Source organism: Pleuronectes platessa, chromosome 18 (genome assembly GCF_947347685.1).
Source record: "Pleuronectes platessa chromosome 18, fPlePla1.1, whole genome shotgun sequence".
In the NCBI taxonomy this organism is placed as follows: domain Eukaryota; kingdom Metazoa; phylum Chordata; class Actinopteri; order Pleuronectiformes; family Pleuronectidae; genus Pleuronectes; species Pleuronectes platessa.
In genome coordinates, this window is record NC_070643.1 from 372,739 (window position 1) to 444,827 (window position 72,089).

The following is a 72,089-nucleotide window of genomic DNA, read 5'->3' on the forward strand; positions in this document are numbered from 1 at the left end:
AATAATATTAAAACATTTTTACAAAAAAAATATTTAAATCAAATTAATAAAAAAACTGTCCTTGCACATCCTGTGGGGCGCAAATTCTGTGGGGCGCACATCCTGCGGCGCACATCCTGCTGCGCACATAAATAAAAATAAAATAAAACATTTTTACAAAAAAAATATTTAAATCAAATTAATAAAAAAACTGTGCTTGCACATCCTGTGGGGCGCAAATTCTGTGGGGCGCACATCCTGCGGTGCACATCCTGCTGCGCACATAAATAAAAATAATATTAAAAACAAATTACAATTTTTTTTTTTAAATCAAATTAATAAAAAAACTGTCAATGCACATCCTGTGGGGCGCAAATTCTGTGGGGCGCACATCCTGCTGCGCAAATAAATAAAAATAATATTAAAACATTTTTACAAAAAAAATATTTAAATCAAATTAATAAAAAAACTGTGCTTGCACATCCTGTGGGGCGCAAATTATGTGGGGCGCAAATTCTGTGGGGCGCACATCCTGCGGCGCACATCCTGCTGCGCACATAAATAAAAATAAAATAAAACATTTTTACAAAAAAAATATTTAAATCAAATTAATAAAAAAACTGTGCTTGCACATCCTGTGGGGCGCAAATTCTGTGGGGCGCACATCCTGCGGTGCACATCCTGCTGCGCACATAAATAAAAATAATATTAAAAACAAATTACAATTTTTTTTTTTAAATCAAATTAATAAAAAAACTGTGCTTGCACATCCTGTGGGGCGCAAATTCTGTGGGGCGCACATCCTGCGGCACAAATCCTGCTGCGCACATGAATAAAAATAATATTAAAACATTTTTACAAAAAAAAATATTTAAATCAAATTAATAAAAAAACTGTGCTTGCACATCCTGCGGCGCACATCCTGCTGCGCACATGAATAAAAATAATATTAAAACATTTTTACAAAAAAAAATATTTAAATCAAATTAATAAAAAAACTGTGCTTGCAAATCCTGTGGGGCGCAAATTATGTGGGGCGCACATCCTGCGGCGCATATCCTGCTCTGCACATAAATAAAAATAATATTAAAACATTTTTACAAAAAAATATATTAAAATCAAATTAATAAAAAAACTGTGCTTGCACATTCTGTGGGGCGCAAATTCTGTGGGGCGCAAATCCTGCGGCGCACATCCTGCTGCGCATATAAATAAAAATAATGTTAAAACATTTTTACAAAAACAAATATTTAAATCAAATTAATAAAAAAACTGTCCTTGCACATCCTGTGGGGCGCAAATTCTGTGGGGCGCACATCCTGCTGCGCACATAAATAAAAATAATATTAAAAACAAATTACAATTTTTTTTTTAAATCAAATTAATAAAAAAACTGTCCTTGCACATCCTGTGGGGCGCAAATTATGTGGGGCGCACATCCTGCGGCGCACATCCTGCTAAGCACATAAATAAAAATAATATTAAAAACAATTTACAATTTTTTTTTTAAATCAAATTAATAAAAAAACTGTGCTTGCACATCCTGTGGCGCGCAAATTCTGTGGGGCGCACATCCTGCGGCGCACATCCTGCTGCGCACATAAATAAAAATAATATTAAAACATTTTTACAAAAAAAAATATTTAAATCAAATTAATAAAAAAACTGTGCTTGCACATCCTGTGGGGCGCAAATTCCGTGGGGCGCACATCCTGCGGCGCACATCCTGCTGCGCATATAAATAAAAATTATATTAAAACATTTTTACAAAAAAAAATATTTAAACATAACTAATAAAAAAACTGTGCTTGCACATCCTGTGGGGCGCAAATTATGTGGGGCGCACATCCTGCGGCGCACATCCTGCTGCGCACATAAATAAAAATAATATTAAAAACAAATTACAATTTTTTTTTTTAAATCAAATTAATAAAAAAACTGTCCTTGCACATCCTGTGGGGCGCAAATTCTGTGGGGCGCACATGAATAAAAATAATATTAAAACATTTTTACAAAAAAAAATATTTAAATCAAATTAATAAAAAAACTGTGCTTGCACATCCTGTGGGGCGCAAATTCTGTGGGGCGCACATCCTGCGGCGCACATCCTGCTATGCACATAAATAAAAATAATATTAAAACATTTTTACAAAAAAATATATTAAAATCAAATTAATAAAAAAACTGTGCTTGCACATTCTGTGGGGCGCAAATTCTGTGGGGCGCAAATCCTGCGGCGCACATCCTGCTGCGCATATAAATAAAAATAATGTTAAACATTTTTACAAAAAAAAATATTTAAATCAAATTAATAAAAAACCTGTCCTTGCACATCCTGTGGGGCGCAAATTCTGTGGGGCGCACATCCTGCTGCGCACATAAATAAAAATAATATTAAAAACAAATTACAATTTTTTTTTTAAATCAAATTAATAAAAAAACTGTCCTTGCACATCCTGTGGGGCGCAAATTATGTGGGGCGCACATCCTGCGGCGCACATCCTGCTAAGCACATAAATAAAAATAATATTAAAAACAATTTACAATTTTTTTTTTTTAAATCAAATTAATAAAAAAACTGTGCTTGCACATCCTGTGGCGCGCAAATTCTGTGGGGCGCACATCCTGCGGCGCACATCCTGCTGCGCACATAAATAAAAATAATATTAAAACATTTTTACAAAAAAAAATATTTAAATATAACTAATAAAAAACCTTGCTTGCACATACCTGTGGGGCGCAAATTATTTGGGGCGCACATCCTGCGGCGCACATCCTGCTGCGCACATAAATAAAAATAATATTAAAACATTTTTACAAAAAAAATATTTAAATCAAATTAATAAAAAAACTGTCCTTGCACATCCTGTGGGGCGCAAATTCTGTGGGGCGCACATCCTGCGGCGCACATCCTGCTGCGCACATAAATAAAAATAATATTAAAAACAAATTACAATTTTTTTTTTAAATAAAATTAATAAAAAAACTGTCCTTGCACATCCTGTGGGGCGCAAATTCTGTGGGGCGCACATCCTGCGGCGCACATCCTGCTGCGCACATAAATAAAAATAAAATAAAACATTTTTACAAAAAAAAATATTTAAATCAAATTAATAAAAAAACTGTGCTTGCACATCCTGTGGGGCGCAAATTCTGTGGGGCGCACATCCTGCGGCGCACATCCTGCTGCGCACATAAATAAAAATAATATTAAAAACAAATTACAATTTTTTTTTTAAAACAAATTAATAAAAAAACTGTCCTTGCACATCCTGTGGGGCGCAAATTATGTGGGGCGCACATCCTGCTGCGCACATAAATAAAAATAATATTAAAACATTTTTACAAAAAAAATATTTAAATCAAATTAATAAAAAAACTGTGCTTGCACATCCTGTGGGGCGCAAATTCTGTGGGGCACACATCCTTAGGCGCACATCCAGGTGTGCACATTAAAAAAGATAATATTAAAAAAAAATTAGAATTTTTTTTTTAAATCAAATTAATAAAAAAACTGTGCTTGCAAATCCTGTGGGGCGCAAATTATGTGGGGCGCACATCCTGCGGCGCACATCCTGCTGTGCACATAAATAAAAATAATATTAAAACATTTTTACAAAAAAAAATATTTAAATATAACTAATAAAAAAACTGTGCTTGCACATCCTGTGGGGCGCAAATTCTGTGGGGCGCACATCCTGCGGCGCACATCCTGCTGCGCACATAAATAAAAATAATATTAAAAACAAATTACAATTTTTTTTTTTAAATCAAATTAATAAAAAAACTGTCAATGCACATCCTGTGGGGCGCAAATTCTGTGGGGCGCACATCCTGCGGCGCACATCCTGCTGCGCACATAAATAAAAATAATATTAAAACATTTTTACAAAAAAAAATATTTAAATCAAATTAATAAAAAAACTGTGCTTGCACATCCTGTGGGGCGCAAATTATGTGGGGCGCAAATTCTGTGGGGCGCACATCCTGCGGCGCACATCCTGCTGCGCACATAAATAAAAATAATATTAAAACATTTTTACAAAAAAAAATATTTAAATCAAATTAATAAAAAAACTGTGCTTGCACATCCTGTGGGGCGCAAATTATGTGGGGCGCAAATTCTGTGGGGCGCACATCCTGCGGCGCACATCCTGCTGCGCACATAAATAAAAATAAAATAAAACATTTTTACAAAAAAAATATTTAAATCAAATTAATAAAAAAACTGTGCTTGCACATCCTGTGGGGCGCAAATTCTGTGGGGCGCACATCCTGCGGTGCACATCCTGCTGCGCACATAAATAAAAATAATATTAAAAACAAATTACAATTTTTTTTTTTAAATCAAATTAATAAAAAAACTGTCAATGCACATCCTGTGGGGCGCAAATTCTGTGGGGCGCACATCCTGCTGCGCAAATAAATAAAAATAATATTAAAACATTTTTACAAAAAAAATATTTAAATCAAATTAATAAAAAAACTGTGCTTGCACATCCTGTGGGGCGCAAATTATGTGGGGCGCAAATTCTGTGGGGCGCACATCCTGCGGCGCACATCCTGCTGCGCACATAAATAAAAATAAAATAAAACATTTTTACAAAAAAAATATTTAAATCAAATTAATAAAAAAACTGTGCTTGCACATCCTGTGGGGCGCAAATTCTGTGGGGCGCACATCCTGCGGTGCACATCCTGCTGCGCACATAAATAAAAATAATATTAAAAACAAATTACAATTTTTTTTTTAAATCAAATTAATAAAAAAACTGTCCTTGCACATCCTGTGGGGCGCAAATTATGTGGGGCGCACATCCTGCGGCGCACATCCTGCTAAGCACATAAATAAAAATAATATTAAAAACAATTTACAATTTTTTTTTTTAAATCAAATTAATAAAAAAACTGTGCTTGCACATCCTGTGGCGCGCAAATTCTGTGGGGCGCACATCCTGCGGCGCACATCCTGCTGCGCACATAAATAAAAATAATATTAAAACATTTTTACAAAAAAAAATATTTAAATCAAATTAATAAAAAAACTGTGCTTGCACATCCTGTGGGGCGCAAATTCCGTGGGGCGCACATCCTGCGGCGCACATCCTGCTGCGCATATAAATAAAAATTATATTAAAACATTTTTACAAAAAAAAATATTTAAACATAACTAATAAAAAAACTGTGCTTGCACATCCTGTGGGGCGCAAATTATGTGGGGCGCACATCCTGCGGCGCACATCCTGCTGCGCACATAAATAAAAATAATATTAAAACATTTTTACAAAAAAATATTTAAATCAAATTAATAAAAAAACTGTCCTTGCACATCCTGTGGGAAGCAAATTCTGTGGGGCGCACATCCTGCGGCACACATCCTGCTGCGCACATAAATAAAAATAATATTAAAGCATTTTTACAAAAAAAAATATTTAAATCAAATTAATAAAAAAACTGTGCTTGCACATCCTGTGGGGCGCAAATTCTGTGGGGCGCACATAAATAAAAATAATATTAAAACATTTTGACAAAAAAAAATATTTAAATCAAATTAATAAAAAAACTGTGCTTGCACATCCTGCTGCGCACATAAATAAAAATAATATTAAAACATTTTTGCAAAAAAAATATTTAAATCAAATTAATAAAAAAACTGTGCTTGCACATCCTGCTGCGCACATAAATAAAAATAATATTAAAACATTTTTACAAAAAAAATATTTAAATCAAATTAATAAAAAAACTGTGCTTGCACATCCTGTGGGGCGCAAATTCTGTGGGGCGCACATCCTGCGGCACAAATCCTGCTGCGCACATGAATAAAAATAATATTAAAACATTTTTACAAAAAAAAATATTTAAATCAAATTAATAAAAAAACTGTGCTTGCACATCCTGCGGCGCACATCCTGCTGCGCACATGAATAAAAATAATATTAAAACATTTTTACAAAAAAAAATATTTAAATCAAATTAATAAAAAAACTGTGCTTGCAAATCCTGTGGGGCGCAAATTATGTGGGGCGCACATCCTGCGGCGCATATCCTGCTCTGCACATAAATAAAAATAATATTAAAACATTTTTACAAAAAAATATATTAAAATCAAATTAATAAAAAAACTGTGCTTGCACATTCTGTGGGGCGCAAATTCTGTGGGGCGCAAATCCTGCGGCGCACATCCTGCTGCGCATATAAATAAAAATAATGTTAAAACATTTTTACAAAAAAAAATATTTAAATCAAATTAATAAAAAAACTGTCCTTGCACATCCTGTGGGGCGCAAATTCTGTGGGGCGCACATCCTGCTGCGCACATAAATAAAAATAATATTAAAAACAAATTACAATTTTTTTTTTAAATCAAATTAATAAAAAAACTGTCCTTGCACATCCTGTGGGGCGCAAATTATGTGGGGCGCACATCCTGCGGCGCACATCCTGCTAAGCACATAAATAAAAATAATATTAAAAACAATTTACAATTTTTTTTTTTAAATCAAATTAATAAAAAAACTGTGCTTGCACATCCTGTGGCGCGCAAATTCTGTGGGGCGCACATCCTGCGGCGCACATCCTGCTGCGCACATAAATAAAAATAATATTAAAACATTTTTACAAAAAAATATATTTAAATCAAATTAATAAAAAAACTGTGCTTGCACATCCTGCTGCGCACATAAATAAAAATAATATTAAAACATTTTTACAAAAAAAATATTTAAATCAAATTAATAAAAAAACTGTGCTTGCACATCCTGCTGCGCACATAAATAAAAATAATATTAAAACATTTTTACAAAAAAAATATTTAAATCAAATTAATAAAAAAACTGTGCTTGCACATCCTGTGGGGCGCAAATTCTGTGGGGCGCACATCCTGCTGCGCACATAAATAAAAATAATATTAAAACATTTTTACAAAAAAAAATATTTAAATCAAATTAATAAAAAAACTGTGCTTGCACATCCTGTGGGGCGCAAATTATGTGGGGCGCACATCCTGCGGCGCACATCCTGCTAAGCACATAAATAAAAATAATATTAAAAACAAATTACAATTTCTTTTTTAAATCAAATTAATAAAAAAACTGTCCTTGCACATCCTGTGGGGCGCAAATTATGTGGGGCGCACATCCTGCGGCGCACATCCTGCTAAGCACATAAATAAAAATAATATTAAAAACAATTTACAATTTTTTTTTTTAAATCAAATTAATAAAAAAACTGTGCTTGCACATCCTGCTGCGCACATAAATAAAAATAATATTAAAACATTTTTACAAAAAAAATATTTAAATCAAATTAATAAAAAAACTGTGCTTGCACATCCTGTGGGGCGCAAATTCTGTGGGGCGCACATCCTGCGGCACAAATCCTGCTGCGCACATGAATAAAAATAATATTAAAACATTTTTACAAAAAAAAATATTTAAATCAAATTAATAAAAAAACTGTGCTTGCACATCCTGTGGGGCGCAAATTCTGTGGGGCGCACATCCTGCTGCGCACATAAATAAAAATAATATTAAAAACAAATTACAATTTTTTTTTTAAATCAAATTAATAAAAAAACTGTCCTTGCACATCCTGTGGGGCGCAAATTATGTGGGGCGCACATCCTGCGGCGCACATCCTGCTAAGCACATAAATAAAAATAATATTAAAAACAATTTACAATTTTTTTTTTTAAATCAAATTAATAAAAAAACTGTGCTTGCACATCCTGCTGCGCACATAAATAAAAATAATATTAAAACATTTTTACAAAAAAAATATTTAAATCAAATTAATAAAAAAACTGTGCTTGCACATCCTGTGGGGCGCAAATTCTGTGGGGCGCACATCCTGCGGCACAAATCCTGCTGCGCACATGAATAAAAATAATATTAAAACATTTTTACAAAAAAAAATATTTAAATCAAATTAATAAAAAAACTGTGCTTGCACATCCTGCGGCGCACATCCTGCTGCGCACATGAATAAAAATAATATTAAAACATTTTTACAAAAAAAAATATTTAAATCAAATTAATAAAAAAACTGTGCTTGCAAATCCTGTGGGGCGCAAATTATGTGGGGCGCACATCCTGCGGCGCACATTCTGCTGCGCACATAAATAAAAATAATATTAAAACATTTTTACAAAAAAATATATTTAAATCAAATTAATAAAAAAACTGTCCTTGCACATCCTGTGGGGCGCAAATTCTGTGGGGCGCACATCCTGCTGCGCACATAAATAAAAATAATATTAAAAACAAATTACAATTTTTTTTTTAAATCAAATTAATAAAAAAACTGTCCTTGCACATCCTGTGGGGCGCAAATTATGTGGGGCGCACATCCTGCGGCGCACATCCTGCTAAGCACATAAATAAAAATAATATTAAAAACAATTTACAATTTTTTTTTTTAAATCAAATTAATAAAAAAACTGTGCTTGCACATCCTGTGGCGCGCAAATTCTGTGGGGCGCACATCCTGCGGCGCACATCCTGCTGCGCACATAAATAAAAATAATATTAAAACATTTTTACAAAAAAAAATATTTAAATCAAATTAATAAAAAAACTGTGCTTGCACATCCTGTGGGGCGCAAATTCCGTGGGGCGCACATCCTGCGGCGCACATCCTGCTGCGCATATAAATAAAAATTATATTAAAACATTTTTACAAAAAAAAATATTTAAACATAACTAATAAAAAAACTGTGCTTGCACATCCTGTGGGGCGCAAATTATGTGGGGCGCACATCCTGCGGCGCACATCCTGCTGCGCACATAAATAAAAATAATATTAAAGCATTTTTACAAAAAAAAATATTTAAATCAAATTAATAAAAAAACTGTGCTTGCACATCCTGTGGGGCGCAAATTCTGTGGGGCGCACATCCTGCTGCGCACATAAATAAAAATAATATTAAAACATTTTTACAAAAAAAAATATTTAAATCAAATTAATAAAAAAACTGTGCTTGCACATCCTGTGGGGCGCAAATTCTGTGGGGCGCACATAAATAAAAATAATATTAAAACATTTTTACAAAAAAAAATATTTAAATCAAATGAATAAAAAAACTGTGCTTGCACATCCTGTGGGGCGCAAATTCTGTGGAGCGCACATCCTGCGGCACACATCCTGCTGCGCACATAAATAAAAGTAATATTGAAACAAATTTACAAAAAAAAATATTTAAATCAAATTAATAAAAAAACTGTGCTTGCACATCCTGTGGGGCGCAAATTCTGTGGGGCGCACATCCTGCTGCGCACATAAATAAAAATAATATTAAAAACAAATTACAATTTTTTTTTTTTAAGTCAAATTAATAAAAAAAATGTGCTTGCACATCCTGTGGGGCGCAAATTATGTGGGGCGCACATCCTGCGGCGCACATTCTGCTGCGCACATAAATAAAAATAATATTAAAACATTTTTACAAAAAAATATATTTAAATCAAATTAATAAAAAAACTGTGCTTGCACATCCTGCTGCGCACATAAATAAAAATAATATTAAAACATTTTTACAAAAAAAATATTTAAATCAAATTAATAAAAAAACTGTGCTTGCACATCCTGCTGCGCACATAAATAAAAATAATATTAAAACATTTTTACAAAAAAAATATTTAAATCAAATTAATAAAAAAACTGTGCTTGCACATCCTGTGGGGCGCAAATTCTGTGGGGCGCACATCCTGCGGCACAAATCCTGCTGCGCACATGAATAAAAATAATATTAAAACATTTTTACAAAAAAAAATATTTAAATCAAATTAATAAAAAAACTGTCCTTGCACATCCTGTGGGGCGCAAATTCTGTGGGGCGCACATCCTGCTGCGCACATAAATAAAAATAATATTAAAAACAAATTACAATTTTTTTTTTAAATCAAATTAATAAAAAAACTGTCCTTGCACATCCTGTGGGGCGCAAATTATGTGGGGCGCACATCCTGCGGCGCACATCCTGCTAAGCACATAAATAAAAATAATATTAAAAACAATTTACAATTTTTTTTTTTAAATCAAATTAATAAAAAAACTGTGCTTGCACATCCTGTGGCGCGCAAATTCTGTGGGGCGCACATCCTGCGGCGCACATCCTGCTGCGCACATAAATAAAAATAATATTAAAACATTTTTACAAAAAAAAATATTTAAATCAAATTAATAAAAAAACTGTGCTTGCACATCCTGTGGGGCGCAAATTCCGTGGGGCGCACATCCTGCGGCGCACATCCTGCTGCGCATATAAATAAAAATTATATTAAAACATTTTTACAAAAAAAAATATTTAAACATAACTAATAAAAAAACTGTGCTTGCACATCCTGTGGGGCGCAAATTATGTGGGGCGCACATCCTGCGGCGCACATCCTGCTGCGCACATAAATAAAAATAATATTAAAGCATTTTTACAAAAAAAAATATTTAAATCAAATTAATAAAAAAACTGTGCTTGCACATCCTGTGGGGCGCAAATTCTGTGGGGCGCACATCCTGCTGCGCACATAAATAAAAATAATATTAAAACATTTTTACAAAAAAAAATATTTAAATCAAATTAATAAAAAAACTGTGCTTGCACATCCTGTGGGGCGCAAATTCTGTGGGGCGCACATGAATAAAAATAATATTAAAACATTTTTACAAAAAAAAATATTTAAATCAAATGAATAAAAAAACTGTGCTTGCACATCCTGTGGGGCGCAAATTCTGTGGAGCGCACATCCTGCGGCACACATCCTGCTGCGCACATAAATAAAAATAATATTGAAACAAATTTACAAAAAAAAATATTTAAATCAAATTAATAAAAAAACTGTGCTTGCACATCCTGTGGGGCGCAAATTCTGTGGGGCGCACATCCTGCTGCGCACATAAATAAAAATAATATTAAAAACAAATTACAATTTTTTTTTTTTAAGTCAAATTAATAAAAAAAATGTGCTTGCACATCCTGTGGGGCGCAAATTATGTGGGGCGCACATCCTGCGGCGCACATTCTGCTGCGCACATAAATAAAAATAATATTAAAACATTTTTACAAAAAAATATATTTAAATCAAATTAATAAAAAAACTGTGCTTGCACATCCTGCTGCGCACATAAATAAAAATAATATTAAAACATTTTTACAAAAAAAATATTTAAATCAAATTAATAAAAAAACTGTGCTTGCACATCCTGCTGCGCACATAAATAAAAATAATATTAAAACATTTTTACAAAAAAAATATTTAAATCAAATTAATAAAAAAACTGTGCTTGCACATCCTGTGGGGCGCAAATTCTGTGGGGCGCACATCCTGCTGCGCACATAAATAAAAATAATATTAAAACATTTTTACAAAAAAAAATATTTAAATCAAATTAATAAAAAAACTGTGCTTGCACATCCTGTGGGGCTCAAATTATGTGGGGCGCACATCCTGCGGCGCACATCCTGCTAAGCACATAAATAAAAATAATATTAAAAACAAATTACAATTTTTTTTTTAAATCAAATTAATAAAAAAACTGTCCTTGCACATCCTGTGGGGCGCAAATTATGTGGGGCGCACATCCTGCGGCGCACATCCTGCTAAGCACATAAATAAAAATAATATTAAAAACAATTTACAATTTTTTTTTTTAAATCAAATTAATAAAAAAACTGTGCTTGCACATCCTGTGGCGCGCAAATTCTGTGGGGCGCACATCCTGCGGCGCACATCCTGCTGCGCACATAAATAAAAATAATATTAAAACATTTTTACAAAAAAAAATATTTAAATCAAATTAATAAAAAAACTGTGCTTGCACATCCTGTGGGGCGCAAATTCCGTGGGGCGCACATCCTGCGGCGCACATCCTGCTGCGCATATAAATAAAAATTATATTAAAACATTTTTACAAAAAAAAATATTTAAACATAACTAATAAAAAAACTGTGCTTGCACATCCTGTGGGGCGCAAATTCTGTGGGGCGCACATCCTGCTGCGCACATAAATAAAAATAATATTAAAAACAAATTACAATTTTTTTTTTTTAAGTCAAATTAATAAAAAAAATTTGCTTGCACATCCTGTGGGGCGCAAATTATGTGGGGCGCACATCCTGTGGCGCACATTCTGCTGCGCACATAAATAAAAATAATATTAAAACATTTTTACAAAAAAATATATTTAAATCAAATTAATAAAAAAACTGTGCTTGCACATCCTGCTGCGCACATAAATAAAAATAATATTAAAACATTTTTACAAAAAAAATATTTAAATCAAATTAATAAAAAAACTGTGCTTGCACATCCTGTGGGGCGCAAATTCATTAGGGCGCACATCCTGCTGCGCACATAAATAAAAATAATATTAAAACATTTTTACAAAAAAATATATTTAAATCAAATTAATAAAAAAACTGTGCTTGCACATCCTTTGGGGCGCAAATTATGTGGGGCGCACATCCTGCTAAGCACATAAATAAAAATAATATTAAAAACAAATTACAATTTTTTTTTTAAATCAAATTAATAAAAAAACTGTCCTTGCACATCCTGTGGGGCGCAAATTCTGTGGGGCGCAAATCCTGCGGCGCACATCCTGCTGCGCACATAAATAAAAATAATATTAAAACATTTTTACAGAAAAAAATATTTAAATCAAATTAATAAAAAACTGTGGTTGCACATCCTGTGGGGCGCAAATTATGTGGGGCGCACAGACTGCGGCGCACATCCTGCTGCGCACATAGATACAAATAATATTAAAACATCTTTACAAAAAAAATATTTAAAACAATTAATAAAAAAACTGTGCTTGCTCATCCTGTGGGGCGCAAATTATGTGGGGCGCACATCATGCGGCGCATATCCAGCTGCGCACATTAATAATAATAATATTAAAACATTTTTACAAAAAAAAATATTTAAATCAAATTAATAAAAAAACTGTGCTTGCACATCCTGTGGGGCGCAAATTCTGTGGGGCGCACATCCTGCGGCGCACATCCTGCTGCGCACATAAATAAAAATAATATTAAAAACAAATTACAATTTTTTTTTTTAAATAAAATTAATAAAAAAACTGTCCTTTCACATCCTGTGGGGCACAAATTCTGTGGGGCGCACATCCTGCGGCGCACATCCTGCTGTGCACATAAATAAAAATAATATTAAAAACAAATTACAATTTTTTTTTTAAATCAAATTAATAAAAAAACTGTCCTTGCACATCCTGTGTGGCGCAAATTCTGTGGGGCGCATATCCTGCGGCGCACATCCTGCTGCGCACATAAATAAAAATAATATTAAAACATTTTTACAAAAAAAAATATTTAAATCAAAATAATAAAAAAACTGTGCTTGTACATCCTGCGGCGCACATCCTGCTGCGCACATAAATAAAAATAATATTAAAAACAATTTACAATTGTTTTTTTTTTAAATCAAATTAATAAAAATACTGTGCTTGCAGATCCTGTGGGGCGCAAATTCTGTGGGGCGCACATCCTGCGGCGCACATCCTGCTGCGCACATAAATAAAAATAATATTAAAACATTTTTACAAAAAAAAATATTTAAATCAAATTAATAAAAAAACTGTGCTTGCACATCCTGTGGGGCGCAAATTCTGTGGGGCGCACATCCTGCGGCGCACATCCTTCTGCGCACATAAATAAAAATAATATTAAAACATTTTTACAAAAAAAAATATTTAAATCAAATTAATAAAAAAACTCTGCTTGCACATCCTGTGGGGCGCAAATTCTGTGGGGCGCACATCCTGCGGCGCACATCCTGCTGCGCACATAAATAAAAATAATATTAAAAACAAATTACAATTTTTTTTTTAAATCAAATTAATAAAAAAACTGTCCTTGCACATCCTGTGGGGCGCAAATTCTGTGGGGCGCACATCCTGCGGCGCACATCCTGCTGCGCACATAAATAAAAATAATATTAAAAACAAATTACAATTTTTTTTTTAAATCAAATTAATAAAAAAACTGTCCTTGCACATCCTGTGGGGCGCAAATTCTGTGGGGCGCACATCCTGCGGCGCACATCCTGCTGCGCACATAAATAAAAATAATATTAAAACATTTTTACAAAAAAAAATATTTAAATCAAATTAATAAAAAAACTGTGCTTGCACATCCTGTGGGGCGCAAATTCTGTGGGGCGCACATCCTGCGGCGCACATCCTTCTGCGCACATAAATAAAAATAATATTAAAACATTTTTACAAAAAAAAATATTTAAATCAAATTAATAAAAAAACTCTGCTTGCACATCCTGTGGGGCGCAAATTCTGTGGGGCGCACATCCTGCGGCGCACATCCTGCTGCGCACATAAATAAAAATAATATTAAAAACAAATTACAATTTTTTTTTTAAATCAAATTAATAAAAAAACTGTCCTTGCACATCCTGTGGGGCGCAAATTCTGTGGGGCGCACATCCTGCGGCGCACATCCTGCTGCGCACATAAATAAAAATAATATTAAAAACAAATTACAATTTTTTTTTTAAATCAAATTAATAAAAAAACTGTCCTTGCACATCCTGTGGGGCGCAAATTCTGTGGGCCGCAAATCCTGCGGCGCACATCCTGCTGCGCACATAAATAAAAATAATATTAAAACATTTTTACAAAAAAATATTTAAATCAAATTAATAAAAAAACTGTCCTTGCACATCCTGTGGGAAGCAAATTCTGTGGGGCGCACATCCTGCGGCACACATCCTGCTGCGCACATAAATAAAAATAATATTAAAGCATTTTTACAAAAAAAAATATTTAAATCAAATTAATAAAAAAACTGTGCTTGCACATCCTGTGGGGCGCAAATTCTGTGGGGCGCACATCCTGCTGCGCACATAAATAAAAATAATATTAAAACATTTTTACAAAAAAAAATATTTAAATCAAATTAATAAAAAAACTGTGCTTGCACATCCTGTGGGGCGCAAATTCTGTGGGGCGCACATCCTGCTGCGCACATAAATAAAAATAATATTAAAAACAAATTACAATTTTTTTTTTTTAAGTCAAATTAATAAAAAAAATGTGCTTGCACATCCTGTGGGGCGCAAATTATGTGGGGCGCACATCCTGCGGCGCACATTCTGCTGCGCACATAAATAAAAATAATATTAAAACATTTTTACAAAAAAATATATTTAAATCAAATTAATAAAAAAACTGTGCTTGCACATCCTGCTGCGCACATAAATAAAAATAATATTAAAACATTTTTACAAAAAAATATTTAAATCAAATTAATAAAAAAACTGTGCTTGCACATCCTGCTGCGCACATAAATAAAAATAATATTAAAACATTTTTACAAAAAAAATATTTAAATCAAATTAATAAAAAAACTGTGCTTGCACATCCTGTGGGGCGCAAATTCTGTGGGGCGCACATCCTGCGGCACAAATCCTGCTGCGCACATGAATAAAAATAATATTAAAACATTTTTACAAAAAAAAATATTTAAATCAAATTAATAAAAAAACTGTGCTTGCACATCCTGCGGCGCACATCCTGCTGCGCACATGAATAAAAATAATATTAAAACATTTTTACAAAAAAAAATATTTAAATCAAATTAATAAAAAAACTGTGCTTGCAAATCCTGTGGGGCGCAAATTATGTGGGGCGCACATCCTGCGGCGCATATCCTGCTCTGCACATAAATAAAAATAATATTAAAACATTTTTACAAAAAAATATATTAAAATCAAATTAATAAAAAAACTGTGCTTGCACATTCTGTGGGGCGCAAATTCTGTGGGGCGCAAATCCTGCGGCGCACATCCTGCTGCGCATATAAATAAAAATAATGTTAAAACATTTTTACAAAAAAAAATATTTAAATCAAATTAATAAAAAAACTGTCCTTGCACATCCTGTGGGGCGCAAATTCTGTGGGGCGCACATCCTGCTGCGCACATAAATAAAAATAATATTAAAAACAAATTACAATTTTTTTTTTAAATCAAATTAATAAAAAAACTGTCCTTGCACATCCTGTGGGGCGCAAATTATGTGGGGCGCACATCCTGCGGCGCACATCCTGCTAAGCACATAAATAAAAATAATATTAAAAACAATTTACAATTTTTTTTTTTAAATCAAATTAATAAAAAAACTGTGCTTGCACATCCTGTGGCGCGCAAATTCTGTGGGGCGCACATCCTGCGGCGCACATCCTGCTGCGCACATAAATAAAAATAATATTAAAACATTTTTACAAAAAAAAATATTTAAATCAAATTAATAAAAAAACTGTGCTTGCACATCCTGTGGGGCGCAAATTCCGTGGGGCGCACATCCTGCGGCGCACATCCTGCTGCGCATATAAATAAAAATTATATTAAAACATTTTTACAAAAAAAAATATTTAAACATAACTAATAAAAAAACTGTGCTTGCACATCCTGTGGGGCGCAAATTATGTGGGGCGCACATCCTGCGGCGCACATCCTGCTGCGCACATAAATAAAAATAATATTAAAGCATTTTTACAAAAAAAAATATTTAAATCAAATTAATAAAAAAACTGTGCTTGCACATCCTGTGGGGCGCAAATTCTGTGGGGCGCACATAAATAAAAATAATATTAAAACATTTTTACAAAAAAAAATCTTTAAATCAAATGAATAAAAAAACTGTGCTTGCACATCCTGTGGGGCGCAAATTCTGTGGAGCGCACATCCTGCGGCACACATCCTGCTGCGCACATAAATAAAAATAATATTGAAACAAATTTACAAAAAAAAATATTTAAATCAAATTAATAAAAAAACTGTGCTTGCACATCCTGTGGGGCGCAAATTCTGTGGGGCGCACATCCTGCTGCGCACATAAATAAAAATAATATTAAAAACAAATTACAATTTTTTTTTTTTAAGTCAAATTAATAAAAAAAATGTGCTTGCACATCCTGTGGGGCGCAAATTATGTGGGGCGCACATCCTGCGGCGCACATTCTGCTGCGCACATAAATAAAAATAATATTAAAACATTTTTACAAAAAAATATATTTAAATCAAATTAATAAAAAAACTGTGCTTGCACATCCTGCTGCGCACATAAATAAAAATAATATTAAAACATTTTTACAAAAAAAATATTTAAATCAAATTAATAAAAAAACTGTGCTTGCACATCCTGCTGCGCACATAAATAAAAATAATATTAAAACATTTTTACAAAAAAAATATTTAAATCAAATTAATAAAAAAACTGTGCTTGCACATCCTGTGGGGCGCAAATTCTGTGGGGCGCACATCCTGCTGCGCACATGAATAAAAATAATATTAAAACATTTTTACAAAAAAAAATATTTAAATCAAATTAATAAAAAAACTGTGCTTGCACATCCTGTGGGGCGCAAATTATGTGGGGCGCACATCCTGCGGCGCACATCCTGCTAAGCACATAAATAAAAATAATATTAAAAACAAATTACAATTTTTTTTTTAAATCAAATTAATAAAAAAACTGTCCTTGCACATCCTGTGGGGCGCAAATTATGTGGGGCGCACATCCTGCGGCGCACATCCTGCTAAGCACATAAATAAAAATAATATTAAAAACAATTTACAATTTTTTTTTTTAAATCAAATTAATAAAAAAACTGTGCTTGCACATCCTGTGGCGCGCAAATTCTGTGGGGCGCACATCCTGCGGCGCACATCCTGCTGCGCACATAAATAAAAATAATATTAAAACATTTTTACAAAAAAAAATATTTAAATCAAATTAATAAAAAAACTGTGCTTGCACATCCTGTGGGGCGCAAATTCCATGGGGCGCACATCCTGCGGCGCACATCCTGCTGCGCATATAAATAAAAATTATATTAAAACATTTTTACAAAAAAAAATATTTAAACATAACTAATAAAAAAACTGTGCTTGCACATCCTGTGGGGCGCAAATTATGTGGGGCGCACATCCTGCGGCGCACATCCTGCTGCGCACATAAATAAAAATAATATTAAAGCATTTTTACAAAAAAAAATATTTAAATCAAATTAATAAAAAAACTGTGCTTGCACATCCTGTGGGGCGCAAATTCTGTGGGGCGCACATAAATAAAAATAATATTAAAACATTTTTACAAAAAAAAATATTTAAATCAAATGAATAAAAAAACTGTGCTTGCACATCCTGTGGGGCGCAAATTCTGTGGAGCGCACATCCTGCGGCACACATCCTGCTGCGCACATAAATAAAAATAATATTGAAACAAATTTACAAAAAAAAATATTTAAATCAAATTAATAAAAAAACTGTGCTTGCACATCCTGTGGGGCGCAAATTCTGTGGGGCGCACATCCTGCTGCGCACATAAATAAAAATAATATTAAAAACAAATTACAATTTTTTTTTTTTAAGTCAAATTAATAAAAAAAATTTGCTTGCACATCCTGTGGGGCGCAAATTATGTGGGGCGCACATCCTGTGGCGCACATTCTGCTGCGCACATAAATAAAAATAATATTAAAACATTTTTACAAAAAAATATATTTAAATCAAATTAATAAAAAAACTGTGCTTGCACATCCTGCTGCGCACATAAATAAAAATAATATTAAAACATTTTTACAAAAAAAATATTTAAATCAAATTAATAAAAAAACTGTGCTTGCACATCCTGTGGGGCGCAAATTCATTAGGGCGCACATCCTGCTGCGCACATAAATAAAAATAATATTAAAAACAAATTACAATTTTTTTTTTAAATCAAATTAATAAAAAAACTGTCCTTGCACATCCTGTGGGGCGCAAATTCTGTGGGGCGCACATCCTGCGGCGCACATCCTGCTGCGCACATAAATAAAAATAATATTAAAACATTTTTACAAAAAAAAATATTTAAATATAACTAATAAAAAAACTGTGCTTGCACATCCTGTGGGGCGCAAATTATGTGGGGCGCACATCCTGCTGTGCAAATAAATAAAAATAAAATTAAAAAAAATTTACAATTTTTTTTTTTAAATCAAATTAATAAAAAAAATGTGCTTGCACATCCTGTGGGGCGCAAATTATGTGGGGCGCACATCCTGCTGCGCACATAAATAAAAATAATATTAAAACATTTTTACAAAAAAATATATTTAAATCAAATTAATAAAAAAACTGTGCTTGCACATCCTTTGGGGCGCAAATTATGTGGGGCGCACATCCTGCTAAGCACATAAATAAAAATAATATTAAAAACAAATTACAATTTTTTTTTTAAATCAAATTAATAAAAAAACTGTCCTTGCACATCCTGTGGGGCGCAAATTCTGTGGGGCGCAAATCCTGCGGCGCACATCCTGCTGCGCACATAAATAAAAATAATATTAAAACATTTTTACAGAAAAAAATATTTAAATCAAATTAATAAAAAACTGTGGTTGCACATCCTGTGGGGCGCAAATTATGTGGGGCGCACAGACTGCGGCGCACATCCTGCTGCGCACATAGATAAAAATAATATTAAAACATCTTTACAAAAAAAATATTTAAAACAATTAATAAAAAAACTGTGCTTGCTCATCCTGTGGGGCGCAAATTATGTGGGGCGCACATCATGCGGCGCATATCCAGCTGCGCACATTAATAATAATAATATTAAAACATTTTTACAAAAAAAAATATTTAAATCAAATTAATAAAAAAACTGTGCTTGCACATCCTGTGGGGCGCAAATTCTGTGGGGCGCACATCCTGCGGCGCACATCCTGCTGCGCACATAAAAAAAAATAATATTAAAAACAAATTACAATTTTTTTTTTTAAATAAAATTAATAAAAAAACTGTCCTTTCACATCCTGTGGGGCACAAATTCTGTGGGGCGCACATCCTGCGGCGCACATCCTGCTGTGCACATAAATAAAAATAATATTAAAAACAAATTACAATTTTTTTTTTAAATCAAATTAATAAAAAAACTGTCCTTGCACATCCTGTGTGGCGCAAATTCTGTGGGGCGCATATCCTGCGGCGCACATCCTGCTGCGCACATAAATAAAAATAATATTAAAACATTTTTACAAAAAAAAATATTTAAATCAAAATAATAAAAAAACTGTGCTTGTACATCCTGCGGCGCACATCCTGCTGCGCACATAAATAAAAATAATATTAAATCAATTTACAATTGTTTTTTTTTTAAATCAAATTAATAAAAATACTGTGCTTGCAGATCCTGTGGGGCGCAAATTCTGTGGGGCGCACATCCTGCGGCGCACATCCTGCTGCGCACATAAATAAAAATAATATTAAAACATTTTTACAAAAAAAAATATTTAAATCAAATTAATAAAAAAACTGTGCTTGCACATCCTGTGGGGCGCAAATTCTGTGGGGCGCACATCCTGCGGCGCACATCCTTCTGCGCACATAAATAAAAATAATATTAAAACATTTTTACAAAAAAAAATATTTAAATCAAATTAATAAAAAAACTCTGCTTGCACATCCTGTGGGGCGCAAATTCTGTGGGGCGCACATCCTGCGGCGCACATCCTGCTGCGCACATAAATAAAAATAATATTAAAAACAAATTACAATTTTTTTTTTAAATCAAATTAATAAAAAAACTGTCCTTGCACATCCTGTGGGGCGCAAATTCTGTGGGCCGCAAATCCTGCGGCGCACATCCTGCTGCGCACATAAATAAAAATAATATTAAAAACAAATTACAATTTTTTTTTAAAATCAAATTAATAAAAAAACTGTCCTTGCACATCCTGTGGGGCGCAAATTCTGTGGGGCGCACATCCTGCGGTGCAAATCCTGCTGCGCACATGAATAAAAATAATATTAAAACATTTTTACAAAAAAAAATATTTAAATCAAATTAATAAAAAAACTGTGCTTGCACATCCTGTTGGGCGCAAATTCTGTGGGGCGCACATCCTGAGGCGCACATCTTGCTGCGCACATAAATAAAAATAATATTAAAAACAATTTACAATTTTTTTTTTTAAATCAAATTAATAAAAAAACTGTGCTTGCACATCCTGTGGGGCGCAAATTCTATGGGGCGCAAATTCTGTGGGGCGCACATCCTGCGGCGCACATCCTGCTGCGCACATAAATAAAAATAATATTAAAACATTTTTACAAAAAAAAATATTTAAATATAACTAATAAAAAACCTTGCTTGCACATCCTGTGGGGCGCAAATTATGTGGGGCGCACATCCTGCAGCGCACATCCTGGTGCACAAATAAATAAAAATCAAATTAAAAAAAATTTACAATTTTTTTTTTTTAAATCAAATTAATAAAAAAAATGTGCTTGCACATCCTGTGGGGCGCAAATTCTGTGCGGCGCACTTCCAGCTGCGCACATAAATAAAAATAATATTAAAAACAAATTACAATTTTTTTTTTTAAATCAAATTAATAAAAAAACTGTCCTTGCACATCCTGTGGGGCGCAAATTCTGTGGGGCGCACATCCTGCTGCGCAAATCCTGCTGCGCACATGAATAAAAATAATATTAAAACATTTTTACAAAAAAAAATATTTAAATCAAATTAATAAAAAAACTGTGCTTGCACATCCTGAGGCGCACATCTTGCTGCGCACATAAATAAAAATAATATTAAAACATTTTTACAAAAAAAAATATTTAAATCAAATTAATAAAAAAACTGTGCTTGCAAATCCTGTGGGGCGCAAATTATGTGGGGCGCACATCCTGCGGCGCACATTCTGCTGCGCACATAAATAAAAATAATATTAAAACATTTTTACAAAAAAATATATTTAAATCAAATTAATAAAAAAACTGTGCTTGCACATCCTGCTGCGCACATAAATAAAAATGATATTAAAACATTTTTACAAAAAAAATATTTAAATCAAATTAATAAAAAAACTGTGCTTGCACATCCTGCTGCGCACATAAATAAAAATAATATTAAAACATTTTTACAAAAAAAATATTTAAATCAAATTAATAAAAAAACTGTGCTTGCACATCCTGTGGGGCGCAAATTCTGTGGGGCGCACATCCTGCGGCACAAATCCTGCTGCGCACATGAATAAAAATAATATTAAAACATTTTTACAAAAAAAAATATTTAAATCAAATTAATAAAAAAACTGTGCTTGCACATCCTGCGGCGCACATCCTGCTGCGCACATGAATAAAAATAATATTAAAACATTTTTACAAAAAAAAATATTTAAATCAAATTAATAAAAAAACTGTGCTTGCAAATCCTGTGGGGCGCAAATTATGTGGGGCGCACATCCTGCGGCGCATATCCTGCTCTGCACATAAATAAAAATAATATTAAAACATTTTTACAAAAAAATATATTAAAATCAAATTAATAAAAAAACTGTGCTTGCACATTCTGTGGGGCGGAAATTCTGTGGGGCGCAAATCCTGCGGCGCACATCCTGCTGCGCATATAAATAAAAATAATGTTAAAACATTTTTACAAAAAAAAATATTTAAATCAAATTAATAAAAAAACTGTCCTTGCACATCCTGTGGGGCGCAAATTCTGTGGGGCGCACATCCTGCTGCGCACATAAATAAAAATAATATTAAAAACAAATTACAATTTTTTTTTTAAATCAAATTAATAAAAAAACTGTCCTTGCACATCCTGTGGGGCGCAAATTATGTGGGGCGCACATCCTGCGGCGCACATCCTGCTAAGCACATAAATAAAAATAATATTAAAAACAATTTACAATTTTTTTTTTTAAATCAAATTAATAAAAAAACTGTGCTTGCACATCCTGTGGCGCGCAAATTCTGTGGGGCGCACATCCTGCGGCGCACATCCTGCTGCGCACATAAATAAAAATAATATTAAAACATTTTTACAAAAAAAAATATTTAAATCAAATTAATAAAAAAACTGTGCTTGCACATCCTGTGGGGCGCAAATTCCGTGGGGCGCACATCCTGCGGCGCACATCCTGCTGCGCATATAAATAAAAATTATATTAAAACATTTTTACAAAAAAAAATATTTAAACATAACTAATAAAAAAACTGTGCTTGCACATCCTGTGGGGAGCAAATTATGTGGGGCGCACATCCTGCGGCGCACATCCTGCTGCGCACATAAATAAAAATAATATTAAAGCATTTTTACAAAAAAAAATATTTAAATCAAATTAATAAAAAAACTGTGCTTGCACATCCTGTGGGGCGCAAATTCTGTGGGGCGCACATCCTGCTGCGCACATAAATAAAAATAATATTAAAACATTTTTACAAAAAAAAATATTTAAATCAAATTAATAAAAAAACTGTGCTTGCACATCCTGTGGGGCGCAAATTCTGTGGGGCGCACATAAATAAAAATAATATTAAAACATTTTTACAAAAAAAAATATTTAAATCAAATGAATAAAAAAACTGTGCTTGCACATCCTGTGGGGCGCAAATTCTGTGGAGCGCACATCCTGCGGCACACATCCTGCTGCGCACATAAATAAAAATAATATTGAAACAAATTTACAAAAAAAAATATTTAAATCAAATTAATAAAAAAACTGTGCTTGCACATCCTGTGGGGCGCAAATTCTGTGGGGCGCACATCCTGCTGCGCACATAAATAAAAATAATATTAAAAACAAATTACAATTTTTTTTTTTTAAGTCAAATTAATAAAAAAAATGTGCTTGCACATCCTGTGGGGCGCAAATTATGTGGGGCGCACATCCTGCGGCGCACATTCTGCTGCGCACATAAATAAAAATAATATTAAAACATTTTTACAAAAAAATATATTTAAATCAAATTAATAAAAAAACTGTGCTTGCACATCCTGCTGCGCACATAAATAAAAATAATATTAAAACATTTTTACAAAAAAAATATTTAAATCAAATTAATAAAAAAACTGTGCTTGCACATCCTGCTGCGCACATAAATAAAAATAATATTAAAACATTTTTACAAAAAAAATATTTAAATCAAATTAATAAAAAAAATGTGCTTGCACATCCTGTGGGGCGCAAATTCTGTGGGGCGCACATCCTGCTGCGCACATAAATAAAAATAATATTAAAACATTTTTACAAAAAAAAATATTTAAATCAAATTAATAAAAAAACTGTGCTTGCACATCCTGTGGGGCGCAAATTATGTGGGGCGCACATCCTGCGGCGCACATCCTGCTAAGCACATAAATAAAAATAATATTAAAAACAAATTACAATTTTTTTTTTAAATCAAATTAATAAAAAAACTGTCCTTGCACATCCTGTGGGGCGCAAATTATGTGGGGCGCACATCCTGCTAAGCACATCCTGCTAAGCACATAAATAAAAATAATATTAAAAACAATTTACAATTTTTTTTTTTAAATCAAATTAATAAAAAAACTGTGCTTGCACATCCTGTGGCGCGCAAATTCTGTGGGGCGCACATCCTGCGGCGCACATCCTGCTGCGCACATAAATAAAAATAATATTAAAACATTTTTACAAAAAAAAATATTTAAATCAAATTAATAAAAAAACTGTGCTTGCACATCCTGTGGGGCGCAAATTCCGTGGGGCGCACATCCTGCGGCGCACATCCTGCTGCGCATATAAATAAAAATTATATTAAAACATTTTTACAAAAAAAAATATTTAAACATAACTAATAAAAAAACTGTGCTTGCACATCCTGTGGGGCGCAAATTATGTGGGGCGCACATCCTGCGGCGCACATCCTGCTGCGCACATAAATAAAAATAATATTAAAACATTTTTACAAAAAAATATTTAAATCAAATTAATAAAAAAACTGTCCTTGCACATCCTGTGGGAAGCAAATTCTGTGGGGCGCACATCCTGCGGCACACATCCTGCTGCGCACATAAATAAAAATAATATTAAAGCATTTTTACAAAAAAAAATATTTAAATCAAATTAATAAAAAAACTGTGCTTGCACATCCTGTGGGGCGCAAATTCTGTGGGGCGCACATCCTGCTGCGCACATAAATAAAAATAATATTAAAACATTTTTACAAAAAAAAATATTTAAATCAAATGAATAAAAAAACTGTGCTTGCACATCCTGTGGGGCGCAAATTCTGTGGAGCGCACATCCTGCGGCACACATCCTGCTGCGCACATAAATAAAAATAATATTGAAACAAATTTACAAAAAAAAATATTTAAATCAAATTAATAAAAAAACTGTGCTTGCACATCCTGTGGGGCGCAAATTATGTGGGGCGCACATCCTGCTGCGCACATAAATAAAAATAATATTAAAAACAAATTACAATTTTTTTTTTTTAAGTCAAATTAATAAAAAAAATTTGCTTGCACATCCTGTGGGGCGCAAATTATGTGGGGCGCACATCCTGTGGCGCACATTCTGCTGCGCACATAAATAAAAATAATATTAAAACATTTTTACAAAAAAATATATTTAAATCAAATTAATAAAAAAACTGTGCTTGCACATCCTGCTGCGCACATAAATAAAAATAATATTAAAACATTTTTACAAAAAAAATATTTAAATCAAATTAATAAAAAAACTGTGCTTGCACATCCTGTGGGGCGCAAATTCATTAGGGCGCACATCCTGCTGCGCACATAAATAAAAATAATATTAAAAACAAATTACAATTTTTTTTTTAAATCAAATTAATAAAAAAACTGTCCTTGCACATCCTGTGGGGCGCAAATTCTGTGGGGCGCACATCCTGCGGCGCACATCCTGCTGCGCACATAAATAAAAATAATATTAAAACATTTTTACAAAAAAAAATATTTAAATATAACTAATAAAAAAACTGTGCTTGCACATCCTGTGGGGCGCAAATTATGTGGGGCGCACATCCTGCTGTGCAAATAAATAAAAATAAAATTAAAAAAAATTTACAATTTTTTTTTTTAAATCAAATTAATAAAAAAACTGTCCTTGCACATCCTGTGGGGCGCAAATTCTGTGGGGCGCAAATCCTGCGGCGCACATCCTGCTGCGCACATAAATAAAAATAATATTAAAACATTTTTACAAAAAAAAATATTTAAATCAAATTAATAAAAAAACTGTGCTTGCACATCCTGTGGGGCGCAAATTCTGTGGGGCGCACATCCTGCGGCGCACATCCTGCTGCGCACATAAATAAAAATAATATTAAAACATTTTTACAAAAAAATATATTTAAATCAAATTAATAAAAAAACTGTGCTTGCACATCCTGCTGCGCACATAAATAAAAATAATATTAAAACATTTTTACAAAAAAAATATTTAAATCAAATTAATAAAAAAACTGTGCTTGCACATCCTGTGGGGCGCAAATTCATTAGGGCGCACATCCTGCTGCGCACATAAATAAAAATAATATTAAAAACAAATTACAATTTTTTTTTTAAATCAAATTAATAAAAAAACTGTCCTTGCACATCCTGTGGGGCGCAAATTCTGTGGGGCGCACATCCTGCGGCGCACATCCTGCTGCGCACATAAATAAAAATAATATTAAAACATTTTTACAAAAAAAAATATTTAAATATAACTAATAAAAAAACTGTGCTTGCACATCCTGTGGGGCGCAAATTATGTGGGGCGCACATCCTGCTGTGCAAATAAATAAAAATAAAATTAAAAAAAATTTACAATTTTTTTTTTTAAATCAAATTAATAAAAAAACTGTCCTTGCACATCCTGTGGGGCGCAAATTCTGTGGGGCGCAAATCCTGCGGCGCACATCCTGCTGCGCACATAAATAAAAATAATATTAAAACATTTTTACAAAAAAAAATATTTAAATCAAATTAATAAAAAAACTGTGCTTGCACATCCTGTGGGGCGCAAATTCTGTGGGGCGCACATCCTGCGGCGCACATCCTGCTGCGCACATAAATAAAAATAATATTAAAACATTTTTACAAAAAAAAATATTTAAATCAAAATAATAAAAAAACTGTGCTTGTACATCCTGCGGCGCACATCCTGCTGCGCACATAAATAAAAATAATATTAAAAACAATTTACAATTGTTTTTTTTTTAAATCAAATTAATAAAAATACTGTGCTTGCAGATCCTGTGGGGCGCAAATTCTGTGGGGCGCACATCCTGCGGCGCACATCCTGCTGCGCACATAAATAAAAATAATATTAAAACATTTTTACAAAAAAAAATATTTAAATCAAATTAATAAAAAAACTGTGCTTGCACATCCTGTGGGGCGCAAATTCTGTGGGGCGCACATCCTGCGGCGCACATCCTTCTGCGCACATAAATAAAAATAATATTAAAACATTTTTACAAAAAAAAATATTTAAATCAAATTAATAAAAAAACTCTGCTTGCACATCCTGTGGGGCGCAAATTCTGTGGGGCGCACATCCTGCGGCGCACATCCTGCTGCGCACATAAATAAAAATAATATTAAAAACAAATTACAATTTTTTTTTTAAATCAAATTAATAAAAAAACTGTCCTTGCACATCCTGTGGGGCGCAAATTCTGTGGGGCGCACATCCTGCGGCGCACATCCTGCTGCGCACATAAATAAAAATAATATTAAAAACAAATTACAATTTTTTTTTTAAATCAAATTAATAAAAAAACTGTCCTTGCACATCCTGTGGGGCGCAAATTCTGTGGGCCGCAAATCCTGCGGCGCACATCCTGCTGCGCACATAAATAAAAATAATATTAAAACATTTTTACAAAAAAATATTTAAATCAAATTAATAAAAAAACTGTCCTTGCACATCCTGTGGGGCGCAAATTCTGTGGGCCGCAAATCCTGCGGCGCACATCCTGCTGCGCACATAAATAAAAATAATATTAAAACATTTTTACAAAAAAATATTTAAATCAAATTAATAAAAAAACTGTCCTTGCACATCCTGTGGGAAGCAAATTCTGTGGGGCGCACATCCTGCGGCACACATCCTGCTGCGCACATAAATAAAAATAATATTAAAACATTTTTACAAAAAAAAATATTTAAATCAAATTAATAAAAAAACTGTGCTTGCACATCCTGTGGGGCGCAAATTCTGTGGGGCGCACATAAATAAAAATAATATTAAAACATTTTTACAGAAAAAAATATTTAAATCAAATTAATAAAAAACTGTGGTTGCACATCCTGTGGGGCGCAAATTATGTGGGGCGCACAGACTGCGGCGCACATCCTGCTGCGCACATAGATAAAAATAATATTAAAACATCTTTACAAAAAAAATATTTAAAACAATTAATAAAAAAACTGTGCTTGCTCATCCTGTGGGGCGCAAATTATGTGGGGCGCACATCATGCGGCGCATATCCAGCTGCGCACATTAATAATAATAATATTAAAACATTTTTACAAAAAAAAATATTTAAATCAAATTAATAAAAAAACTGTGCTTGCACATCCTGTGGGGCGCAAATTCTGTGGGGCGCACATCCTGCGGCGCACATCCTGCTGCGCACATAAATAAAAATAATATTAAAAACAAATTACAATTTTTTTTTTAAATCAAATTAATAAAAAAACTGTCCTTGCACATCCTGTGGGGCGCAAATTCTGTGGGGCGCACATCCTGCGGCGCACATCCTGCTGCGCACATAAATAAAAATAATATTAAAAACAAATTACAATTTTTTTTTTAAATCAAATTAATAAAAAAACTGTCCTTGCACATCCTGTGGGGCGCAAATCTGTGGGCCGCAAATCCTGCGGCGCACATCCTGCTGCGCACATAAATAAAAATAATATTAAAACATTTTTACAAAAAAATATTTAAATCAAATTAATAAAAAAACTGTGCTTGGACATCCTGTGGGGCGCAAATTCTGTGGGGCGCACATCCTGCTGCGCACATAAATAAAAATAATATTAAAACATTTTTACAAAAAAAAATATTTAAATCAAATTAATAAAAAAACTGTGCTTGCACATCCTGTGGGGCGCAAATTCTGTGGGGCGCACATAAATAAAAATAATATTAAAACATTTTTACAAAAAAAAATATTTAAATCAAATGAATAAAAAAACTGTGCTTGCACATCCTGTGGGGCGCAAATTCTGTGGAGCGCACATCCTGCGGCACACATCCTGCTGCGCACATAAATAAAAATAATATTGAAACAAATTTACAAAAAAAAATATTTAAATCAAATTAATAAAAAAACTGTGCTTGCACATCCTGTGGGGCGCAAATTCTGTGGGGCGCACATCCTGCTGCGCACATAAATAAAAATAATATTAAAAACAAATTACAATTTTTTTTTTTTAAGTCAAATTAATAAAAAAAATGTGCTTGCACATCCTGTGGGGCGCAAATTATGTGGGGCGCACATCCTGCGGCGCACATTCTGCTGCGCACATAAATAAAAATAATATTAAAACATTTTTACAAAAAAATATATTTAAATCAAATTAATAAAAAAACTGTGCTTGCACATCCTGCTGCGCACATAAATAAAAATAATATTAAAACATTTTTACAAAAAAAATATTTAAATCAAATTAATAAAAAAACTGTGCTTGCACATCCTGCTGCGCACATAAATAAAAATAATATTAAAACATTTTTACAAAAAAAATATTTAAATCAAATTAATAAAAAAACTGTGCTTGCACATCCTGTGGGGCGCAAATTCTGTGGGGCGCACATCCTGCGGCACAAATCCTGCTGCGCACATGAATAAAAATAATATTAAAACATTTTTACAAAAAAAAATATTTAAATCAAATTAATAAAAAAACTGTGCTTGCACATCCTGCGGCGCACATCCTGCTGCGCACATGAATAAAAATAATATTAAAACATTTTTACAAAAAAAAATATTTAAATCAAATTAATAAAAAAACTGTGCTTGCAAATCCTGTGGGGCGCAAATTATGTGGGGCGCACATCCTGCGGCGCATATCCTGCTCTGCACATAAATAAAAATAATATTAAAACATTTTTACAAAAAAATATATTAAAATCAAATTAATAAAAAAACTGTGCTTGCACATTCTGTGGGGCGCAAATTCTGTGGGGCGCAAATCCTGCGGCGCACATCCTGCTGCGCATATAAATAAAAATAATGTTAAAACATTTTTACAAAAAAAAATATTTAAATCAAATTAATAAAAAAACTGTCCTTGCACATCCTGTGGGGCGCAAATTCTGTGGGGCGCACATCCTGCTGCGCACATAAATAAAAATAATATTAAAAACAAATTACAATTTTTTTTTTAAATCAAATTAATAAAAAAACTGTCCTTGCACATCCTGTGGGGCGCAAATTATGTGGGGCGCACATCCTGCGGCGCACATCCTGCTAAGCACATAAATAAAAATAATATTAAAAACAATTTACAATTTTTTTTTTTAAATCAAATTAATAAAAAAACTGTGCTTGCACATCCTGTGGCGCGCAAATTCTGTGGGGCGCACATCCTGCGGCGCACATCCTGCTGCGCACATAAATAAAAATAATATTAAAACATTTTTACAAAAAAAAATATTTAAATCAAATTAATAAAAAAACTGTGCTTGCACATCCTGTGGGGCGCAAATTCCGTGGGGCGCACATCCTGCGGCGCACATCCTGCTGCGCATATAAATAAAAATTATATTAAAACATTTTTACAAAAAAAAATATTTAAACATAACTAATAAAAAAACTGTGCTTGCACATCCTGTGGGGCGCAAATTATGTGGGGCGCACATCCTGCGGCGCACATCCTGCTGCGCACATAAATAAAAATAATATTAAAGCATTTTTACAAAAAAAAATATTTAAATCAAATTAATAAAAAAACTGTGCTTGCACATCCTGTGGGGCGCAAATTCTGTGGGGCGCACATCCTGCTGCGCACATAAATAAAAATAATATTAAAACATTTTTACAAAAAAAAATATTTAAATCAAATTAATAAAAAAACTGTGCTTGCACATCCTGTGGGGCGCAAATTCTGTGGGGCGCACATAAATAAAAATAATATTAAAACATTTTTACAAAAAAAAATATTTAAATCAAATGAATAAAAAAACTGTGCTTGCACATCCTGTGGGGCGCAAATTCTGTGGAGCGCACATCCTGCGGCACACATCCTGCTGCGCACATAAATAAAAATAATATTGAAACAAATTTACAAAAAAAAATATTTAAATCAAATTAATAAAAAAACTGTGCTTGCACATCCTGTGGGGCGCAAATTCTGTGGGGCGCACATCCTGCTGCGCACATAAATAAAAATAATATTAAAAACAAATTACAATTTTTTTTTTTTAAGTCAAATTAATAAAAAAAATGTGCTTGCACATCCTGTGGGGCGCAAATTATGTGGGGCGCACATCCTGCGGCGCACATTCTGCTGCGCACATAAATAAAAATAATATTAAAACATTTTTACAAAAAAATATATTTAAATCAAATTAATAAAAAAACTGTGCTTGCACATCCTGCTGCGCACATAAATAAAAATAATATTAAAACATTTTTACAAAAAAAATATTTAAATCAAATTAATAAAAAAACTGTGCTTGCACATCCTGCTGCGCACATAAATAAAAATAATATTAAAACATTTTTACAAAAAAAATATTTAAATCAAATTAATAAAAAAACTGTGCTTGCACATCCTGTGGGGCGCAAATTCTGTGGGGCGCACATCCTGCTGCGCACATAAATAAAAATAATATTAAAACATTTTTACAAAAAAAAATATTTAAATCAAATTAATAAAAAAACTGTGCTTGCACATCCTGTGGGGCGCAAATTATGTGGGGCGCACATCCTGCGGCGCACATCCTGCTAAGCACATAAATAAAAATAATATTAAAAACAAATTACAATTTTTTTTTTAAATCAAATTAATAAAAAAACTGTCCTTGCACATCCTGTGGGGCGCAAATTATGTGGGGCGCACATCCTGCGGCGCACATCCTGCTAAGCACATAAATAAAAATAATATTAAAAACAATTTACAATTTTTTTTTTTAAATCAAATTAATAAAAAAACTGTGCTTGCACATCCTGTGGCGCGCAAATTCTGTGGGGCGCACATCCTGCGGCGCACATCCTGCTGCGCACATAAATAAAAATAATATTAAAACATTTTTACAAAAAAAAATATTTAAATCAAATTAATAAAAAAACTGTGCTTGCACATCCTGTGGGGCGCAAATTCCGTGGGGCGCACATCCTGCGGCGCACATCCTGCTGCGCATATAAATAAAAATTATATTAAAACATTTTTACAAAAAAAAATATTTAAACATAACTAATAAAAAAACTGTGCTTGCACATCCTGTGGGGCGCAAATTATGTGGGGCGCACATCCTGCGGCGCACATCCTGCTGCGCACATAAATAAAAATAATATTAAAACATTTTTACAAAAAAATATTTAAATCAAATTAATAAAAAAACTGTCCTTGCACATCCTGTGGGAAGCAAATTCTGTGGGGCGCACATCCTGCGGCACACATCCTGCTGCGCACATAAATAAAAATAATATTAAAGCATTTTTACAAAAAAAAATATTTAAATCAAATTAATAAAAAAACTGTGCTTGCACATCCTGTGGGGCGCAAATTCTGTGGGGCGCACATCCTGCTGCGCACATAAATAAAAATAATATTAAAACATTTTTACAAAAAAAAATATTTAAATCAAATTAATAAAAAAACTGTGCTTGCACATCCTGTGGGGCGCAAATTCTGTGGGGCGCACATAAATAAAAAAAATATTAAAACATTTTTACAAAAAAAAATATTTAAATCAAATGAATAAAAAAACTGTGCTTGCACATCCTGTGGGGCGCAAATTCTGTGGAGCGCACATCCTGCGGCACACATCCTGCTGCGCACATAAATAAAAATAATATTGAAACAAATTTACAAAAAAAAATATTTAAATCAAATTAATAAAAAAACTGTGCTTGCACATCCTGTGGGGCGCAAATTCTGTGGGGCGCACATCCTGCTGCGCACATAAATAAAAATAATATTAAAAACAAATTACAATTTTTTTTTTTTAAGTCAAATTAATAAAAAAAATTTGCTTGCACATCCTGTGGGGCGCAAATTATGTGGGGCGCACATCCTGTGGCGCACATTCTGCTGCGCACATAAATAAAAATAATATTAAAACATTTTTACAAAAAAATATATTTAAATCAAATTAATAAAAAAACTGTGCTTGCACATCCTGCTGCGCACATAAATAAAAATAATATTAAAAACAAATTACAATTTTTTTTTTAAATCAAATTAATAAAAAAACTGTCCTTGCACATCCTGTGGGGCGCAAATTCTGTGGGGCGCACATCCTGCGGCGCACATCCTGCTGCGCACATAAATATATATAATATTAAAACATTTTTACAAAAAAAAATATTTAAATATAACTAATAAAAAAACTGTGCTTGCACATCCTGTGGGGCGCAAATTATGTGGGGCGCACATCCTGCTGTGCAAATAAATAAAAATAAAATTAAAAAAAATTTACAATTTTTTTTTTTAAATCAAATTAATAAAAAAAATGTGCTTGCACATCCTGTGGGGCGCAAATTATGTGGGGCGCACATCCTGCTGCGCACATAAATAAAAATAATATTAAAACATTTTTACAAAAAAATATATTTAAATCAAATTAATAAAAAAACTGTGCTTGCACATCCTGTGGGGCGCAAATTATGTGGGGCGCACAGACTGCGGCGCACATCCTGCTGCGCACATAAATAAAAATAATATTAAAACATTTTTACAAAAAAAAATATTTAAATATAACTAATAAAAAAACTGTGCTTGCACATCCTGTGGGGCGCAAATTATGTGGGGCGCACATCCTGCTGTGCAAATAAATAAAAATAAAATTAAAAAAAATTTACAATTTTTTTTTTTAAATCAAATTAATAAAAAAAATGTGCTTGCACATCCTGTGGGGCGCAAATTATGTGGGGCGCACATCCTGCTGCGCACATAAATAAAAATAATATTAAAACATTTTTACAAAAAAATATATTTAAATCAAATTAATAAAAAAACTGTGCTTGCACATCCTTTGGGGCGCAAATTATGTGGGGCGCACATCCTGCTGCGCACATAAATAAAAATAATATTAAAAACAAATTACAATTTTTTTTTTTTAAGTCAAATTAATAAAAAAAATGTGCTTGCACATCCTGTGGGGCGCAAATTATGTGGGGCGCACATCCTGCGGCGCACATTCTGCTGCGCACATAAATAAAAATAATATTAAAACATTTTTACAAAAAAATATATTTAAATCAAATTAATAAAAAAACTGTGCTTGCACATCCTGCTGCGCACATAAATAAAAATAATATTAAAACATTTTTACAAAAAAAATATTTAAATCAAATTAATAAAAAAACTGTGCTTGCACATCCTGCTGCGCACATAAATAAAAATAATATTAAAACATTTTTACAAAAAAAATATTTAAATCAAATTAATAAAAAAACTGTGCTTGCACATCCTGTGGGGCGCAAATTATGTGGGGCGCACATCCTGCGGCGCACATCCTGCTAAGCACATAAATAAAAATAATATTAAAAACAAATTACAATTTTTTTTTTAAATCAAATTAATAAAAAAACTGTCCTTGCACATCCTGTGGGGCGCAAATTATGTGGGGCGCACATCCTGCGGCGCACATCCTGCTAAGCACATAAATAAAAATAATATTAAAAACAATTTACAATTTTTTTTTTTAAATCAAATTAATAAAAAAACTGTGCTTGCACATCCTGTGGCGCGCAAATTCTGTGGGGCGCACATCCTGCGGCGCACATCCTGCTGCGCACATAAATAAAAATAATATTAAAACATTTTTACAAAAAAAAATATTTAAATCAAATTAATAAAAAAACTGTGCTTGCACATCCTGTGGGGCGCAAATTCCGTGGGGCGCACATCCTGCGGCGCACATCCTGCTGCGCATATAAATAAAAATTATATTAAAACATTTTTACAAAAAAAAATATTTAAACATAACTAATAAAAAAACTGTGCTTGCACATCCTGTGGGGCGCAAATTATGTGGGGCGCACATCCTGCGGCGCACATCCTGCTGCGCACATAAATAAAAATAATATTAAAACATTTTTACAAAAAAAAATATTTAAATCAAATTAATAAAAAAACTGTGCTTGCACATCCTGTGGGGCGCAAATTCTGTGGGGCGCACATAAATAAAAAAAATATTAAAACATTTTTACAAAAAAAAATATTTAAATCAAATGAATAAAAAAACTGTGCTTGCACATCCTGTGGGGCGCAAATTCTGTGGAGCGCACATCCTGCGGCACACATCCTGCTGCGCACATAAATAAAAATAATATTGAAACAAATTTACAAAAAAAAATATTTAAATCAAATTAATAAAAAAACTGTGCTTGCACATCCTGTGGGGCGCAAATTCTGTGGGGCGCACATCCTGCTGCGCACATAAATAAAAATAATATTAAAAACAAATTACAATTTTTTTTTTTTAAGTCAAATTAATAAAAAAACTGTGCTTGCACATCCTGTGGGGCGCAAATTCATTAGGGCGCACATCCTGCTGCGCACATAAATAAAAATAATATTAAAAACAAATTACAATTTTTTTTTTAAATCAAATTAATAAAAAAACTGTCCTTGCACATCCTGTGGGGCGCAAATTCTGTGGGGCGCACATCCTGCGGCGCACATCCTGCTGCGCACATAAATAAAAATAATATTAAAACATTTTTACAAAAAAAAATATTTAAATATAACTAATAAAAAAACTGTGCTTGCACATCCTGTGGGGCGCAAATTATGTGGGGCGCACATCCTGCTGTGCAAATAAATAAAAATAAAATTAAAAAAAATTTACAATTTTTTTTTTTAAATCAAATTAATAAAAAAAATGTGCTTGCACATCCTGTGGGGCGCAAATTATGTGGGGCGCACATCCTGCTGCGCACATAAATAAAAATAATATTAAAACATTTTTACAAAAAAATATATTTAAATCAAATTAATAAAAAAACTGTGCTTGCACATCCTTTGGGGCGCAAATTATGTGGGGCGCACATCCTGCTAAGCACATAAATAAAAATAATATTAAAAACAAATTACAATTTTTTTTTTAAATCAAATTAATAAAAAAACTGTCCTTGCACATCCTGTGGGGCGCAAATTCTGTGGGGCGCAAATCCTGCGGCGCACATCCTGCTGCGCACATAAATAAAAATAATATTAAAACATTTTTACAGAAAAAAATATTTAAATCAAATTAATAAAAAACTGTGGTTGCACATCCTGTGGGGCGCAAATTATGTGGGGCGCACAGACTGCGGCGCACATCCTGCTGCGCACATAGATAAAAATAATATTAAAACATCTTTACAAAAAAAATATTTAAAACAATTAATAAAAAAACTGTGCTTGCTCATCCTGTGGGGCGCAAATTATGTGGGGCGCACATCATGCGGCGCATATCCAGCTGCGCACATTAATAATAATAATATTAAAACATTTTTACAAAAAAAAATATTTAAATCAAATTAATAAAAAAACTGTGCTTGCACATCCTGTGGGGCGCAAATTCTGTGGGGCGCACATCCTGCGGCGCACATCCTGCTGCGCACATAAATAAAAATAATATTAAAAACAAATTACAATTTTTTTTTTTAAATAAAATTAATAAAAAAACTGTCCTTTCACATCCTGTGGGGCACAAATTCTGTGGGGCGCACATCCTGCGGCGCACATCCTGCTGTGCACATAAATAAAAATAATATTAAAAACAAATTACAATTTTTTTTTTAAATCAAATTAATAAAAAAACTGTGCTTGCACATCCTGTGGGGCGCAAATTCTGTGGGGCGCACATAAATAAAAATAATATTAAAACATTTTTACAAAAAAAAATATTTAAATCAAATGAATAAAAAAACTGTGCTTGCACATCCTGTGGGGCGCAAATTCTGTGGAGCGCACATCCTGCGGCACACATCCTGCTGCGCACATAAATAAAAATAATATTGAAACAAATTTACAAAAAAAAATATTTAAATCAAATTAATAAAAAAACTGTGCTTGCACATCCTGTGGGGCGCAAATTCTGTGGGGCGCACATCCTGCTGCGCACATAAATAAAAATAATATTAAAAACAAATTACAATTTTTTTTTTTTAAGTCAAATTAATAAAAAAAATGTGCTTGCACATCCTGTGGGGCGCAAATTATGTGGGGCGCACATCCTGCGGCGCACATTCTGCTGCGCACATAAATAAAAATAATATTAAAACATTTTTACAAAAAAATATATTTAAATCAAATTAATAAAAAAACTGTGCTTGCACATCCTGCTGCGCACATAAATAAAAATAATATTAAAACATTTTTACAAAAAAAATATTTAAATCAAATTAATAAAAAAACTGTGCTTGCACATCCTGCTGCGCACATAAATAAAAATAATATTAAAACATTTTTACAAAAAAAATATTTAAATCAAATTAATAAAAAAACTGTGCTTGCACATCCTGTGGGGCGCAAATTCTGTGGGGCGCACATCCTGCTGCGCACATAAATAAAAATAATATTAAAACATTTTTACAAAAAAAAATATTTAAATCAAATTAATAAAAAAACTGTGCTTGCACATCCTGTGGGGCGCAAATTATGTGGGGCGCACATCCTGCGGCGCACATCCTGCTAAGCACATAAATAAAAATAATATTAAAAACAAATTACAATTTTTTTTTTAAATCAAATTAATAAAAAAACTGTCCTTGCACATCCTGTGGGGCGCAAATTATGTGGGGCGCACATCCTGCGGCGCACATCCTGCTAAGCACATAAATAAAAATAATATTAAAAACAATTTACAATTTTTTTTTTTAAATCAAATTAATAAAAAAACTGTGCTTGCACATCCTGTGGCGCGCAAATTCTGTGGGGCGCACATCCTGCGGCGCACATCCTGCTGCGCACATAAATAAAAATAATATTAAAACATTTTTACAAAAAAAAATATTTAAATCAAATTAATAAAAAAACTGTGCTTGCACATCCTGTGGGGCGCAAATTCCGTTGGGCGCACATCCTGCGGCGCACATCCTGCTGCGCATATAAATAAAAATTATATTAAAACATTTTTACAAAAAAAAATATTTAAACATAACTAATAAAAAAACTGTGCTTGCACATCCTGTGGGGCGCAAATTATGTGGGGCGCACATCCTGCGGCGCACATCCTGCTGCGCACATAAATAAAAATAATATTAAAACATTTTTACAAAAAAAAATATTTAAATCAAATTAATAAAAAAACTGTGCTTGCACATCCTGTGGGGCGCAAATTCTGTGGGGCGCACATAAATAAAAATAATATTAAAACATTTTTACAAAAAAAAATATTTAAATCAAATGAATAAAAAAACTGTGCTTGCACATCCTGTGGGGCGCAAATTCTGTGGAGCGCACATCCTGCGGCACACATCCTGCTGCGCACATAAATAAAAATAATATTGAAACAAATTTACAAAAAAAAATATTTAAATCAAATTAATAAAAAAACTGTGCTTGCACATCCTGTGGGGCGCAAATTCTGTGGGGCGCACATCCTGCTGCGCACATAAATAAAAATAATATTAAAAACAAATTACAATTTTTTTTTTTTAAGTCAAATTAATAAAAAAAATTTGCTTGCACATCCTGTGGGGCGCAAATTATGTGGGGCGCACATCCTGTGGCGCACATTCTGCTGCGCACATAAATAAAAATAATATTAAAACATTTTTACAAAAAAATATATTTAAATCAAATTAATAAAAAAACTGTGCTTGCACATCCTGCTGCGCACATAAATAAAAATAATATTAAAAACAAATTACAATTTTTTTTTTAAATCAAATTAATAAAAAAACTGTCCTTGCACATCCTGTGGGGCGCAAATTCTGTGGGGCGCACATCCTGCGGCGCACATCCTGCTGCGCACATAAATATATATAATATTAAAACATTTTTACAAAAAAAAATATTTAAATATAACTAATAAAAAAACTGTGCTTGCACATCCTGTGGGGCGCAAATTATGTGGGGCGCACATCCTGCTGTGCAAATAAATAAAAATAAAATTAAAAAAAATTTACAATTTTTTTTTTTAAATCAAATTAATAAAAAAAATGTGCTTGCACATCCTGTGGGGCGCAAATTATGTGGGGCGCACATCCTGCTGCGCACATAAATAAAAATAATATTAAAACATTTTTACAAAAAAATATATTTAAATCAAATTAATAAAAAAACTGTGCTTGCACATCCTTTGGGGCGCAAATTATGTGGGGCGCACATCCTGCTAAGCACATAAATAAAAATAATATTAAAAACAAATTACAATTTTTTTTTTAAATCAAATTAATAAAAAAACTGTCCTTGCACATCCTGTGGGGCACAAATTCTGTGGGGCGCAAATCCTGCGGCGCACATCCTGCTGCGCACATAAATAAAAATAATATTAAAACATTTTTACAGAAAAAAATATTTAAATCAAATTAATAAAAAACTGTGGTTGCACATCCTGTGGGGCGCAAATTATGTGGGGCGCACAGACTGCGGCGCACATCCTGCTGCGCACATAGATAAAAATAATATTAAAACATCTTTACAAAAAAAATATTTAAAACAATTAATAAAAAAACTGTGCTTGCTCATCCTGTGGGGCGCAAATTATGTGGGGCGCACATCATGCGGCGCATATCCAGCTGCGCACATTAATAATAATAATATTAAAACATTTTTACAAAAAAAAATATTTAAATCAAATTAATAAAAAAACTGTGCTTGCACATCCTGTGGGGCGCAAATTCTGTGGGGCGCACATCCTGCGGCGCACATCCTGCTGCGCACATAAATAAAAATAATATTAAAAACAAATTACAATTTTTTTTTTAAATCAAATTAATAAAAAAACTGTCCTTGCACATCCTGTGGGGCGCAAATTCTGTGGGGCGCACATCCTGCGGCGCACATCCTGCTGCGCACATAAATAAAAATAATATTAAAAACAAATTACAATTTTTTTTTTAAATCAAATTAATAAAAAAACTGTCCTTGCACATCCTGTGGGGCGCAAATTCTGTGGGCCGCAAATCCTGCGGCGCACATCCTGCTGCGCACATAAATAAAAATAATATTAAAACATTTTTACAAAAAAATATTTAAATCAAATTAATAAAAAAACTGTCCTTGCACATCCTGTGGGAAGCAAATTCTGTGGGGCGCACATCCTGCGGCACACATCCTGCTGCGCACATAAATAAAAATAATATTAAAGCATTTTTACAAAAAAAAATATTTAAATCAAATTAATAAAAAAACTGTGCTTGCACATCCTGTGGGGCGCAAATTCTGTGGGGCGCACATCCTGCTGCGCACATAAATAAAAATAATATTAAAACATTTTTACAAAAAAAAATATTTAAATCAAATTAATAAAAAAACTGTGCTTGCACATCCTGTGGGGCGCAAATTCTGTGGGGCGCACATAAATAAAAATAATATTAAAACATTTTTACAAAAAAAAATATTTAAATCAAATGAATAAAAAAACTGTGCTTGCACATCCTGTGGGGCGCAAATTCTGTGGAGCGCACATCCTGCGGCACACATCCTGCTGCGCACATAAATAAAAATAATATTGAAACAAATTTACAAAAAAAAATATTTAAATCAAATTAATAAAAAAACTGTGCTTGCACATCCTGTGGGGCGCAAATTCTGTGGGGCGCACATCCTGCTGCGCACATAAATAAAAATAATATTAAAAACAAATTACAATTTTTTTTTTTTAAGTCAAATTAATAAAAAAAATGTGCTTGCACATCCTGTGGGGCGCAAATTATGTGGGGCGCACATCCTGCGGCGCACATTCTGCTGCGCACATAAATAAAAATAATATTAAAACATTTTTACAAAAAAATATATTTAAATCAAATTAATAAAAAAACTGTGCTTGCACATCCTGCTGCGCACATAAATAAAAATAATATTAAAACATTTTTACAAAAAAAATATTTAAATCAAATTAATAAAAAAACTGTGCTTGCACATCCTGCTGCGCACATAAATAAAAATAATATTAAAACATTTTTACAAAAAAAATATTTAAATCAAATTAATAAAAAAACTGTGCTTGCACATCCTGTGGGGCGCAAATTCTGTGGGGCGCACATCCTGCGGCACAAATCCTGCTGCGCACATGAATAAAAATAATATTAAAACATTTTTACAAAAAAAAATATTTAAATCAAATTAATAAAAAAACTGTGCTTGCACATCCTGCGGCGCACATCCTGCTGCGCACATGAATAAAAATAATATTAAAACATTTTTACAAAAAAAAATATTTAAATCAAATTAATAAAAAAACTGTGCTTGCAAATCCTGTGGGGCGCAAATTATGTGGGGCGCACATCCTGCGGCGCATATCCTGCTCTGCACATAAATAAAAATAATATTAAAACATTTTTACAAAAAAATATATTAAAATCAAATTAATAAAAAAACTGTGCTTGCACATTCTGTGGGGCGCAAATTCTGTGGGGCGCAAATCCTGCGGCGCACATCCTGCTGCGCATATAAATAAAAATAATGTTAAAACATTTTTACAAAAAAAAATATTTAAATCAAATTAATAAAAAAACTGTCCTTGCACATCCTGTGGGGCGCAAATTCTGTGGGGCGCACATCCTGCTGCGCACATAAATAAAAATAATATTAAAAACAAATTACAATTTTTTTTTTAAATCAAATTAATAAAAAAACTGTCCTTGCACATCCTGTGGGGCGCAAATTATGTGGGGCGCACATCCTGCGGCGCACATCCTGCTAAGCACATAAATAAAAATAATATTAAAAACAATTTACAATTTTTTTTTTTAAATCAAATTAATAAAAAAACTGTGCTTGCACATCCTGTGGCGCGCAAATTCTGTGGGGCGCACATCCTGCGGCGCACATCCTGCTGCGCACATAAATAAAAATAATATTAAAACATTTTTACAAAAAAAAATATTTAAATCAAATTAATAAAAAAACTGTGCTTGCACATCCTGTGGGGCGCAAATTCCGTGGGGCGCACATCCTGCGGCGCACATCCTGCTGCGCATATAAATAAAAATTATATTAAAACATTTTTACAAAAAAAAATATTTAAACATAACTAATAAAAAAACTGTGCTTGCACATCCTGTGGGGCGCAAATTATGTGGGGCGCACATCCTGCGGCGCACATCCTGCTGCGCACATAAATAAAAATAATATTAAAGCATTTTTACAAAAAAAAATATTTAAATCAAATTAATAAAAAAACTGTGCTTGCACATCCTGTGGGGCGCAAATTCTGTGGGGCGCACATCCTGCTGCGCACATAAATAAAAATAATATTAAAACATTTTTACAAAAAAAAATATTTAAATCAAATTAATAAAAAAACTGTGCTTGCACATCCTGTGGGGCGCAAATTCTGTGGGGCGCACATTAATAAAAATAATATTAAAACATTTTTACAAAAAAAAATATTTAAATCAAATGAATAAAAAAACTGTGCTTGCACATCCTGTGGGGCGCAAATTCTGTGGAGCGCACATCCTGCGGCACACATCCTGCTGCGCACATAAATAAAAATAATATTGAAACAAATTTACAAAAAAAAATATTTAAATCAAATTAATAAAAAAACTGTGCTTGCACATCCTGTGGGGCGCAAATTCTGTGGGGCGCACATCCTGCTGCGCACATAAATAAAAATAATATTAAAAACAAATTACAATTTTTTTTTTTTAAGTCAAATTAATAAAAAAAATGTGCTTGCACATCCTGTGGGGCGCAAATTATGTGGGGCGCACATCCTGCGGCGCACATTCTGCTGCGCACATAAATAAAAATAATATTAAAACATTTTTACAAAAAAATATATTTAAATCAAATTAATAAAAAAACTGTGCTTGCACATCCTGCTGCGCACATAAATAAAAATAATATTAAAACATTTTTACAAAAAAAATATTTAAATCAAATTAATAAAAAAACTGTGCTTGCACATCCTGCTGCGCACATAAATAAAAATAATATTAAAACATTTTTACAAAAAAAATATTTAAATCAAATTAATAAAAAAACTGTGCTTGCACATCCTGTGGGGCGCAAATTCTGTGGGGCGCACATCCTGCGGCACAAATCCTGCTGCGCACATGAATAAAAATAATATTAAAACATTTTTACAAAAAAAAATATTTAAATCAAATTAATAAAAAAACTGTGCTTGCACATCCTGCGGCGCACATCCTGCTGCGCACATGAATAAAAATAATATTAAAACATTTTTACAAAAAAAAATATTTAAATCAAATTAATAAAAAAACTGTGCTTGCAAATCCTGTGGGGCGCAAATTATGTGGGGCGCACATCCTGCGGCGCATATCCTGCTCTGCACATAAATAAAAATAATATTAAAACATTTTTACAAAAAAATATATTAAAATCAAATTAATAAAAAAACTGTGCTTGCACATTCTGTGGGGCGCAAATTCTGTGGGGCGCAAATCCTGCGGCGCACATCCTGCTGCGCATATAAATAAAAATAATGTTAAAACATTTTTACAAAAAAAAATATTTAAATCAAATTAATAAAAAAACTGTCCTTGCACATCCTGTGGGGCGCAAATTCTGTGGGGCGCACATCCTGCTGCGCACATAAATAAAAATAATATTAAAAACAAATTACAATTTTTTTTTTAAATCAAATTAATAAAAAAACTGTCCTTGCACATCCTGTGGGGCGCAAATTATGTGGGGCGCACATCCTGCGGCGCACATCCTGCTAAGCACATAAATAAAAATAATATTAAAAACAATTTACAATTTTTTTTTTTAAATCAAATTAATAAAAAAACTGTGCTTGCACATCCTGTGGCGCGCAAATTCTGTGGGGCGCACATCCTGCGGCGCACATCCTGCTGCGCACATAAATAAAAATAATATTAAAACATTTTTACAAAAAAAAATATTTAAATCAAATTAATAAAAAAACTGTGCTTGCACATCCTGTGGGGCGCAAATTCCGTGGGGCGCACATCCTGCGGCGCACATCCTGCTGCGCATATAAATAAAAATTATATTAAAACATTTTTACAAAAAAAAATATTTAAACATAACTAATAAAAAAACTGTGCTTGCACATCCTGTGGGGCGCAAATTATGTGGGGCGCACATCCTGCGGCGCACATCCTGCTGCGCACATAAATAAAAATAATATTAAAGCATTTTTACAAAAAAAAATATTTAAATCAAATTAATAAAAAAACTGTGCTTGCACATCCTGTGGGGCGCAAATTCTGTGGGGCGCACATCCTGCTGCGCACATAAATAAAAATAATATTAAAACATTTTTACAAAAAAAAATATTTAAATCAAATTAATAAAAAAACTGTGCTTGCACATCCTGTGGGGCGCAAATTCTGTGGGGCGCACATAAATAAAAATAATATTAAAACATTTTTACAAAAAAAAATATTTAAATCAAATGAATAAAAAAACTGTGCTTGCACATCCTGTGGGGCGCAAATTCTGTGGAGCGCACATCCTGCGGCACACATCCTGCTGCGCACATAAATAAAAATAATATTGAAACAAATTTACAAAAAAAAATATTTAAATCAAATTAATAAAAAAACTGTGCTTGCACATCCTGTGGGGCGCAAATTCTGTGGGGCGCACATCCTGCTGCGCACATAAATAAAAATAATATTAAAAACAAATTACAATTTTTTTTTTTTAAGTCAAATTAATAAAAAAAATGTGCTTGCACATCCTGTGGGGCGCAAATTATGTGGGGCGCACATCCTGCGGCGCACATTCTGCTGCGCACATAAATAAAAATAATATTAAAACATTTTTACAAAAAAATATATTTAAATCAAATTAATAAAAAAACTGTGCTTGCACATCCTGCTGCGCACATAAATAAAAATAATATTAAAACATTTTTACAAAAAAAATATTTAAATCAAATTAATAAAAAAACTGTGCTTGCACATCCTGCTGCGCACATAAATAAAAATAATATTAAAACATTTTTACAAAAAAAATATTTAAATCAAATTAATAAAAAAACTGTGCTTGCACATCCTGTGGGGCGCAAATTCTGTGGGGCGCACATCCTGCTGCGCACATAAATAAAAATAATATTAAAACATTTTTACAAAAAAAAATATTTAAATCAAATTAATAAAAAAACTGTGCTTGCACATCCTGTGGGGCGCAAATTATGTGGGGCGCACATCCTGCGGCGCACATCCTGCTAAGCACATAAATAAAAATAATATTAAAAACAAATTACAATTTTTTTTTTAAATCAAATTAATAAAAAAACTGTCCTTGCACATCCTGTGGGGCGCAAATTATGTGGGGCGCACATCCTGCGGCGCACATCCTGCTAAGCACATAAATAAAAATAATATTAAAAACAATTTACAATTTTTTTTTTTAAATCAAATTAATAAAAAAACTGTGCTTGCACATCCTGTGGCGCGCAAATTCTGTGGGGCGCACATCCTGCGGCGCACATCCTGCTGCGCACATAAATAAAAATAATATTAAAACATTTTTACAAAAAAAAATATTTAAATCAAATTAATAAAAAAACTGTGCTTGCACATCCTGTGGGGCGCAAATTCCGTGGGGCGCACATCCTGCGGCGCACATCCTGCTGCGCATATAAATAAAAATTATATTAAAACATTTTTACAAAAAAAAATATTTAAACATAACTAATAAAAAAACTGTGCTTGCACATCCTGTGGGGCGCAAATTATGTGGGGCGCACATCCTGCGGCGCACATCCTGCTGCGCACATAAATAAAAATAATATTAAAACATTTTTACAAAAAAATATTTAAATCAAATTAATAAAAAAACTGTCCTTGCACATCCTGTGGGGCGCAAATTATGTGGGGCGCACATCCTGCGGCGCACATCCTGCTGCGCACATAAATAAAAATAATATTAAAACATTTTTACAAAAAAATATTTAAATCAAATTAATAAAAAAACTGTCCTTGCACATCCTGTGGGAAGCAAATTCTGTGGGGCGCACATCCTGCGGCACACATCCTGCTGCGCACATAAATAAAAATAATATTAAAGCATTTTTACAAAAAAAAATATTTAAATCAAATTAATAAAAAAACTGTGCTTGCACATCCTGTGGGGCGCAAATTCTGTGGGGCGCACATCCTGCTGCGCACATAAATAAAAATAATATTAAAACATTTTTACAAAAAAAAATATTTAAATCAAATTAATAAAAAAACTGTGCTTGCACATCCTGTGGGGCGCAAATTCTGTGGGGCGCACATAAATAAAAATAATATTAAAACATTTTTACAAAAAAAAATATTTAAATCAAATGAATAAAAAAACTGTGCTTGCACATCCTGTGGGGCGCAAATTCTGTGGAGCGCACATCCTGCGGCACACATCCTGCTGCGCACATAAATAAAAATAATATTGAAACAAATTTACAAAAAAAAATATTTAAATCAAATTAATAAAAAAACTGTGCTTGCACATCCTGTGGGGCGCAAATTCTGTGGGGCGCACATCCTGCTGCGCACATAAATAAAAATAATATTAAAAACAAATTACAATTTTTTTTTTTTAAGTCAAATTAATAAAAAAAATTTGCTTGCACATCCTGTGGGGCGCAAATTATGTGGGGCGCACATCCTGTGGCGCACATTCTGCTGCGCACATAAATAAAAATAATATTAAAACATTTTTACAAAAAAATATATTTAAATCAAATTAATAAAAAAACTGTGCTTGCACATCCTGCTGCGCACATAAATAAAAATAATATTAAAACATTTTTACAAAAAAAATATTTAAATCAAATTAATAAAAAAACTGTGCTTGCACATCCTGTGGGGCGCAAATTCATTAGGGCGCACATCCTGCTGCGCACATAAATAAAAATAATATTAAAAACAAATTACAATTTTTTTTTTAAATCAAATTAATAAAAAAACTGTCCTTGCACATCCTGTGGGGCGCAAATTCTGTGGGGCGCACATCCTGCGGCGCACATCCTGCTGCGCACATAAATAAAAATAATATTAAAACATTTTTACAAAAAAAAATATTTAAATATAACTAATAAAAAAACTGTGCTTGCACATCCTGTGGGGCGCAAATTATGTGGGGCGCACATCCTGCTGTGCAAATAAATAAAAATAAAATTAAAAAAAATTTACAATTTTTTTTTTTAAATCAAATTAATAAAAAAAATGTGCTTGCACATCCTGTGGGGCGCAAATTATGTGGGGCGCACATCCTGCTGCGCACATAAATAAAAATAATATTAAAACATTTTTACAAAAAAATATATTTAAATCAAATTAATAAAAAAACTGTGCTTGCACATCCTTTGGGGCGCAAATTATGTGGGGCGCACATCCTGCTAAGCACATAAATAAAAATAATATTAAAAACAAATTACAATTTTTTTTTTAAATCAAATTAATAAAAAAACTGTCCTTGCACATCCTGTGGGGCGCAAATTCTGTGGGGCGCAAATCCTGCGGCGCACATCCTGCTGCGCACATAAATAAAAATAATATTAAAACATTTTTACAGAAAAAAATATTTAAATCAAATTAATAAAAAACTGTGGTTGCACATCCTGTGGGGCGCAAATTATGTGGGGCGCACAGACTGCGGCGCACATCCTGCTGCGCACATAGATAAAAATAATATTAAAACATCTTTACAAAAAAAATATTTAAAACAATTAATAAAAAAACTGTGCTTGCTCATCCTGTGGGGCGCAAATTATGTGGGGCGCACATCATGCGGCGCATATCCAGCTGCGCACATTAATAATAATAATATTAAAACATTTTTACAAAAAAAAATATTTAAATCAAATTAATAAAAAAACTGTGCTTGCACATCCTGTGGGGCGCAAATTCTGTGGGGCGCACATCCTGCGGCGCACATCCTGCTGCGCACATAAATAAAAATAATATTAAAAACAAATTACAATTTTTTTTTTTAAATAAAATTAATAAAAAAACTGTCCTTTCACATCCTGTGGGGCACAAATTCTGTGGGGCGCACATCCTGCGGCGCACATCCTGCTGTGCACATAAATAAAAATAATATTAAAAACAAATTACAATTTTTTTTTTAAATCAAATTAATAAAAAAACTGTCCTTGCACATCCTGTGTGGCGCAAATTCTGTGGGGCGCATATCCTGCGGCGCACATCCTGCTGCGCACATAAATAAAAATAATATTAAAACATTTTTACAAAAAAAAATATTTAAATCAAAATAATAAAAAAACTGTGCTTGTACATCCTGCGGCGCACATCCTGCTGCGCACATAAATAAAAATAATATTAAAAACAATTTACAATTGTTTTTTTTTTAAATCAAATTAATAAAAATACTGTGCTTGCAGATCCTGTGGGGCGCAAATTCTGTGGGGCGCACATCCTGCGGCGCACATCCTGCTGCGCACATAAATAAAAATAATATTAAAACATTTTTACAAAAAAAAATATTTAAATCAAATTAATAAAAAAACTGTGCTTGCACATCCTGTGGGGCGCAAATTCTGTGGGGCGCACATCCTGCGGCGCACATCCTTCTGCGCACATAAATAAAAATAATATTAAAACATTTTTACAAAAAAAAATATTTAAATCAAATTAATAAAAAAACTCTGCTTGCACATCCTGTGGGGCGCAAATTCTGTGGGCCGCAAATCCTGCGGCGCACATCCTGCTGCGCACATAAATAAAAATAATATTAAAAACAAATTACAATTTTTTTTTTAAATCAAATTAATAAAAAAACTGTCCTTGCACATCCTGTGGGGCGCAAATTCTGTGGGGCGCACATCCTGCGGTGCAAATCCTGCTGCGCACATGAATAAAAATAATATTAAAACATTTTTACAAAAAAAAATATTTAAATCAAATTAATAAAAAAACTGTGCTTGCACATCCTGTTGGGCGCAAATTCTGTGGGGCGCACATCCTGCGGCGCACATCCTGCTGTGCACATAAATAAAAATAATATTAAAAACAAATTACAATTTTTTTTTTAAATCAAATTAATAAAAAAACTGTGCTTGCACATCCTGTGGGGCGCAAATTCTGTGGGGCGCACATCCTGTGGCACACATCCTGCTGCGCACATAAATAAAAATAATATTAAAACATTTTTACAAAAAAAAATATTTAAATCAAATTATTAAAAAAACTGTGCTTGAACATCCTGTGGGGCGCAAATTGTGTGGGGCGCACATCCTGAGGCGCACATCTTGCTGCGCACATAAATAAAAATAATATTAAAAACAATTTACAATTTTTTTTTTTAAATCAAATTAATAAAAAAACTGTGCTTGCACATCCTGTGGGGCGCAAATTCTATGGGGCGCAAATTCTGTGGGGCGCACATCCTGCGGCGCACATCCTGCTGCGCACATAAATAAAAATAATATTAAAACATTTTTACAAAAAAAAATATTTAAATATAACTAATAAAAAACCTTGCTTGCACATCCTGTGGGGCGCAAATTATGTGGGGCGCACATCCTGCAGCGCACATCCTGGTGCACAAATAAATAAAAATCAAATTAAAAAAAATTTACAATTTTTTTTTTTTAAATCAAATTAATAAAAAAAATGTGCTTGCACATCCTGTGGGGCGCAAATTCTGTGCGGCGCACTTCCAGCTGCGCACATAAATAAAAATAATATTAAAAACAAATTACAATTTTTTTTTTTAAATCAAATTAATAAAAAAACTGTCCTTGCACATCCTGTGGGGCGCAAATTCTGTGGGGCGCACATCCTGCTGCGCAAATCCTGCTGCGCACATGAATAAAAATAATATTAAAACATTTTTCACAAAAAAAAATATTTAAATCAAATTAATAAAAAAACTGTGCTTGCACATCCTGAGGCGCACATCTTGCTGCGCACATAAATAAAAATAATATTAAAACATTTTTACAAAAAAAAATATTTAAATCAAATTAATAAAAAAACTGTGCTTGCACATCCTGAGGCGCACATCTTGCTGCGCACATAAATAAAAATAATATTAAAACATTTTTACAAAAAAAAATATTTAAATCAAATTAATAAAAAAACTGTGCTTGCACATCCTGTGGGGCGCAAATTCTGTGGGGCGCACATCCTGCAGCGCACATCCTGCTGCGCAAATAAATAAAAATAAAATTAAAAAAAATCAACAATTTTTTTTTTTTAAATCAAATTAATAAAAAAACTGTGCTTGCACATCCTGTGGGGCGCAAATTATGTGGGGCGCACATCCTGCGGCACACATCCTGCTGCGCACATGAATAAAAATAATATTAAAAACAAATTACAATTTTTTTTTTTAAATCAAATTAATAAAAAAACTGTGCTTGCAAATCCTGTGGGGCGCAAATTCTGTGGGGCGCACATCCTGCGGCGCACATCCTGCTGCGCACATAAATCAAAATAATATTAAAACATTTTTACAACAATTTTTTTTTAAATCAAATTAATAAAAAAACTGTGCTTGCACATCCTGTGGGGCGCAAATTCTGTGGGGCGCACATCCTGCTGCGCACATAAATAAAAATAATATTAAAACATTTTTACAAAAAAAATATTTACATCAAATTAATAAAAAAACTGTGCTTGCACATCCTGTGGGGCGCAAATTATGTGGGGCGCACATCCACCAGCGCACATCCTGCTGCGCACATAAATCAAAATAATATTAAAACATTTTTACAACAATTTTTTTTTAAATCAAATTAATAAAAAAACTGTGCTTGCACATCCTGTGGGGCGCAAATTCTGTGGGGCGCACATCCTGCAGCACACATCCTGCTGCGCACATAAGTAAAAATAATATTAAAAACAAACTACAAAAATTTTTTTTTAAATCAAATTAATAAAAAACTGTGCTTGCACATCCTGTGGGGCGCAAATTATGTGGGGCGCACATCCTGCGGCGCACATCCTGCTGCGCACATAAATAAAAATAATATTAAAAACAAATTACAATTTTTTTTTTCAAATCAAATTAATAAAAAAACTGTCCTTGCACATCCTGTGGGGCGCACATCCTGCGGCGCACATCCTGCTGCGCACATAAATCAAAATAATATTAAAACATTTTTACAAAAAAAAATATTTAAATCAAATTAATAAAAAAACTGTGCTTGCACATCCTGCGGCGCACATCCTGCTGCGCACATAAATCAAAATAATATTAAAACATTTTTACAAAAAAATATTTACATCAAATTAATAAAAAAACCGTGCTTGCACATCCTGTGGGGCGCAAATTATGTGGGGCGCACATCCACCAGCGCACATCCTGCTGCGCACATAAATCAAAATAATATTAAAACATTTTTACAACAATTTATTTTTAAATCAAATTAATAAAAAAACTGTGCTTGCACATCCTGTGGGGCGCAAATTCTGTGGGGCGCACATCCTGCTGCGCACATAAATAAAAATAATATTAAAACATTTTTACAAAAAAAATATTTACATCAAATTAATAAAAAAACTGTGCTTGCACATCCTGTGGGGCGCAAATTATGTGGGGCGCACATCCACCAGCGCACATCCTGCTGCGCACATAAATCAAAATAATATTAAAACATTTTTACAACAATTTTTTTTTAAATCAAATTAATAAAAAAACTGTGCTTGCACATCCTGTGGGGCGCAAATTCTGTGGGGCGCACATCCTGCGGCGCACATCCTGCTGCGCACATAAATCAAAATAATATTAAAACATTTTTACAAAAAAAATTTTTTAAATCAAATTAATAAAAAAACTGTGCTTGCACATCCTGTGGGGGACAAATTCTGTGGGGCGCACATCCTGCAGCACACATCCTGCTGCGCACATAAATAAAAATAATATTAAAAACAAATTACAATTTTTTTTTTCAAATCAAATTAATAAAAAAACTGTCCTTGCACATCCTGTGGGGCGCACATCCTGCGGCGCACATCCTGCTACGCACATAAATTAAAATAATATTGAAACATTTTTACAAAAAATTTTTTTTAAATCAAATTTATAAAAAAACTGTGCTTGCACATCCTGTGGGGCGCAAATTCTGTGGGGCGCACATCCTGCGGCGCAAATCCTGCTGCGCACATAAATAAAAATAATACTAAAACATTTTTTTCAAAAAAAAATATTTAAATCAAATTAATAAAAAAACTGTGCTTGCACATTCTGTGGGGCGCAAATTCTGTGGGGCGCACATCCTGCGGCGCACATCCTGCTGCGCACATAAATAAAAATAATATTAAAAACAAATTACAATTTTTTTTTTTAAATCAAATTAATAAAAAAACTGTCCTTGCACATCCTGTGGGGCGCAAATTCTGTGGGGCGCACATCCTGCGGCGCACATCCTGCTGCGCACATAAATAAAAATAATATTAAAACATTTTTAAAAAAATATATATTTAAATCAAATTAATAAAAAAATTGTGCTTGCACATCCTGTGGGGCGCAAATTCTGTGGGGCGCACATCCTGCGGCGCACATCCTGCTGCGCACATAAATCAAAATAATATTAAAAACAAATTACAATTTTTTTTTTTTAAATCAAATTAATAAAAAAACTGTCCTTGCACATCCTGTGGGGCGCACATCCTGCGACGCACATCCTGCTGAGCACATAAATCAAAATAATATTAAAACATTTTTACAAAATTTTTTTTTTAAATCAAATTAATAAAAAAACTGTGCTTGCACATCCTGTGGGGCGCAAATTCTGTGGGGCGCACATCCTGCGGCGCACATCCTGCTGCGCACATAAATAAAAATAATATTAAAAAGAAATTACATTTTTTTTTTTAAAATCAAATTAATAAAAAAACTGTCCTTGCACATCCTGTGGGGCGCAAATTCTGTGGGGCTCACATCCTGCGGCGCAAATCCTGCTGCGCACATGAATAAAAATAATATTAAAACATTTTTACAAAAAAAAATATTTAAATCAAATTAATAAAAAAACTGTGCTTGCACATCCTGTGGGGCGCAAATTATGTGGAGCGCACATCCTGCGGCGCACATCCTGCTGCGCACATAAATAAAAATAATATTAAAAACAAATTACAATTTTTTTTTTTAAATCAAATTAATAAAAAAACTGTCCTTGCACATCCTGTGGGGCGCAAATTCTGTGGGGCGCAAATCCTGCAGCACACATCCTGCTGCGCACATAACTAAAAATAATATTAAAAACAAACTACAAAAATTTTTTTTTAAATCAAATTAATAAAAAAACTGTGCTTGCACATCCTATGGGGCGCAAATTATGTGGGGCGCACATCCTGCAGCGCACATCCTGCTGCGCAAATGAATACAAATAAAATTAAAAAAAATTTACAATTTTATTTTTTTAAATCAAATTAATAAAAAAACTGTGCTTGCACATCCTGTGGGGCGCACATCCTGCAGCACACATCCTGCTGCGCACATAAGTAAAAATAATATTAAAAACAAATTACAATTTTTTTTTTTAAATCAAATTAATAAAAAAACTGTGGTTGCACATCCTGTGGGGCGCAGATTCTGTGGGGCGCAAATCCTGCGGCGCACATCCTGCTGCGCACATACATAAAAATAATATTAAAACATTTTTACAAAAAAAAATATTTAAATCAAATTAATAAAAAAATGTGCTTGCACTTCCTGTGGGGCGCAAATTATGTGGGGCGCACATCCTGCAGCGCACATCCTGCTGCGCACATAAATAAAAATAATATTAAAAACAAATTACAATTTTTTTTTTTTAAATCAAATTTATAAAAAAACTGTGCTTGCACATCCTGTGGGGCGCAAATTATGTGGGGCGCAAATTCTGTGGGGCACATCCTGCGGCGCACATCCTGCTGCGCACATAAATAAAAATAATATTAAAAACAATTTACAATTTTTTTTTTTTAAATCAAATTAATACAAAAACTGTGCTTGCACATCCTGTGGGGCACAAATTCTGTGGGGCGCACATCCTGCGGCGCACATCCTGCTGCGCACATAAATAAAATTAATATTAAAACATTTTTACAAAAAAAAATATTTAAATCAAATTAATAAAAAAACTGTGCTTGCACATCCTGTGGGGCGCAAATTCTGTGGGGCGCACATCCTGCTGCGCACATAAATAAAAATAATATTAAAAACAAATTACAATTTTTTTTTTAAATCAAATTAATAAAAAAACTGTCCTTGCACATCCTGTGGGGCGCAAATTCTGTGGGGCGCACATGAATAAAAATAATATTAAAACATTTTTACAAAAAAAAATATTTAAATCAAATTAATAAAAAAACCGTGCTTGCACATCCTGTGGGGCGCAAATTATGTGGGGCGCAAATTCTGTGGGGCGCACATCCTGTGGCGCACATCCTGCTGCGCACATCCTGCTGCGCACATAAATACAAATAATATTAAAACATTTTTACAAAAAAAAATATTTAAATCAAATTAATAAAAAAACTGTGCTTGCACATCCTGTGGGGCGCAAATTCTGTGGGGCGCACATCCTTCGGCGCACATTAATAAAAATAATATTAAAAACATATTACAATTTTTTTTTTTAAATCAAATTAATAAAAAAACTGTCCATGCACATCCTGTGGGGCGCAAATTCTGTGGGGCGCAAATTCTGTGGGGCGCACATCCTGCGGCGCACATCCTGCTGCGCACATAAATCAAAATAATATTAAAACATTTTTACAAAAAATTTTTTTTAAATCAAATTAATAAAAAACTGTGCTTGCACATCCTGTGGGGCGCAAATTCTGTGGGGCGAACATCCTGCGGCTTACATCCTGCTGCGCAAATAAATAAAAATAATATTAAAAAAAATTTACAATTTTTTTTTTTTAAATCAAATTAATAAAAAAACTGTGCTTGCACATCCTGTGGGGCGCAAATTCTGTGGGGCGCACATCCTGCGGCGCACATCCTGCTGCGCACATAAATTAAAATAATATTAAAACATTTTTACAAAATTTTTTTTTTAAATCAAATTTATAAAAAAACTGTGCTTGCACATCCTGTGGGGCGCAAATTATGTGGGGCGCACATCCTGCGGCGCACATCCTGCTGCGCACATAAATAAAAATAATATTAAAACATTTTTACAAAAAAAAATATTTAAATCAAATTAATAAAAAAACTGTGCTTGCACATCCTGTGGGGCGCAAATTCTGTGGGGCGCACATCCTGCGGCGCACATCCTGCTGCGCACATAAATCAAAATAATATTAAAACATTTTTACAAAAAAATTTTTTTAAATCAAATTAATAAAAAACTGTGCTTGCACATCCTGTGGGGCGCAAATTCTGTGGGGCGCACATCCTGCTGCGCACATAAATAAAAATAATATTAAAACATTTTTACAAAAAAAATATTTACATCAAATTAATTAAAAAACTGTGCTTGCACATCCTGTGGGGCGCAAATTATGTGGGGCGCACATCCACCAGCGCACATCCTGCTGCGCACATAAATCAAAATAATATTAAAACATTTTTACAACAATTTTTTTTTAAATCAAATTAATAAAAAAACTGTGCTTGCACATCCTGTGGGGCGCAAATTCTGTGGGGCGCACATCCTGCGGCGCACATCCTGCTGCGCACATAAATCAAAATAATATTAAAAAATTTTTTACAAAAAAAAATATTTAAATCAAATTAATAAAAAAAGCTGTCCTTGCACATCTTGTGGGGCGCAAATTCTGTGGGGCGCACATCCTGCGGCGCACATCCTGCTGCGCACATAAATAAAAATAATATTAAAAACAAATTACAATTTTTTTTTAAAATCAAATTAATAAAAAAACTGTCCTTGCACATCCTGTGGGGCGCAAATTCTGTGGGGCGCACATGAATAAAAATAATATTAAAACATTTTTACAAAAAAAAATATTTAAATCAAATTAATAAAAAAACTGTGCTTGCACATCCTGTGGGGCGCAAATTCTGTGGGGCGCACATTCTGCGGCGCACATCCTGCTGCGCAAATAAATAAAAATAAAATTAAAAAAAATTTACAATTTTTTTTTTTTAAATCAAATTAATAAAAAAACCGTGCTTGCACATCCTGTGGGGCGCAAATTATGTGGGGCGCAAATTCTGTGGGGCGCACATCCTGCTGCGCACATAAATAAAAATAATATTAAAACATTTTTACAAAAAAAATATTTAAATCAAATTAATAAAAAAACTGTCCTTGCACATCCTGTGGGGCGCAAATTCTGTGGGGCGCACATCCTGCGGCGCACATCCTGCTGCGCACATAAATAAAAATAATATTAAAAACAAATTACAATTTTTTTTTTTAAATCAAATTAATAAAAAAACTGTGGTTGCACATCCTGTGGGGCGCAGATTCTGTGGGGCGCAAATCCTGCGGCGCACATCCTGCTGCGCACATACATAAAAATAATATTAAAACATTTTTACAAAAAAAAATATTTAAATCAAATTAATAAAAAAATGTGCTTGCACTTCCTGTGGGGCGCAAATTATGTGGGGCGCACATCCTGCTGCGCAAATAAATAAAAATAATATTAAAACATTTTTACAAAAAAAAATATTTAAATCAAATTAATAAAAAAACTGTGCTTGCACATCCTGTGGGGCGCAAATTCTGTGGGGCGCACATCCTGCTGCGCACATAAATAAAAATAATATTAAAAACAAATTACAATTTTTTTTTTTTAAATCAAATTTATAAAAAAACTGTGCTTGCACATCCTGTGGGGCGCAAATTATGTGGGGCGCAAATTCTGTGGGGCACATCCTGCGGCATACATCCTGCTGCGCACATAAATAAAAATAATATTAAAAACAATTTACAATTTTTTTTTTTTAAATCAAATTAATACAAAAACTGTGCTTGCACATCCTGTGGGGCACAAATTCTGTGGGGCGCACATCCTGCGGCGCACATCCTGCTGCGCACATAAATAAAATTAATATTAAAACATTTTTACAAAAAAAAATATTTAAATCAAATTAATAAAAAAACTGTGCTTGCACATCCTGTGGGGCGCAAATTCTGTGGGGCGCACATCCTGCTGCGCACATAAATAAAAATAATATTAAAAACAAATTACAATTTTTTTTTTAAATCAAATTAATAAAAAAACTGTCCTTGCACATCCTGTGGGGCGCAAATTCTGTGGGGCGCACATGAATAAAAATAATATTAAAACATTTTTACAAAAAAAAATATTTAAATCAAATTAATAAAAAAACCGTGCTTGCACATCCTGTGGGGCGCAAATTATGTGGGGCGCAAATTCTGTGGGGCGCACATCCTGTGGCGCACATCCTGCTGCGCACATCCTGCTGCGCACATAAATACAAATAATATTAAAACATTTTTACAAAAAAATTTTTTTAAATCAAATTAATAAAAAACTGTGCTTGCACATCCTGTGGGGCGCAAATTCTGTGGGGCGAACATCCTGCGGCTTACATCCTGCTGCGCAAATAAATAAAAATAATATTAAAAAAAATTTACAATTTTTTTTTTTTAAATCAAATTAATAAAAAAACTGTGCTTGCACATCCTGTGGGGCGCAAATTCTGTGGGGCGCACATCCTGCGGCGCACATCCTGCTGCGCACATAAATAAAAATAATATTAAAACATTTTTACAAAAAAAAATATTTAAATCAAATTAATAAAAAAACTGTGCTTGCACATCCTGTGGGGCGCAAATTCTGTGGGGCGCACATCCTGCGGCGCACATCCTGCTGCGCACATAAATCAAAATAATATTAAAACATTTTTACAAAAAATTTTTTTTAAATCAAATTAATAAAAAACTGTGCTTGCACATCCTGTGGGGCGCAAATTCTGTGGGGCGAACATCCTGCGGCTTACATCCTGCTGCGCAAATAAATAAAAATAATATTAAAAAAAATTTACAATTTTTTTTTTTTAAATCAAATTAATAAAAAAACTGTGCTTGCACATCCTGTGGGGCGCAAATTCTGTGGGGCGCACATCCTGCTGCGCACATAAATAAAAATGATATTAAAACATTTTTACAAAAAAAAATATTTAAATCAAATTAATAAAAAAAGCTGTCCTTGCATATCTTGTGGGGCGCAAATTCTGTGGGGCGCACATCCTGCGGCGCACATCCTGCTGCGCACATAAATAAAAATAATATTAAAAACAAATTACAATTTTTTTTTAAAATCAAATTAATAAAAAAACTGTCCTTGCACATCCTGTGGGGCGCAAATTCTGTGGGGCGCACATCCTGCGGCGCAAATCCTGCTGCGCACATAAATAAAAATAATACTAAAACATTTTTTTCAAAAAAAAATATTTAAATCAAATTAATAAAAAAACTGTGCTTGCACATTCTGTGGGGCACAAATTCTGTGGGGCGCACATCCTGCGGCGCACATCCTGCTGCGCACATAAATCAAAATAATATTAAAACATTTTTACAACAATTTTTTTTTAAATCAAATTAATAAAAAAACTGTGCTTGCACATCCTGTGGGGCGCAAATTCTGTGGGGCGCACATCCTGCGGCGCACATCCTGCTGCGCACATAAGTCAAAATAATATTAAAACATTTTTACAAAAAAATTTTTTTAAATCAAATTAATAAAAAAACTGTCCTTGCACATCCTGTGGGGCGCAAATTATTTGGGGCGCACATCCTGCGGCGCAAATTCTGCTGCGCACATGAATAAAAATAATATTAAAACATTTTTACAAAAAAAAATATTTAAATGAAATTAATAAAAAAACTGTCCTTGCACATCCTTTGGGGCGCAAATTCTGTGGGGCGCACATCCTGCGGCGCACATCCTGCTGCGCTCATAAATCAAAATAATATTAAAACATTTTTACAAAAAAAAATATTTAAATCAAATTAATAAAAAAACTGTGCTTGCACATCCTGTGGGAGGCAAATTCTGTGGGGCGCACATCCTGCGGCGCACATCCTGCTGCACACATAAATAAAAATAATATTAAAAACAAATTACAATTTTTTTTTTAAATCAAATTAATAAAAAACTGTGCTTGCACATCCTGTGGGGCGCAAATTCTGTGGGGCGCACATCCTGCGGCGCACATCCTGCTGCGCACATGAATGAAAATAATATTAAAACATTTTTACAAAAAAAATATTTAAATCAAATTAATAAAAAAACTGTGCTTGCACATCCTGTGGGGCGCAAATTCTGTGGGGCGCACATCCTGCGACGCACATCCTGCTGCGCACATGAATGAAAATAATATTAAAACATTTTTACAAAAAAAAATATTTAAATCAAATTAATAAAAAAGCTTTGCTTGCACATCCTGTGGGGCGCAAATTCTGTGGGGCGCACATCCTGCGGCGCACATCCTGCTGCGCACATAAATAAAAATAATATTAAAAACAAATTACAATTTTTTTTTTTTAAATCAAATTAATAAAAAAACTGTCCTTGCACATCCTGTGTGGCGCACATCCTGCGGCGCACATCCTGCTGCGCACATAAATCAAAATAATATTAAAACATTTTTACAAAAAAAAATATTTAAATCAAATTAATAAAAAAACTGTGCTTGCACATCCTGTGGGGCGCAAATTCTGTGGGGCGCACATCCTGCGGCGCACATCCTGCTGCGCACATGAATAAAAATAATATTAAAACATTTTTACAAAAAAAAATATTTAAATCAAATTAATAAAAAAACTGTGCTTGCACATCCTGTGGGGCGCAAATTCTGTGGGGCGCACATCCTGCGGCGCACATGAATAAAAATAATATTAAAACATTTTTACAAAAAAATATATTTAAATCAAATTAATAAAAAAACTGTGCTTGCACATCCTGTGGGGCGCAAATTCTGTGGGGCGCACATCCTGCGGCGCACATCCTGCTGCGCACATAAATAAAAATAATATTAAAAACAAATTACAATTTTTTTTTTTAAATCAAATTAATAAAAAAACTGTCCTTGCACATCCTGTGTGGCGCACATCCTGCGGCGCACATCCTGCTGCGCACATAAATCAAAATAATATTAAAACATTTTTACAAAAAATGTTTTTTAAATCAAATTAATAAAAAAACTGTGCTTGCACATCCTGTGGGGGAAAAATTCTGTGGGGCGCACATCCTGCGGCGCAAATTCTGCTGCGCACATGAATAAAAATAATATTAAAACATTTTTACAAAAAAAAATATTTAAATCAAATTAATAAAAAAACTGTGCTTGCACATCCTGTGGGGCACACATCCTGCGGCGCACATCCTGCTGCGCACATAAATAAAAATAATATTAAAACATTTTTACAAAAAAATTTTTTTAAATGAAATTAATAAAAAAACTGTCCTTGCACATCCTGTGGGGCGCAAATTCTGTGGGGCGCACATCCTGCGGCGCACATGAATAAAAATAATATTAAAACATTTTTACAAATAAATATATTTAAATCAAATTAATAAAAAAACTGTCCTTGCACATCCTGTGGGGCGCAAATTCTGTGGGGCGCACATCCTGCGGCGCACATCCTGCTGTGCACATGAATAAAAATAATATTAAAACATTTTTACAAAAAAATATATTTAAATCAAATTAATAAAAAAACTGTGCTTGCACATCCTGTGGGGCACAAATTCTGTGGGGCGCACATCCTGCGGCGCACATCCTGCTGCGCACATAAATGAAAATAATATTAAAACATTTTTACAAAAAAAAATATTTAAATCAAATCAATAAAAAAACTGTGCTTGCACATCCTGTGGGGCGCAAATTCTGTGGGGCGCACATCCTGCGGCGCACATCCTGCTGCGCACATGAATAAAAATAATATTAACAACAAATTACAATTTTTTTTTTTAAATCAAATTAATAAAAAAACTGTCCTTGCACATCCTGTGGGGCGCAAATTCTGTGGGGCGCACATCCTGCGGCGCACATCCTGCTGCGCACATAAATAAAAATAATATTAAAAACAAATTACAATTTTTTTTTTTTAAATCAAATTTATAAAAAAACTGTCCTTGCACATCCTGTGGGGCGCACATCCTGCGGCGCACATCCTGCTGCGCACATGAATAAAAATAATATTAAAACATTTTTACAAAAAAATATATTTAAATCAAATTAATAAAAAAACTGTCCTTGCACATCCTGTGTGGCGCACATCCTGCGGCGCACATCCTGCTGCGCACATAAATCAAAATAATATTAAAACATTTTTACAAAAAATGTTTTTTAAATCAAATTAATAAAAAAACTGTGCTTGCACATCCTGTGGGGGAAAAATTCTGTGGGGCGCACATCCTGCGGCGCAAATTCTGCTGCGCACATGAATAAAAATAATATTAAAACATTTTTACAAAAAAAAATATTTAAATCAAATTAATAAAAAAACTGTGCTTGCACATCCTGTGGGGCGCAAATTCTGTGGGGCGCACATCCTGCGGCGCACATCCTGCTGCGCACATGAATAAAAATAATATTAAAACATTTTTACAAAAAAATATATTTAAATCAAATTAATAAAAAAACTGTGCTTGCACATCCTGTGGGGCGCACATCCTGCGGCGCACATCCTGCTGCGCACATAAATAAAAATAATATTAAAACATTTTTACAAAAAAATTTTTTTAAATGAAATTAATAAAAAAACTGTCCTTGCACATCCTGTGGGGCGCAAATTCTGTGGGGCGCACATCCTGCGGCGCACATCCTGCTGCGCACATAAATAAAAATAATATTAAAAACAAATTACAATTTTTTTTTTTTAAATCAAATTAATAAAAAAACTGTCCTTGCACATCCTGTGGGGCGCAAATTCTGTGGGGCGCACATCCTGCGGCGCAAATTCTGCTGCGCACATGAATAAAAATAATATTAAAAACAAATTACAATTTTTTTTTTTAAATCAAATTAATAAAAAAACTCCTTGCACATCCTGTGGGGCGCAAATTCTGTGGGGCGCACATCCTGCGGCGCACATCCTGCTGCACATATAAATAAAAATAATATTAAAAACAAATTACAATTTTTTTTTTAAATCAAATTAATAAAAAAACTGTGCTTGCACATCCTGTGGGGCGCAAATTCTGTGGGGCGCACATCCTGCGGCGCACATCCTGCTGCGCACATGAATGAAAATAATATTAAAACATTTTTACAAAAAAAAATATTTAAATCAAATTAATAAAAAAGCTTTGCTTGCACATCCTGTGGGGCGCAAATTCTGTGGGGCGCACATCCTGCGGCGCACATCCTGCTGCGCACATAAATAAAAATAATATTAAAAACAAATTACAATTTTTTTTTTTTAAATCAAATTAATAAAAAAACTGTCCTCGCACATCCTGTGGGGCGCACATCCTGCGGCGCACATCCTGCTGCACACATAAATAAAAAAATATAAAAAAATAAAAAAAAAAAAAAACATTAAAATCAAATTAATAAAAAAAATGTGCTTGCACATCCTGTGGGGCGCAAATTCTGTGGGGCGCAAAATCTGTGGGGCGCTCATCCTGCGGCGCACATCCTACTGCGCACATAAATAAAAATAATATTAAAACATTTTTACAAAAAAAATATTTAAATCAAATTAATAAAAAAACTGTCCTTGCACATCCTGTGGGGCGCACATCCTGCGGCGCACATCCTGCTGCGCACATAAATAAAAATAATATTAAAAACAAATTATAATTTTTTTTTTAAACAAATTAATAAAAAAACTGTCCTTGCACATCCTGTGGGGCGCAAATTCTGTGGGGCGCACATCCTGCGGCGCACATCCTGCTGCGCACATAAATAAAAATAATATTGAAACAAATTTACAAGTTTTTTTTTAAATCAAATTAATAAAAAAAATGTGCTTGCACATCCTGTGGGGCGCAAATTCTGTGGGGCGCACATCCTGCGGCGCACATCCTGCTGCGCACATAAATAAAAATAATATTAAAAACAAATTATAATTTTTTTTTTAAACAAATTAATAAAAAAACTGTCCTTGCACATCCTGTGGGGCGCAAATTCTGTGGGGCGCACATCCTGCGGCGCACATCCTGCTGCGCACATAAATAAAAATAATATTGAAACAAATTTACAAGTTTTTTTTTAAATCAAATTAATAAAAAAAATGTGCTTGCACATCCTGTGGGGCGCAAATTCTGTGGGGCGCACATCCTGCGGCGCACATCCTGCTGCGCACATAAATAAAAATAATATTAAAAACAAATTATAATTTTTTTTTTAAACAAATTAATAAAAAAACTGTCCTTGCACATCCTGTGGGGCGCAAATTCTGTGGGGCGCACATCCTGCGGCGCACATCCTGCTGCGCACATAAATAAAAATAATATTGAAACAAATTTACAAGTTTTTTTTTTTAAATCAAATTAATAAAAAAACTGTCCTTGCACATCCTGTGGGGCGCAAATTCTTTGGGGCGCACATCCTGCGGCGCACATCCTGCTGCGCACATAAATAAAAATAATATTAAAAACAATTTACAATTTTTTTTTTTTAAATCAAATTAATAAAAAAACTGTGCTTGCACATCCTGTGGGGCGCAAATTTTGTGGGGCGCAAAATCTGTGGAGCGCTCATCCTGCGGCGCACATCCTACTGCGCACATAAATAAAAATAATATTAAAACATTTTTACAAAAAAAAATATTCAAATCAAATTAATAAAAAAACTGTGCTTGCACATCCTGTGGGCCGCACATCCTGTGGGGCACATCCTGCTGCGCACAAAAATAAAAATGATATTAAAACATTTTTACAAAAAAAAATATTTAAATCAAATTAATCAAAAAACTCTGCTTGCACATCCTGTGGGGCGCACATCCTGCTGCGCACATAAATACAAATAATATTAAAACATTTTTACAAAAAAAAATATTTTAATCAAATTAATAAAAAAACTGTGCTTGCACATCCTGTGGGGCTCAAATTATGTGGGGTGCACATCCTGTGGCGCACATCCTGCTGCGCACATGAATAAAAATAATATTAAAAACAAATTATAATTTTTTTTTTAAACAAATTAATAAAAAAACTGTCCTTGCACATCCTGTGGGGCGCAAATTCTGTGGGGCGCACATCCTGCGGCGCACATCCTGCTGCGCACATAAATAAAAATAATATTAAAACATTTTTACAAAAAAAAATATTTAAATCAAATTATTAAAAAAACTGTGCTTGAACATCCTGTGGGGCGCAAATTCTGTGGGGCGCACATCCTGCTGCGCACATAAATAAAAATAATATTAATACATTTTTACAAAAAAATATATTAAAATCCAATTAATAAAAAAACTGTGCTTGCACATCCTGTGGGGCGCAAATTCTGTGCGGCGCACATCCAGCTGCGCACATTAATAAAAATAATATTAAAAACAATTTACAATTTTTTTTTTTTAAATCAAATTAATAAAAAAACTGTGCTTGCACATCCTGTGGGGCGCAAATTCTGTGGGGCGCACATCCTGCGGCGCACATCCTGCTGCGCACATAAATAAAAATAATATTAAAACATTTTTACAAAAAAAAATATTTAAATCAAATTATTAAAAAAACTGTGCTTGAACATCCTGTGGGGCGCAAATTATGTGGGGCGCACATCCTGCGGCGCACATCCTGCTGCGCATATAAATAAAAATAATATTAAAAACAAATTACAATTTTTTTTTTAAATCAAATTAATAAAAAAACTGTCCTTGCACATCCTGTGGGGCGCAAATTCTTTGGGGCGCACATCCTGCGGCGCACATCCTGCTGCGCACATAAATAAAAATAATATTAAAAACAATTTACAATTTTTTTTTTTTAAATCAAATTAATAAAAAAACTGTGCTTGCACATCCTGTGGGGCGCAAATTTTGTGGGGCGCAAAATCTGTGGAGCGCTCATCCTGCGGCGCACATCCTACTGCGCACATAAATAAAAATAATATTAAAACATTTTTACAAAAAAAAATATTCAAATCAAATTAATAAAAAAACTGTGCTTGCACATCCTGTGGGGCGCACATCCTGTGGGGCACATCCTGCTGCGCACAAAAATAAAAATGATATTAAAACATTTTTACAAAAAAAAATATTTAAATCAAATTAATCAAAAAACTCTGCTTGCACATCCTGTGGGGCGCACATCCTGCTGCGCACATAAATACAAATAATATTAAAACATTTTTACAAAAAAAAATATTTTAATCAAATTAATAAAAAAACTGTGCTTGCACATCCTGTGGGGCTCAAATTATGTGGGGTGCACATCCTGTGGCGCACATCCTGCTGCGCACATAAATAAAAATAATATTAAAACATTTTTACAAAAAAAAATATTTTAATCAAATTAATAAAAAAACTGTGCTTGCACATCCTGTGGGGTTCAAATTATGTGGGGCGCACATCCTGAAGCGCACATCCTGCTGCGCACATAAATAAAAATAATATTAAAAAAAATTACAATTATTTTTTTTTAAATCAAATTAATAAAAAAACTGTCCTTGCACATCCTGTGGGGCGCAAATTCTGTGGGGCGCACATCCTGCTGCGCAAATAAATACAAATAATATTAAAACATTTTTACAAAAAAAAATATTTTAATCAAATTAATAAAAAAACTGTGCTTGCACATCCTGTGGGGTTCAAATTATGTGGGGCGCACATCCTGCTGCGCAAATAAATAAAAATAATATTAAAAACATATTACAATTTTTTTTTTTAAATCAAATAAATAAAAAAACTGTGCTTGCACATCCTGTGGGGCGCAAATTCTGTGGGGCGCACATCCTGCTGCGCACATCCTGCTGCGCACATGAATAAAAATAATATTAAAAACAAATTACAATTTTTTTTTTTAAATCAAATTAATAAAAAAACTGTGCTTGCACATCCTGTGGGGCGCACATCCTGCTGCGCACATAAATTAAGATAATATTAAAACATTTTTACAGAAAAAATGTTTTAAACCAAATTACTAAAAAAACTGTGCTTGCACATCCTGCGGCACACATCCTGCTGCACACATAAATAAAAATAATATTAAAAAAATTTACAATTTTTTTTTTCTAAATCAAATTAATAAAAAAACTGTGCTTGCACATCCTGTGGGGCGCAAATTCTGTGGGGTGCTCATCTTGCGGCGCACATCCTGCTGCGCACATGAATTAAAATAATATTAAAACATTTTTACAAAAAAAAATATTTAAATCAAATTAATAAAAAAAACTGTGCTTGCACATCCTGTGGGGCGCAAATTCTGTGGGGCGCACATCCTGCGGCGCACATCCTGCTGCGCACATAAATAAAAATGATATTAAAAACAAATTACATTTTTTTTTTTTAAATCAAATTAATAAAAAAACTGTCCTTGCACATCCTGTGGGGCGCAAATTATGTGGGGCGCACATCCTGCGGCGCACATCCTGCTGCGCACATAAATAAAAATAATATTAAAACATTTTTACAAATAAATATATTTAAATCAAATTAATAAAAAAACTGTGCTTGCACATCCTGTGGGGCGCAAATTATGTGGGGCGCACATCCTGCGGCGCACATAAATAAAAATAATATTAAAACATTTTTACAAAAAAAAATATTTAAATATAACTAATAAAAAACCTTGCTTGCACATCCTGTGTGGCGCAAATTATGTGGGGCGCACATCCTGCAGCGCACATCCTGCTGCGCAAATAAATAAAAATAAAATTAAAAAAAATTTACAATTTTTTTTTTTAAATCAAATTAATAAAAAAACTGTGCTTGCACATCCTGTGGGGCGCAAATTCTGTGGGGCGCACATCCTGCGGCGCACATCCTGCTGCGCACATAAATAAAAATAATATTAAAACATTTTTACAAATAAATATATTTAAATCAAATTAATAAAAAAAATGTGCTTGCACATCCTGTGGGGCGCAAATTCTGTGGGGCGCACATCCTGCGGCGCACATCCTGCTGCGCACATGAATAAAAATAATATTAAAACATTTTTACAAAAAAATATATTTAAATCAAATTAATAAAAAAACTGTGCTTGCACATTCTGTGGGGCGCAAATTCTGTGGGCCGCAAATCCTGCGGTGCACATAAATAAAAATAATATTAAAAACAAATTACATTTTTTTTTTTAAATCAATTTAATAAAAAAACTGTCCTTGCACATCCTGTGGGGCGCAAATTCTGTGGGGCGCACATCCTGCGGCGCACATCCTGCTGCGCACATAAATAAAAATTATATTAAAACATTTTTACAAAAAAAAATATTTTAATCAAATTAATAAAAAAACTGTGCTTGCACATCCTGTGGGGCGCAAATTCTGTGGGGCGCACATCCTGCTGCGCACATAAATAAAAATAATATTAAAACATTTTTACAAAAAAAAATATTTAAATCAAATTATTAAAAAAACTGTGCTTGAACATCCTGTGGGGTTCAAATTATGTGGGGCGCACATCCTGAAGCGCACATCCTGCTGCGCACATAAATAAAAATAATATTAAAAAAAATTACAATTATTTTTTTTTAAATCAAATTAATAAAAAAACTGTCCTTGCACATCCTGTGGGGCGCAAATTCTGTGGGGCGCACATCCTGTGGGGCGCACATCCTGCTGTCCACATGAATAAAAATAATATTAAAACATTTTTACAAAAAAATATATTTAAATCAAATTAATAAAAAAACTGTGCTTGCACATCCTGTTGGGCGCAAATTCTGTGGGGCGCACATCCTGCGGCGCACATCCTGCTGCGCACATAAATAAAAATAATATTAAAACATTTTTACAAAAAAAAATATTTAAATCAAATTAATAAAAAAACTGTGCTTGCACATCCTGTGGGGCGCACATCCTGCGGCGCACATCCTGCTGCGCACATAAATAAAAATAATATTGAAACAAATTTACAAGTTTTTTTTTTTAAATCAAATTAATAAAAAAACTGTGCTTGCACATTCTGTGGGGCGCAAATTATGTGGGGCGCACATCCTGTGGCGCACATCCTGCTGCGCACATAAATAAAAATAATATTGAAACAAATTTACAAGTTTTTTTTTTTAAATCAAATTAATAAAAAAACTGTGCTTGCACATCCTGTGGGGCGCAAATTATGTGGGGCGCACATCCTGCTGCGCACATAAATAAAAATAATATTAAAACATTTTTACAAAAAAAAATATTTAAATCAAATTAATAAAAAAACTGTGCTTGCACATCCTGTGGGGCCCAAATTCTGTGGGGCGCACATCCTGCTGCGCACATCCTGCTGCGCACATGAATAAAAATAATATCAAAAACAAATTACAATTTTTTTTTTTTTAATCAAATTAATGAAAAAACTGTGCTTGCACATCCTGTGGGGCACACATCCTGCGGCACACATCCTGCTGCGCACATAAATTAAGATAATATTAATACATTTTTACAAAAAAAATATTTAAATCAAATATAAAAAAAACTGTGCTTGCACATCCTGTGGGGCGCACATCCTGCGGCGCACATCCTGCTGCGCACATAAATTAAAATAATATTAAAACATTTTTACAAAAAAAAATATTTAAATCAAATATAAAAAAAACTGTGCTTGCACATCCTGTGGGGGCGCACATCCTGCGGCGCACATCCTGCTGCGCACATGAATTAAAATAATATTAAAACATTTTTACAAAAAAAAATATTTAAATCAAATTAATAAAAAAAACTGTGCTTGCACATCCTGTGGGGCGCAAATTCTGTGGGCCGCAAATCCTGCGGTGCACATAAATAAAAATAATATTAAAAACAAATTACATTTTTTTTTTTTAAATCAAATTAATAAAAAAACTGTGCTTGCACATCCTGTGGGGCGCAAATTCTGTGGGGCGCACATCCTGCTGCACACATCCTGCTGCGCACATAAATAAAAATAATATTAAAACATTTTTACAAAAAAAAATATTTAAATCAAATTATTAAAAAAACTGTGCTTGAACATCCTGTGGGGCGCAAATTATGTAGGGCGCACATCCTGCGGCGCACATCCTGCTGCGCACATAAATAAAAATAATATTGAAAACAAATTACAATTTTTTTTTTAAATCAAATTAATAAAAAAACTGTCCTTGCACATCCTGTGGGGCGCAAATTCTGTGGGGCGCACATCCTGCGGCGCACATCCTGCTGCGCACATAAATAAAAATAATATTGAAACAAATTTACAAGTTTTTTTTTTTAAATCAAATTAATAAAAAAAATGTGCTTGCACATCCTGTGGGGCGCAAATTATGTGGGGCGCACATCCTGCTGCGCACATAAATAAAAATAATATTAAAACATTTTTACAAAAAAAAATATTTAAATCAAATTAATAAACAAACTGTGCTTGCACATCCTGTGGGGCGCAAATTCTGTGGGGCGCACATCCTGCGGCGCACATCCTGCTGCGCACATGAATAAAAATAATATTAAAACATTTTTACAAAAAAAAATATTCAAATCAAATTAATAAAAAAACTGTGCTTGCACATCCTGTGGGCCGCACATCCTGTGGGGCACATCCTGCTGCGCACAAAAATAAAAATGATATTAAAACATTTTTACAAAAAAAAATATTTAAATCAAATTAATCAAAAAACTCTGCTTGCACATCCTGTGGGGCGCACATCCTGCTGCGCACATAAATACAAATAATATTAAAACATTTTTACAAAAAAAAATATTTTAATCAAATTAATAAAAAAACTGTGCTTGCACATCCTGTGGGGCTCAAATTATGTGGGGTGCACATCCTGTGGCGCACATCCTGCTGCGCACATGAATAAAAATAATATTAAAAACAAATTATAATTTTTTTTTTAAACAAATTAATAAAAAAACTGTCCTTGCACATCCTGTGGGGCGCAAATTCTGTGGGGCGCACATCCTGCGGCGCACATCCTGCTGCGCACATAAATAAAAATAATATTAAAACATTTTTACAAAAAAAAATATTTAAATCAAATTATTAAAAAAACTGTGCTTGAACATCCTGTGGGGCGCAAATTCTGTGGGGCGCACATCCTGCTGCGCACATAAATAAAAATAATATTAATACATTTTTACAAAAAAATATATTAAAATCCAATTAATAAAAAAACTGTGCTTGCACATCCTGTGGGGCGCAAATTCTGTGCGGCGCACATCCAGCTGCGCACATTAATAAAAATAATATTAAAAACAATTTACAATTTTTTTTTTTTAAATCAAATTAATAAAAAAACTGTGCTTGCACATCCTGTGGGGCGCAAATTCTGTGGGGCGCACATCCTGCGGCGCACATCCTGCTGCGCACATAAATAAAAATAATATTAAAACATTTTTACAAAAAAAAATATTTAAATCAAATTATTAAAAAAACTGTGCTTGAACATCCTGTGGGGCGCAAATTATGTGGGGCGCACATCCTGCGGCGCACATCCTGCTGCGCATATAAATAAAAATAATATTAAAAACAAATTACAATTTTTTTTTTAAATCAAATTAATAAAAAAACTGTCCTTGCACATCCTGTGGGGCGCAAATTCTTTGGGGCGCACATCCTGCGGCGCACATCCTGCTGCGCACATAAATAAAAATAATATTAAAAACAATTTACAATTTTTTTTTTTTAAATCAAATTAATAAAAAAACTGTGCTTGCACATCCTGTGGGGCGCAAATTTTGTGGGGCGCAAAATCTGTGGAGCGCTCATCCTGCGGCGCACATCCTACTGCGCACATAAATAAAAATAATATTAAAACATTTTTACAAAAAAAAATATTCAAATCAAATTAATAAAAAAACTGTGCTTGCACATCCTGTGGGGCGCACATCCTGTGGGGCACATCCTGCTGCGCACAAAAATAAAAATGATATTAAAACATTTTTACAAAAAAAAATATTTAAATCAAATTAATCAAAAAACTCTGCTTGCACATCCTGTGGGGCGCACATCCTGCTGCGCACATAAATACAAATAATATTAAAACATTTTTACAAAAAAAAATATTTTAATCAAATTAATAAAAAAACTGTGCTTGCACATCCTGTGGGGCTCAAATTATGTGGGGTGCACATCCTGTGGCGCACATCCTGCTGCGCACATAAATAAAAATAATATTAAAACATTTTTACAAAAAAAAATATTTTAATCAAATTAATAAAAAAACTGTGCTTGCACATCCTGTGGGGTTCAAATTATGTGGGGCGCACATCCTGAAGCGCACATCCTGCTGCGCACATAAATAAAAATAATATTAAAAAAAATTACAATTATTTTTTTTTAAATCAAATTAATAAAAAAACTGTCCTTGCACATCCTGTGGGGCGCAAATTCTGTGGGGCGCACATCCTGCTGCGCAAATAAATACAAATAATATTAAAACATTTTTACAAAAAAAAATATTTTAATCAAATTAATAAAAAAACTGTGCTTGCACATCCTGTGGGGTTCAAATTATGTGGGGCGCACATCCTGCTGCGCACATGAATAAAAATAATATTAAAAACAAATTACAATTTTTTTTTTTAAATCAAATTAATAAAAAAACTGTGCTTGCACATCCTGTGGGGCGCACATCCTGCTGCGCACATAAATTAAGATAATATTAAAACATTTTTACAGAAAAAATGTTTTAAACCAAATTACTAAAAAAACTGTGCTTGCACATCCTGCGGCACACATCCTGCTGCACACATAAATAAAAATAATATTAAAAAAATTTACAATTTTTTTTTTCTAAATCAAATTAATAAAAAAACTGTGCTTGCACATCCTGTGGGGCGCAAATTCTGTGGGGTGCTCATCTTGCGGCGCACATCCTGCTGCGCACATAAATTAAAATAATATTAAAACATTTTTACAAAAAAAAATATTTAAATCAAATATAAAAAAAACTGTGCTTGCACATCCTGTGGGGGCGCACATCCTGCGGCGCAAATCCTGCTGCGCACATGAATTAAAATAATATTAAAACATTTTTACAAAAAAAAATATTTAAATCAAATTAATAAAAAAAACTGTGCTTGCACAT